General features: G+C 49.1%; 3 protein-coding genes and 1 long non-coding RNA gene across 8 annotated transcripts in view; 3 read left to right on the top strand and 1 right to left on the bottom strand.

Annotated features, from left to right (window-relative positions):
• The window catches only part of LOC307192117 (leukocyte elastase inhibitor-like), a 9,623-nt gene extending 6,372 nt beyond the window's left edge, over nt 1-3,251 (top strand). For 2 of the 3 annotated variants that reach the window (XM_079932690.1, XM_079932689.1), the window contains exon 7: nt 1,482-3,251. In XM_079932690.1, coding sequence (XP_079788816.1) covers nt 1,482-1,883 — 402 coding nt within the window. In that variant the 3' untranslated portion in view covers nt 1,884-3,251. The remainder of the gene's footprint in view (nt 1-1,481) is intronic. The other variant, XR_013829977.1, reaches the window with a different exon arrangement.
• A 6,712-nt stretch (nt 3,252-9,963) lies between these two features.
• Nucleotides 9,964-19,584, top strand: SERPINB1 (serpin family B member 1). Of its 3 annotated transcripts, none has more exons than XM_079932687.1 (7): nt 9,964-10,032; nt 11,274-11,448; nt 13,120-13,257; nt 13,932-14,049; nt 15,413-15,555; nt 15,641-15,808; nt 17,997-19,584. In XM_079932687.1, the coding sequence occupies exons 2-7, from the start codon at nt 11,281-11,283 to the stop codon at nt 18,396-18,398; spliced, it is 1,137 nt and encodes a 378-aa protein (XP_079788813.1). In that variant the 5' UTR covers nt 9,964-10,032; nt 11,274-11,280; the 3' UTR covers nt 18,399-19,584. The 3 variants fall into 3 exon arrangements, with proteins under 3 accessions (XP_079788813.1, XP_079788812.1, XP_079788814.1); XM_079932686.1 differs by lacking the exon at nt 9,964-10,032 and adding an exon at nt 10,053-10,855; XM_079932688.1 differs by lacking the exons at nt 9,964-10,032; nt 11,274-11,448 and adding an exon at nt 11,820-11,927.
• A 16,618-nt stretch (nt 19,585-36,202) lies between these two features.
• Nucleotides 36,203-50,998, bottom strand: WRNIP1 (WRN helicase interacting protein 1). The gene is made up of 7 exons (XM_079935483.1): nt 49,928-50,998; nt 47,906-48,097; nt 47,224-47,465; nt 41,432-41,661; nt 38,792-38,947; nt 37,629-37,708; nt 36,203-37,080 (listed from the first exon to the last, which is right to left on the bottom strand). The coding sequence occupies exons 1-7, from the start codon at nt 50,663-50,665 to the stop codon at nt 36,805-36,807; spliced, it is 1,914 nt and encodes a 637-aa protein (XP_079791609.1). The 5' UTR covers nt 50,666-50,998; the 3' UTR covers nt 36,203-36,804.
• A 143-nt stretch (nt 50,999-51,141) lies between these two features.
• On the top strand, nt 51,142-69,478 carry LOC307193138. The gene is made up of 4 exons (XR_013830231.1): nt 51,142-52,210; nt 54,019-54,192; nt 68,248-68,686; nt 68,738-69,478. It is a non-coding gene; the product is annotated as an uncharacterized lncRNA (long non-coding RNA).
• Nucleotides 69,479-70,085: the final 607 nt, after the last annotated feature.

Here is a 70,085-nt window from a genome sequence, read left to right as displayed (position 1 = left end):
GCTATCTAGTTTACGTTCGGTAGCGTATATGCCACGCTACCAATGCCAGTCTCTCACTTCATCCCAGCTTACCCTTCCCCCTCCCCGAGTCCTCATGTCCCTTCTCTAGTAGGTCTGCGTCTTTATTCCTGGCCTGCCCCTAGGTTCAGCAGTACCGCTTTTTTAGATTCCATACATATGCCTTAGCATACGGTATCTGTGTTTCTCTCTCTGACTTACTTCACTCTGTATGACAGACTCTAGGTCCATGCACCTCATTACAGATAACTCAGTTTCGTTCCTTTTTATGGAAGGCCCACATTTAAATGTTCAGCTACTATCGGTGCACAACGTGGCGGGAACATCTAAGGTACAGACCGAGTGGAACGCTGGCCAGGGGCAGCTCGTGGAGACTCCCTTAGATGAGCTTTGGAGGCCCGTGCCATTAATGGGGACTGTTTCATTAAAACAGTTTTTTAAAATTAAAAACCCTCGACCATTATAGTTTCGCCATGTGCTGTAAAATCTGGTCGTTCTCACCCCAGTTCACGTAGGTTGTGCATTAAATGTCCAACTGCTACATGACAGGAAAAGATCCACGTGGCCCGTTAGCCTGAGAGAGAAGCCGGCTGCCTAACCTGAACTTTGTCTGCGGTTTCTCTTATTGTAATTCAAAGGCAATCGTATCTCTTGCCAGGGCCAGGAAGAGGCAAAACTGTGAAGAGTGAGGTTTTGCTTCAGTGTCTCTGGCCTGTTGTGGGCTTTTCCCCTCCCCCATCCCTGAGCAAACTTGCTGTTGGATGGCGTTTAATATTAGCCATTTGCAGCTCTAGAGCATAAGTTAAAACCACTGTGTTCCTTCTTTCAATTGTATTTGCATACTTGTCCGTTCCTGATTATCAAAAAGAAAGTCTGGAATGACCAGCACCAGTAGAAAAGTGGAATGTGCGTCTGTTCCAGTGCAGTAGCAGTGATAATAGTAATGACAGTAGCTGACCTTACACAGCACTTGTGTAGGGTGACTCATTCAGCACTTACAGCGCTCCAAGTATGTGCTACTGTTATCCCATTTTAGATGAGGAACTAGGGCCATTTCTGTGTTTACCAATGGGCTACATCTATCAGAGATAACTTCCGCTGTGTGAGGTTCCCAGATAAACACAGTGATCACTGGGGTTCAGAATAAACAGAATGAAATAATGGAAGAAAGCTTTAAAGCACCCTCTTGCATCACGCGACCAATTAGGGCAATTTTAGCCAGGACGGCCCGTGACCCATGTGGCAGGGGCCTGGTGAGTCCTGGGTGGATGGGCCCTTGGTGGCTGGGAACGCAGCTCTGTTCATTATCACCAATAGCCAGAAAGAAATGAAATGCTCCAAATGGAATCTGTGTTGGTACAAAACGTGAAGGAAGCTAGGGAGCCCGTTCATTCCAACAATGCTTCATTAACTTCCTTCTATAAAATGATTTCAGCTCTTGTTTTTGCCCATTCCGAATCCAGATTGAGCAACAGCTGACTTTGGAAAAGCTGCGTGAGTGGACCAGACCCGAGAATCTGCATCTCCTTGAGGTCAATGTCCAGCTGCCCAGGTTTAAGCTGGAGGAGAGCTACGAGCTCAGCACTCTGCTGGCCTCCCTGGGTATGCAGGATCTCTTCAGTGGCAAGGCTGACCTGTCCGGCATATCAGGAGCCGGAGGCCTCTCTGTATCGAAGGTGGTCCACAAGTCCTTCGTGGAGGTGAACGAGGAGGGCACTGAGGCGGCGGCTGCCACCGCGGTAGGCGTCTGCTACGCCATGCCGTTGACAGAGGAGTATTTCACCGCCGACCACCCGTTCATTTTCTTCATTCGGCACAATCCGTCCACTAGCATCCTGTTCCTCGGCAGACTTTCCTCCCCATAGAGACTAGAAATACAAGGTCAAGCTTGGAGCATTTTACCTGCCCTTTCAATGGTGACCATTTTCATAGATCTTTACCAGTATAACTACTATCCTAAAATGAATCTTTAATCTCCTTTGTAAGCTCAGTCCTGTTGGCTGGTTACACCCATTAACTTGGCATGGGTATCTGTTCTTCTTTGTTTTTTTTTTCTGCGGTACGCGGGCCTCTCGCTGTTGTGGCCTTTCCTGTTGCGGAGCACAGACTCCGGACACGCAGGCACAGCGGCCATGGCTCACGGGTCCAGCCGCTCCGCGGCACGTGGGATCCTCCCGGAATGGGGCACGAACCCGTGTCCCCTGCATCGGCAGGCGGAGTCTCAACCACTGCGCCACCAGGGAAGCCCAATCCCTCCTTTTTTTAACGCTTAATTTAACGAACACTTTGAATGTTGAGTTTGGCCCAGATGCTTGGGATGTAAAAATGAAAATAAATAAATAAATAAAAGAAATTTGCCCCAGTATGATCTCACATTACGAGTGGGAATGACTCTTGCTTCTAACACTCCTTCCGTAGGGGCTGTAACCCTCCTTACTCTGTGTCCTGTGGAGATCAAGGTAGGACCCTCCTCCCACGGGTCCTGTAGAGAAGATTAACTAGCTCTATGCATCTCTGGCCCCGAGGGCAATGCCTGGGACAGGATAGGTCCCGGTGAGTCTCAGCCCAGACACCCTGCCTTCCACGAGGGTCCTCACTGCCACCCCAGTCCCACACGAGTGCCTTTTCCTCCCAATCCCGCTGTATTCCTCTACACCTGCCGTGGCACAGTTCTCATCATTCTGTCCCGAAAAGCTTTCTTCCTAAAGCCACGTGCAGGGACTCTCTCACCGTCCCCAACCTGCCCGTTTATTTTATAGACATTTCTCTATTTCATGAACTATTTAATGTGGTTCTTCTGTTCATCCCTAACTTCTTTTTCAAAGGATTACAATTTGCCTCTTGCAGAGACAACGGCCCAAACTCCAACTTGTCAATACTTTCAAGCACGCTGTGAAAACGCAGGGATCAGGGCTTCATGGCAGCGGCCCACGTATGTTAACTTGGCTTCCAGGCATAGCGACCGTAACACAGTTTGAGAAGGTGGCCCTCAGCTCATGGTGTGTTCCTCTGTGTATTATCCCAGCTTGTGTGGTTTAATATTACTTAGACCTATTCTCTTTCTTTTTTTAAAAAAAGACAAAATGTAGAGGTATTGCCTGCCAAGTCAGTTGATTTATTGACAAAACGGGTCCTCAGTAATGCTATATACTTCAAAGGAAAGCAATTCAAGCAGTTTGATAAAAAGTATATTGGGGAACAGCTTTTTAAGTTAGCAAGACAAGGCTATGCCTACCTGTGCAGGAACTGTCTTGAGACATTGCGATCCTGTTACGGGCTGAATGGTGTCCCTTCCAATCCTGTGGGGATCAAGGTAGGTGCGCTGGTTTCCGATTGCGGTGGCTTCCCTTGTTGCGGAGCACGTGCTGTAGGCGCGTGGGCTCAGTAGTTATGGCCCATGGGGTTAGTTGCTCCGCGGCATGTGGGATCTCCCCAGACCAGGGCTCGAACCTGTGTCTCCTGCATTGCCAGGCGGATTATTAACCACTGCACCACCAGGGAAGCACCCACATTTCTCTTTTAACTATAGTAAATACAGCACCTGGTATACAAAAATTACTGTTTAAGTTTAAAATGTTTCCATGCTCATGGACTATCATAAATTTTGTTTATGTTTAGAGACTGAATCTCTAAAATAAAAGAGCTTGTTATCTAGAGTGCACTCCAACATGGAGATAATGTGCTCATAATAATCCCATTGAGCATATTTACAAAACACCACTGTGAGACCTCAACCCCACCAAGCTTCAAGTTGATCAAAAGTATAATAATTCACTTATTTAATTTCTTAAACTGAATCGGAAAACAAGCGAATTCAAAATTACTTTTGAAGAGAGGGAAAAAAATCAAGATTTTTGTGGATGTTCTGGGTGTCCAATAATCAGCAATTTGAAGGTGGGGACAAGTCTGAGAGGAGCTCACGTCCACTTTCAGGCTGTGTGAGCAGGACGAATAATTTGGTCATGAGGAAACCCCTTAGAGGACCGACACTCCGCTTATGCTTGTAGGGCGAGCCGGCCAGGAGGACTTGGAGGGAAGCAGTGTTGGTGGCATCCATATATTCCCCTGAGGGGAGGGGGTGAAGAGGTGGTGCCTCTAGGACTTCAGGTTTGAAGAACGGGGTGCCCGCTGTGTGTTCACGGGGTGACGCTCTCCTGTGGCCCAAGACTGGTCCGCTAACGAGGGACGGGGTGGGTGTGCTCACTCTCACGTGTGTCCTATTTAGAATCAGATTCACCTTGAACGACTCTGTCCTTATATCTCCTTCTTTCGTTAATTCACCTTGTTTTGAGCATCTGATTTTTGCTTTTTCCAGTTCCTTTTCTAGAAGTCTATTTTGCTCTGGGGAGCACAGCCGGGGGTGCTCAGCTTTTCACATGGTGACCTGATGTTTCAGACGACCCGGACTCAAGGCTGGCAGTTCTTCAAGACGAGTCTAGGTCTTCATACTCTTATAAGAATGCTAAATTCATTAGTCTGTACCATCACTGAATGCAACAAGTGCGTGGCAAGCTTGTCTCCCCTGTAACCTGTTTTATCCGACTAGAAACTTCTGAACAAAATCAAGAGGACTGTAAAATTCCAGCTGCTACTGCACAGCACTCCCAACCCTGGGGGACACTCAGGGGACAGGGTCTGTCCTCACGTCTTCAGGCCACCCTGCCAGGGCTGGCCCAGCCCCTTAAGGACCAGCCTTCGCCCCGATTCCTGCACGCTGTTGTCATGGCTGCATCTGCCACACGGCATTCCGGCCGGGGACCAGCCTCCTGTGTGTCACAGGAGGTCGTGGAGAGGACGTGGCCACTGGGTGACCATCGAGCTGGACCCGGGCAATGGGGGGCTCCTCGCTCCCTCCCGTCCTTGGGATGTACGTCTGCCCACAGTTCCTGCACTAGGAGCCTCTTCAAGGACTTCTCAACTTGACTTTGCAACTATAATTGCAACAACTTACCAGGCATTTTGAGTATGTTAATCTGGCAGATGCCTTGACATCACTTCTTTTGCTTTATTGTGAAATACAGTGCACAGGTCATAAGGTGAATTGAACAGTTAATTATAAAGCATGCACCGTGGGACCCAGGTCACGACAGCAAGTCTGCCGTGCACAGGAAGCTGCCTCTGCTCCATGTGACTCCCCCTGGTCACAGCCCCTTCCTCTTGTCTCCCCACAGGTTACAACTCTTCTAACTTTGCGAAAATTTCCTTGCTTTCCTCTGTGGTTTTACCCTTCTGCTCTATTCCTAAGCAGTACAGTTTGCTTCAGCCTGATTTTGAGATTTCCATAAATGAACTAATGTTGAAACGTCGTCTTCTGAATCCGGCTTCTCTTGCTCAACTTACGTTTTGTAGCTTCATCCATGCTGTGAGTGCAGCAACAAGGTGTCCATGTTCGTTACTATATAGTATTCCATTGGGTGGATATATCACGATTTATGTCCCCATTCTGCTGTCGCTGATTTTTGGGGCTCACCGAGAAAGGTACCTCCAGCATTCCTATAGATGTCAGGATGTAAAATGGGAATACGCTTCTCTAGGAGAAGGTTGCTGGGTCGACATTCTTAAACAACTGAACTTGAATAATGATCACCAACCTATTTTGCAAAGTAGTTTTCCCAGTTTGTAATCCCCCCAGGAGTGAGAGAAGCCCAGTGGGTCTACGTTCTTGGCAACACTTTGAATTGCAGAATTTTCAAAGTTTTTGGCAATGTGAGTGGGAGAGATCTCATTATGTTTTAAGCTTGTAAGTTTGTATTTAACACCTTTTTATGCATGTATAAGCCATTTCGATTTCCTCTTTTAAAGTGTTTATTCAAATTGTTTGCTTGGGTTTTTTTAATGTGCTTTTAATGTGCTTTGTAAAAGTTATACACAAACACGATAACCGTCTGTCCATTGTATGCCTTTCAATTCTCTTTCGGTTGTGTGGCTTGTCTTTTTAACTGTCTTAATGTTGTCTTGGGAATAAAGAGAAATGATTATTTTTAAAGTAGTAGATTTATTAGTCACTCCCTTTATAGTAAATGCTTTCTTTTTCTTCTTTAAAAACTTCTTCCCTACCCCAAACTCATGGAAAATTCTCCTACATTTTCTTCTAAAATTTATTTCATTTTATTTTTCATATTGCTTTCATAGATCTTAAATACCCTTGGCATTGATTTTTTGGTACAGTGTGAGGTAAGGAATAGTTTCCTTCCTTTCTTTCTTTCCCTCTTTCTTCCTTCCTTCCTTCCTTTCTTTTTCTTTCTTTCTTTTTTTCTGTCTTTCTTTCTTTCTTCCTTTCTTTCTTTCTTTCTTTCTTTCTCTCTTTCTTTCTTTCCTCCCTCCATCCCTCCTTCCCTCCCTCCCTCCCTGCTTCCTTCTCTCTCTCTCCTCATCTTTCTTTCTTTAATTTTTTTCATATATTCAATTGCTGCTACCTTTTCAAAATATTCTGTCATCTCCCCACTGATGCCTTGTCACCTGTCATACGTCAAATGTCAGTACCTGCAAAGATCTGTTTCAGCCTGCCTAGCTTCACACACACGCAAGTGCATACACACACAGAAACGCACACCCTTTCTATGGAACATTTATTGGGATTGGGATTGATTTAAAAAATCAGTCAGCGAAAAACGACTATCATTACAATATTGAGTCCACTCAATGAACGTGATACATTCATTCCGTTAGTTTTTTAAACATTTCTGTTAATAATGTTAAATTTTTTTTTGTATAGAGGTTTTGCATATATTTTATTAGCTATATTTCCAGGTACTTGATTTTTTTGATGCTATTTTAAGTGGTACTTTTCTTTTAATTTCATTTTCTGTTTGTTGCTAGAAATACTGGTATTTAGTCATTATCTTGCTAAACATGAGTAGTGAATCTAAGTACAGAGTTGGATAAAGTGATTGGTGCACTCATGCCAATGGTCATATAGAGAACACTGCCCGTAATGGATTTAGGATGTATCTGAACACAAGGGGTATTTACACAAATTGACCATATACTGGGTCATTAAGCAAGTGTCAAAACACTTCTCACCATTGAAGTAATATAGAGATCATGTTCCCTAACCACAATACAATTACCCTTGAGGTCAGTAACAGAAGGACGATTAGTTCTCAAACATCTGTTGGTGCCGGTCTGGCGTTTTCTCCTTGCCATGGATTCTACGAACCTACCTGTGGATCTTTGAAAAATTTATTCGGCACCACCTTTGCCATTGGGCGCCTTGAACCAAGGACTGACGTGTCCCCACATGAGAGAGTAGACAGGACGCTTCTTACTTGGACTTGGGGGTTTGAGTGTGGCTGGGTGTAGGAGAACAGGAAGGGCAGGGGCTCACTAGGTCCTCTGAATCCCTCGGGCACACCCAGCACAGTTAGGGGAGTGGAGATGCTGGGTGGCAGAGGGCCCCGACCAGCTTCAAGCTGACTAATCCTGGTTGGAGGGTAGGGGTGGGAGGGGAAAGACAGGAAATGATTACCGATGTTCAGTGTGTTTTCTTGCTACTTTGTACTGATTTCTGTTAAAGTATAACATACCTGCAGCAAAGCACACAAGTTATGTGTACAAGTCAGTGCATTATCCCCAAATCCATACTCCTGCGTGACCACTCGTCAAGACATGGCAGGTAGGCAGCCTCCCAGAAGCCCTCCTCTGCCCAAGCCACTCCCACTCACAGCCCTTGTGTTAAGAATGAACTGGGGATTTGCTCTAATCCGGCCTCCCAAGGCAGCTGACGTGGACGTGAGTGTCATGAAGGAGGTTTATAGGCACAGATCTCCAGCGACAGGAGGCACACGATGACACGCCACATTGCGTGGGACCTGGGAAGCACCCAGGTGGGCCAGCAAGCAGAGGAGGAGAGGGCAGAGGTGGTGGGGCCTTTACCGGGGCCTGTATTTGGGCTCTTGCAGGAAGGAACAGGCAGGACACGGCAGGTGCACTAGGTAAGCTTGGGGGTGGACTGCATAGTTTGGGCTCGGGCTGCGCGGGTGGGCTCTAGCTGCCTGGTGCTGGGGTGGGTTAGGGCCGGTGGGACTTTGATGAAGGGGAGAATTGAGAGTGAGGGCACTGAGCTGCTTGGTTTGTGTGTCAAGGTGCGCTTGCAGCGGAGTCGTTCCCCATCTCTGGGAACCCGCCGGCCCTGGGCCCGCAGTCTCTCCAGGATCAAGGCCCCAGATGCCAAGCATCAAGGACAATGTAGTCAGCGCAATCCGCCTTCCTCTCAAGGGTCCCCTTCTCTCCTGACCTCTAACCCCACGGGCTGGTTCTGCGCTTCTGAACTCTGTGTAACTCACACCGCCGCGTGCGCGATTTCCTTTCACGGTGCGCTTGGAGATGCAGCCAAGTTGCTGTGCGTTGCCGCGGTTTGTTCATTTCTGCTGTTGTACGCTGTTCTGCTGTATGATTTCTCCATTCTTCTGCTTGGACCTGACTCAAATCCCGCTGTGATGAACATGCTCGCGCATGTCTCTGGGCGCCCGCCCTCACGTGTATTCATTCGGTTGGGTTTGTCCCAGGCGACGAAATCGCTGATCTAGCCAGGGTACCACACCTTCGAGCTGAGCAGATATGCCCAACATTGCCCACACGGGCCGTGCCATCCTGCATGTCCGAGAATCTCTGTGTGACCTCGGTCAGGGGCCGTTTACACTCTGAAGCCGCAAGAGTGCACAGAGTGGTTACTCTGCCTCGACCTTGCACAGCACGCGGATTGATGGGCGATTGGTGGATAAAGTCCCTTCTGTCCGAACCTTATACAGTACATGTATTGACTTAGGAAGTGGTTTCATTTCATATTTGACTCAGGTTACTAACTCCAGGTGAGTACAAATACAAAATGTCAGGAGCAAAAAAGAAAATTCAGAACCCGTGTTTCCTTGGTTTACATGTCTGGGATTTTAATTTAACAGCTTTACAGCGCAGCCTCTTTCTCTCGGCTTCCTCACGGAGACCTCTTGCTAGAAGCTGATGAGGGGTCTCTAGCTCTCTGAGACATGGTGGAGACGTTAGCGGTTTTATCAAACCACTCAACTTAACTATGACTGGCTTTCAATAAATGTTGGTTTCTTTATTCCAATCAGCTCTGAAGCACTCTACAATCTTAGTTATTAAGATATAGTTTAAAAAAACTATAGAGAGTATTTTTATCTCTCATTACTGGGTCTTCTCTGGCCCTTATAAACAAATTCTCAGAGTCAAAAAGATCTACAAATCCATTTACATTGTATTAGCCATACTAATTTAAAAATAGGATTTTTCCCTTGTCCGCTTTTCATGCTGAGATTTGCAAAAAAGCACGGGAGAAGTTTCAAGAATGCAGAATTATTACATACCCTCAAGTACTATCAATTTTGATGACATTCCATATGCAGGCATTTAAAGGGGGGAAGAAAAGACCTCACAGAAACAGCTACTGCTTTTCTTCTTCATCGATAGTCATTCTACTTTAACATTACGTATAGGGGAAAAAGTGGTCAGTTTACATTTTAATATAATGGGTGAGAGATACTTTATTCGCACGGATGGGCGATCTCATGGTGTGCCTCGGTATGTGCGTTGACCCAGCCTGCTGGGCTCATCACTTGCCAGGGGAGTCTTGGGGCTGGACTCATGGCTTCCTGAGGGACAGAGACATCAAGGATGCTGTTTGGAACTGATTCTATCTCACCCTAGAGGCCCCTCCTCACACACACACCCTCAGCCCCCAGTAAGCCGGAGTTTGGAGTGTTTGGATAAGATTCCAAAGAGGCTGGTTTGCCCTCTAAGAGCCGGCACCTTGTCATCTCAGTCATTCACACCTTAGTAGGAAATAGCCCATCAGGTCCTTTCCGGAGAGCTGAGTTTGCCTGGAACTCAGAGAGGTGCTGGGCCCCCAGGAGCGCGCTGCCTGGAGCCGCGCTGGCCCGCCCTGTGCCCCGCCCACCCGCGCCGCCCCGCCTTCCGGGGACACTCCCTTCTGCCTATAAGGGCCGCGCTCTGCGCTCTGCCCAGACCACGCACCTCGCCCAGACAGCCCAGCAGCGGGTAAGGCCGGGTAGCGATCTGGGCCGGGCGGGAGAGGCTCCGATCCGCGAGCACCCCTCGGGGTCCCGCGTCCGGTGGTCACCCCGCGCCGCCGTGCGCTCCGCGGGGTGCCCGCGTCCGGTGGTCACCGCGCCCCGTCGTGCGCCCCGCGGGGTCCCCGCGTCCGGTGGGCACCCCGCCCCGCCGTGCGCCTCGCGGGGTCCCTGAGTCCGGTGGTTACCGCCACCTGCCCTGCGCCCCACCCGGAGTCCCCGGCGCTGCGTCCCGGGAGACCAAACCGGGCGGCCTGCGGCAGACGGAGGTCGCTCCCTGGGGCCTGAAGGCGGAAGCGGAAGCCGAAGCCGGAGTCCAGAATGTTTCTCTCTCTGTGAGGGTTTCCAGGCAGCCCCGGCGGAGCGGCTTCTCCTTTCTGCGGCTGGAGGCAGGGAAGGGAGGCCAGTGCGATCCTAGAGATTATTTATCAGCAGCAACAGTAATAATTCAACTTAGCACTTACACGCTGGGCAGCCAGCACGACTGTTCCTCTTGCTCGATTGTATGTGGGCTGAGAGTCGAGGTCAGGTGGGGAGAGTGCTTGGCTGAGCTGAGCGCAAGGCCAGGTGCTTCACCTGCAGCCCCTCCGTGCCCGCGGGAGTGACAGAGGATACTTGTCGCCTTCTCTTTGTCGGGCTGCCCTACCTGACCCCGGGGCCTGTGTTGGCTTCCCACTCTCAGATCCTTCACCAGCTGTGAGACTGGGGACCTCTCTAAACACCAGCAAGTGAATCTCGAAAACGAGGATACTTCTGTCTCTTTTGCGGGAATTTGCTTTAATGAGTAGCAGGTAGCTATGACTTTCTAATAGAAACATTCTTTTTCAGGTAAAAGTGGGCAGTGGATTCATGGCTCAAATGAATCAGAGACTTGAACGGAGGGTGGGAAGTGTGCGCTCCCACGTGTGGTAGGGAAGGGCCCAGATGCACCTGTCTGCACGGCCAGGGCCCTTTAGGACACGGAGTCCTGATCCCGTGTCACTGCTGAATCCTTGGCCAGTCGCCCCAAGCTCCCACAGTAGTGCACATGGAGTGTTCTTGCCCTCCGCGAGAGAGAGACAGAGAGAGACAGAGAGGGAGAGAGAAAGTACAAGTTCGTTGCAGGGTATTTCAAGGTGGCTGGCGTGAGTTGAGGAGGAGATGGGGAAGTGGCGTTGTCGATTGGCTGGTGTGGCAGGGGGCAGCTCAGGGCTCTGCTCTGTGTTGCAGCCTCACCATGGAGCAGTTGAGCGCGGCAAACACCCGCTTCGCCTTGGACCTGTTCGGCGCCCTGAACAAGAGCGATCCTGCCGGCAACATCTTCATCTCCCCCTTCAGCATTTCATCAGCGCTGGCCATGGTCTTTCTGGGGACCAGAGGCAATACCGCGGCGCAGATGTCCAAGGTGAGCAGAAACTAGCTCTCCCAGCTGGTGCCTACCGCACAGACCGTACCAGAAAGTTGTGCCTTTGAGCTCTTGCAGCGCGTTTGTACAAAACTGTATTTCGGTGTTCAGCATTGTGTGTTATATTATACATTATACTTCATGAAGTCAGACTTTCAGAAAAAGCCCCAGGAAAAATCCACTGGGATGCAGGCTGTCATTCATGACCCAGTCTTTACTGAGCACCTGCGATGTGCCAGGCTCTGCTTTTTTGGACTGAGGACGGAGCAGGAAGAAAGCCTACAACCCCCTGCCTTGCGCTGCTTCCGTTCCCGCAAGGAGTCTGCAGGGCTTTCCTGTAAGCCACGCCCTCCCCCGCCCAGGACTGTCCAGTTTCCGCTTTGCCTGTGATGCTCAGCGACTCCCATAATGTCAGCTGTGTCTTGATGCTTTTGAGCATAATGACACCTAGTCGAGAAGTCAAGGGGACACGAGAGCTTGTGAGTCCGTGTTCCTACCCCAGGGCCTGGCAGGGGGCCAGGCTGTGACCCCCGTTCCCCTGTGAGCAGTAGGGCCCTGCAGGGAGAGGAGGCGGGGATGCTGAGGGTCCTGCCTGTCCTTGGTGGGTGTGGAGGGCACCTGTGTGCGGGGCGTGCTTTATGCTGAGTGGGGAACTCTGGCTTTCCTTGAAAAGAGGGGTGAAAGTGAAGGTCTTTCTAACACACGGGTCACAGATTGCGCTGCACTTAGAGCCAGGGAAGGTCCAGCCCGGATTCACGTTTATGGGCCTGTTCCAGCTGCAAAGCTTCTATTTCTGTACTTTAGGAAAAACCAACCTTTTTCATCACTGCAGATACAAAAGCGTTTGAAAGTTTTTAAAAATCCACTTTAAAAAGAACCCCGGTACTAGTCATTGTTAGTCGTCCCCTGCAAGGTAAGCTGAGCTTGTGTTTTGAGGCTTTCCAGGAACTTTATAAGCTCAGTAAAGAACAGTCTTAAGTTTTTACCCCCGTTTCCAGTAAAGAGATCCGTCACAGCACCCCCACGCACAGTTCACATCTCAGTGAGTAAGTGGCCTTTGTACACGGTGGCGGTTCTTCCTCGTGACTTAAAAGCAAGGAACCAGCCCAGGCCTCATAAAACCATAAGGGGACTCTAGATGTAACTGATATATGGGAATTAAACTTTGCCCCATGTTAAGTTTAAGGAAATTATTTTTAAGTAAGTGAGTTACTGATGCCAGTACTGCAAGGAAAAGAAATAAAAACCTCTCAGTCTGTACCATCTCTGTGTTCTTACATAGCTGATGCTTCTTACCTTTACTGTTTATTTCTGAGAACTTTCAGTAAAATATATTTGTATAGAATATACATATGAACTTACCACTTCTGATTTTGGGGAAAAAAGCAGACTTGTGTAAATATTTAGCTTGTTAACCACTCCTATTTGTGGAACTCTAATTATACCAAAAAAGGGATGGGAAAACAGTTTCCAATGTCCTTATTATGTTTCACCAAGCGATACATTTTGGATTTTCTATTACTTGTTCTCCAATGAAAAATGGAATATGAAGATGGCTGGGGATCATCAATAATTAGTAATATTAATTTGATTTGATGGAAGCAAATGCCAAGGAACCAGCTTATAATTTCAAAAGAAATGGTTATAGAAATAATGTGTTCTTTCTTTTAGGCTCTCTATTTCAAAGAGGTTGAGGAGATTCATTCGGGATTTCAGAGTTTGAATGCTGATATCAACAAACATGGAGCTCCCTACATTCTGAAACTTGCTAACAGGTTATATGGAGAGAAAAGCTATGATTTCCTCCCTGTAAGTACTTTGCTCTTCGTGTTCCAAAACTCACTAGACAATGCAGACTCTTTTCCAACAAAATCAAGTCACAGAAGTCAGCTTTAAGTTTTATAAACATTCAGCAAAATCATCCAGAATGAAAACACGACAGACAGTTTTCCCGGAAATGGATGTGATTTCATTTTCTAGTCTCCACAGTGAAAAGATTGACCCTGGCTGTTTTGCTAAAGCAAGAGTGAATTCCATGATTCACTTTCAAGTACAATCAGTATTTGCTTGTTTATGAAAATGTTAGTCAAGGGGTAGAAAAGAATTGGTAAATTTTGTTTCATTTTATTTGGGCTGTGCCGCGTGGCATGTGGGATCTTAGTTCCCTGACCAGGGATTGAACCCCTGCCCCCTGCAGTGGAAGCACAGAGTCTTAACCACGGGAGCGCCAGGGAAGTCCCCAGGAGTTGGTAAATTTTATACAACACTGAAACCACTCAACTGTACACTTAAAAGTGCTTAAGGTCGTCAGTTGAATGCTGTGTGTTTTTCACTATAGTAAAAAATGTAGAAGGGTTAGAATTTTTTTTGTTACAATGAAATATGCCTTTTGGGACAATTTCTGTTGCTTTTCAGGATTTTACAAAACCATTTCTGTATGGAGTAGGAGTTACTCACATTTCCTTTTTTTTTTCCTTAAACAGGAGTTCTTAGCTTCAACTCAGAAAATGTACGGTGCTGAACTGGCCAGTGTGGATTTTCTGCAGGCCGCCGAAGACGCAAGGAAGACCATAAACGAGTGGGTCAAAGGGCAGACGGAAGGTGAGCGAGGGCAGCCCTGATCGTACACACTGATGCTTCCTTTCGTCCACCCGCCTGCCCCTTGCAGGTGACTCCCTCTCCCCTTCCCTAGCCCCTCAGCCTGACCCTGGGGTCCACCTTGCACTGCCCAACTGCCCAGGGCCAGACAGGGCCAGGCCTTCCTTTCTTCTTTCTTCCTTCTTTCCTTCCTTCCTTCCTTTCTTTTTTCTTTCTTTCCTTGCTTCCTTCCGTTTTAAATAAATTTGTTTATTTTATATATTTATTTTTGGCTGCGTTGGGTCTTCGTTGCTGCGCGCAGGCTTTCTCTACTTGAGGTGAGTGGGGGCTACTCTTCGTTGCGGTGCGTGGGCTTCTCATTGCGGTGGCTTCTCTTGTTGCAGAGCACGGGCTCTAGGCGGGCGAGCTCAGTAGTTGTGGCGCACGGGCTTAGTTGCTCCGTGCCATGTGGGATCTTTCCGGACCAGGGCTCGAACCCTTAGTCCCCTGCATTGGCAGGCGGATTCTTAACCACTGCACCACGGGGGGATGTCCCCAGAGAGCTTTCAAATGTAGGAATTCCTCAAAGTGGAAATGTAAACATGATTTAACTGAAGATGCTAAATGTTTTCTACCCATAAGTTCCCCAAACTACATTTTAAAATGGAAACTAACATTGAACGAAGACTGAAAGAGATGAAAATCTTGTGAATCAATATTTACAAGCTACTGTGGTCATAAATACTTTTCGCCAACATCTTGTCTAAGACACCAGGGTCGGGAGGTGGGGCTGCGTCTCCTCAGGCTCTCTTTCTGGTTTGTGTTACTGTCGTAGTCACGGAACGGTTGAGGCACCCACAGGACACCTGTGTTCCTTCCATCAGGGACTGTCACGGCCATGCCACGTCATGAGTGGGGCCTGTGTTTCAGGGGAGGAACTGTCCTACCTTTTGAATATTTGTTAAAAGCTTTCCTGTGAGAGTTAGGCATCTAACTTGGAAGATTTGAAGAAGGGAGCTATTTATTAGTGACAAAACATTTTGGTTAAGAAATTGTTCTTTTCCTGAAAAAGAATGGCCAGTCACAAAATGAGGCCACTACTTATCCCACGTTCCAGAAAAGAAGAGTTTTCCTGGTTTTAGCCTTTAAACAATTGACTTGTTTTGAAGCATCGGCCCTTTGGGGGCAGATTGTGTCCCCCTGATCTGCCCCTCGAGCTGGTTTATTTAAAGTAGAAGCACCCCGGGGGCTTGGCTGACTTAGTACCATGTTAAAGGAAATTAAATAGAAGGAAGAATTTGAGTGGCATTTCACTGCTAAGCAAAGGTCAGTTCAAATGTGGAATTCTGATAGGTGGATTTTTAAAAAGCTAACTTTGTCTTTTTAGGGAAAATTCCAGAGCTGTTGGCCTCAGGTGGGGTTGATAGCACGACTAAGCTGGTGCTGGTGAATGCCATCTATTTCAAAGGAAACTGGCAGGAGAAATTCATGATGGAGGCCACAGAAGATGCAGCTTTCAGACTGAATAAGGTGAGGGCAGGTGACCTTCTAGAAGACTGTGTGCTCTAAAGCCACGCTGACAACAGTGTTAGTGACCTGTGTCTTCATTGTCTAGAAAGACACAAAACTAGTGAAAATGATGTATCAGAAGAAGAGGTTTCCGCTTGGCTACATCAAGGACCTTAAGTGCCGGGTGCTGGAACTGCCCTACGAGGGAGAGGACCTCAGCATGGTCATCCTGCTGCCGGATGACATCCTGGACGAGTCCACGGGGCTGAGGAAGGTGCGCCTCCCCACCCCGGGTGATGCGCGGACCGTGTGTGTGTGTGTGTGTGTGTGTGTGTGTGTGTGTGTGTGTGTGATGCGCGGACCGTGTGTGTGTGTGTGTGTGATGCGCGGACCGTGTGTGTGTGTGTGTGTGTGTGTGTGTGTGTGTGTGTGTGTGTCGGGTATAGGGGCTTGTTCTTTGTGTAGTGAGGTGACCCGGTGTTCCTTCCCAGTTTCCCGTAACTCCTTTGTAAAGTAGCCCATCCACGTGTGCCAGTGCGAAGCTCCACATTTATTTATTTATGTTTATAGAGACTTTTATTATCGAGGTATAATGACATGTAACATTATGTTAGTTTCAGGAGTACAACATAATGATTCTATAACTGCATATGATGTGAAAGGGTTACCATAATAAGTCTAGTTAACATCCATCACCACACAGTTACAATTTTTTTTCTTGTGATGAGAACTTTTTTTTTCCTGTGCATATAATTTTATTTTATTTTTTTTATTGTACGTTTTTTAATATCTTTATTGCAGTATAATTGCTTCACATTGTTGTGTTAGTTGCTGCTGTATAACAAAGTGAATCAGCTATACGTATACATATATCCCCATATCTCCTCCCTCTTGTGTCTCCCTTCCACCCTCCCTATCCCACCCCTCTACGTGGTCACAAAGCACCGAGCTGATCTCCCTGTGCTATGCGGCTGCTTCCCACTTGCTATCTAGTTTACGTTCGGTAGCGTATATGCCACGCTACCAATGCCACTCTCTCACTTCATCCCAGCTTACCCTTCCCCCTCCCCGAGTCCTCAAGTCCCTTCTCTAGTAGGTCTGCGTCTTTATTCCTGGCCTGCCCCTAGGTTCAGCAGTACCGCTTTTTTAGATTCCATACATATGCCTTAGCATACGGTATCTGTGTTTCTCTCTCTGACTTACTTCACTCTGTATGACAGACTCTAGGTCCATCCACCTCATTACAGATAACTCAGTTTCGTTCCTTTTTATGGAAGGCCCACATTTAAATGTTCAGCTACTATCGGTGCACAACATGGCGGGAACATCTAAGGTACAGACCGAGTGGAACGCTGGCCAGGGGCAGCTCGTGGAGACTCCCTTAGATGAGCTTTGGAGGACCGTACCATAAATGGGGACTGTTTCATTAAAACAATTTTTTAAAATTAAAAACCCTCGACCATTATAGTTTCGCCATGTGCTGTAAAATCTGGTCGTTCTCACCCCAGTTCACGTAGGTTGTGCATTAAATGTCCAACTGCTACATGACAGGAAAAGATCCACGTGGCCCGTTAGCCTGAGAGAGAAGCCGGCTGCCTAACCTGAACTTTGTCTGCGGTTTCTCTTATTGTAATTCAAAGGCAATCGTATCTCTTGCCAGGGCCAGGAAGAGGCAAAACTGTGAAGAGTGAAGTTTTGCTTCAGTGTCTCTGGCCTGTTGTGGGCTTTTCCCCTCCCCCATCCCTGACCAAACTTGCTGTTGGATGGCGTTTAATATTAGCCATTTGCAGCTCTAGAGCATAAGTTAAAACCACTGTGTTCCTTCTTTCAATTGTATTTGCATACTTGTCCGTTCCTGATTATCAAAAAGAAAGTCTGGAATGACCAGCACCAGTAGAAAAGTGGAATGTGCGTCTGTTCCAGTTCAGTAGCAGTGATAATAGTAATGACAGTAGCTGACCTTACACAGCACTTGTGTAGGGTGACTCATTCAGCACTTACAGCGCTCCAAGTATGTGCTACTGTTATCCCATTTTAGATGAGGAACTAGGGCCATTTCTGTGTTTACCAATGGGCTACATCTATCAGAGATAACTTCAGCTGTGTGAGGTTTCCAGATAAACAGTGATCACTGGGGTTCAGAATGAACAGAATGAAATAATGGAAGAAAGCTTTAAAATACCCTCTTGCATCACGCGACCAATTAGGGCAATTTTAGCCAGGACGGCCCGTGACCCATGTGGCAGGGGCCTGGTGAGTCCTGGGTGGATGGGCCCTTGGTGGCTGGGAACGCAGCTCTGTTCATTATCACCAATAGCCAGAAAGAAATGAAATCCTCCAAATGGAATCTGTGTTGGTACAAAACATGAAGGAAGCTAGGGAGCCCGTTCATTCAAACAATGCTTCATAACTTCCTTCTATAAAATGATTTCAGCTCTTGTTTTTGCCCATTCCGAATCCAGATTGAGCAACAGCTGACTTTGGAAAAGCTGCGTGAGTGGACCAGACCCGAGAATCTGGATCTCCTTGAGGTCAATGTCCAGCTGCCCAGGTTTAAGCTGGAGGAGAGCTACGAGCTCAGCACTCTGCTGGCCTTCCTGGGTATGCAGGATCTCTTCAGTAGCAAGGCTGACCTGTCCGGCATATCAGGAGCCGGAGGCCTCTCTGTATCGAAGGTGGTCCACAAGTCCTTCGTGGAGGTGAACGAGGAGGGCACAGAGGCGGCGGCTGCCACCTCGGTCGCCGTCAACTACTGCATGCTGTTGACAGAGGAGTATTTCACCGCCGACCACCCGTTCATTTTCTTCATTCGGCACAATCCGTCCACTAACATCCTGTTCCTCGGCAGACTTTCCTCCCCATAGAGACTAGAAATACAAGGTCAGGCTTGGAGCATTTTACCTGCCCTTTCAATGGTGACCATTTTCATAGATCTTTACCAGTATAACTACTATCCAAAAATGAATCTTTAATCTCCTTTGTAAGCTCAGTCCTGTTGGCTGGTTACACCCATTAACTTGGCATGGGTATCTGTTCTTCTTTGTTTTTTTTTTTCTGCGGTACGCGGGCCTCTCGCTGTTGCGGCCTCTCCTGTTGCAGAGCATAGGCTCCGGACGCGCAGGCTCAGCGGCCATGGCTCACGGGCCCAGCCGCTCCGCGGCATGTGGGATCTTCCCGGACCGGGGCACGAACCCACGTCCCCTGCATTGGCAGGCGGACCCCCAACCACTGCGCCACCAGGGAAGCCCTCTTCTTTTTTTATGCTAAAAATATCCAGTGATTTCTTTTGAATGCATCAAGTTAAAAAAGCAAAGAAAAAATCAGATGTGTAGATTCTTGACAACGTAGAAATCTATGAAGTTGCTATACTTTCCTGAGAGCCGGGGGGAACACGGTCACTCTGTCATCTGTTTTATAGATAGACCTTTGGAAGCCGTAATATAGAGATACCCTGATTGTTGAAAGGCGGCTTAAAAACAGATATTCAATTGAAATACCGCAGAGCGCAGCAGTTAAGGGTCTGCGTTATGAAGACAGACTTGCCTTGGCAATGTCTCTGAGCCTGTGTTCTGCAGAATTTGTATCCCATTACAGCCCTCCAGGTGTCAAACTATCAAAGAGCCACCTGGTGATAACCTAACCCCTCCTTTTTTTCTGTTCTCCCTTTTCCTTCCTGATATGAGTTGGTGTGGGATCACAAGGAATCAAGCAGTAGGTGTTTCACCATGAAAGATGCCAAGAAATGACAAAAAGAAAAATGTCGTAGGAGATACTATTAAGCGAAGAGGTGGCGCAGAGATCTCATTGTTAACCGGCTTCTGCCGTGTTTTCTGATAAAGGCTCTTGACGTCCATAGTATGGTACAGGTTTTTATGGTAATGGTACGGCTTTATGCAACGCTGTGGTGGGAGATGGGGTGAGGCTGCACTCTGATTAATATAACCCTTCGTTAATGCACTCCTTGGAAGGGGGCGTGAAATGCTGCACCTCTGTGCTCCCATAAAGCTGGTGGGCTGGTTAATAAAGTTTCCTAAGATGCTGCAAACCAGACTGACCTCAGTCGTCTTCTTGTTTCTCCCTGATCTCAGACAAGCCAAGACTGCAAAACGGGGTTCTTGGCCTGACCAGCGATCACGTCTGTCCTGATAGGGAGTGACTCCACAGCACAAAACAAAATTTCAGCAAATCTCATGTTGGCAAAGCATTTCTTCCTTCTTTTTTCCTTAAGATACTTACTAGCACCTGCCATGTCCCAGGTCGTTTTAGCTACAGGGACAACAAGAAAAGCCACAGTCACTGCCTTCTGCTACGCTTTTTTTGTTGTTGTTTGTTTTGTTTGCGGTACACGGGCCTCTCACCGTTGTGGCCTCTCCCATTGCGGAGCACAGGCTCCGGACATGCAGGCTCAGCGGCCATGGCTCACGGGCCCAGCCGCTCCGCGGCACGTGGGATCTTCCCGGACCGGGGCACGAACCTGTGTCCCCTGCATCGGCAGGCGGACTCTCAACCACTGCGCCACCAGGGAAGCCCTCCTCATCCTAAAATCTACTCAGTGATTTAGATTAAATCGTGTTAATCGAGCTACATGGGCTCCAAGCCCATCTGCTCAATCCTCCTTGTATTTGAGGGAAGAGGCCCATGGACTACCAGTCAGTTGTTGAAATCAGAAAAACTAGTAAATTCAAGAGCAGAGACTAGATGCAATTCTTTCTTTCTTTCTTTTTTTTGGCCTCCCTGCATGCGGCAAATGGAATCTTGGCTCTCCACGCAGGGATTGAACCTGGGCCCTCAGCCGTGAGCGTGCGGAGGCCAAACCACTGGGCCACCAGGGAAGTCCCCCAGTTCATACTTTACGTGGAAAACGTCTGCTTCTCATAATGGTGAAGTAGGTAACTCAAACCTCTTAAGACCAACTGAAAAAGCAACCAAACAAAATTAGCATCAGCCCATAGGAGGAAGGTTGACATGATCATCACAAATTACTGGGCCAAGATCCAGGAGAAACGGGTGCAGTTGGAAATCACTTTTGCCCCATGTGCATTTCCCAATCCAAAAGAGATAAATGAGGTGTGAAGCAGGGATTCTGGCAATGTTCTCGGCTAGGCAGGCTGAGTTTGGATCTGTCAGGAGCAGGGGCCCCGTTACACTTCCTGTGCTTTCGTTTGACACCCTACAGGTATGAGTGAACCGTCTCGGAATGCAGCCCTGCTATAAGTTGTCGGACAGCCTGGAAAATTCCAGCCCCTAGAATTGGATTACATTCATCCTGGTTTGCTAAAACCCAGAGGCATATGGCAGAAGCAAACAAAAATCATCTCTGGGGAAAGATTACCCATAAACCTCAAATTATTTTTTATAATCAGCTTTTCTTATACAACACCCAGCATACAATCAAAGATAACTGAATGGGTGAAGAGCCATGACAATGTATATTAAAACCAGCAAAAAAAGATAAAAAGCAAAAAAACAGTCCCCCCCCCAAAAAAAACCCCCCAGATAACAGAAACAGAAGTACTGGGGGCTCCAAATATTAGAATCATCACACACAAATTATAAAACAACACGGTTTTCTATGATCAAGATGACAAAAGACAAGGTTAAACATTTCAGCAGAAAACTGGAAACCTAAAAGAGACACTGCCATCTTTGAATAAAAATGAAATAGAAATTCCAGGGCTCAAATAGACAGTAATGGATGAAGAACTAAATAGATAAGATTTATTAGCAAATTAGATATAGCGAAAGAGAGAAACTGAATTGTCATGGTCAGGAGAAATCATAATTTCTTCCGGAAAGAAAAAATAAATAAAATCCAGAAAGACGAAAGGATGGAAAAATACAAAAGGGAAGATAAAAAACTCCAATGAGTCAGTAAGAAGACACTCCACAGGAAAAGAGAAAAAAAGAGACAGCGTGGGGCAGAATAATGGTCAAAGAGCTAACAATCAACATGAGGGTTCCAAACTGATACGACATCAATTCACAGATTCTCCAAGTCCAGCTCGAGCCCCAAGCAGGATACTACAGAGAAACACATCTCTAGATGCATCCAGTGAAAACAGCAGAAATCCAAAGACTAAGAGATGATCAGAAAACATAAAACAACCAAAGGAAAAGGACAAAGTACCATCACAGGAGCAGTGGTTAGAAAGATAACGCATGTATCAACAGAAATGATGAAAGCCAGAAGATCACAGAATGATTCTTTTAATATGTTGGGGAAAATAACACCAGAAAACCCTGCCAACCTAGAATTATTCCACACCCAGTAAAAATATCCCTCAAGATTTTTTCAGACAAACAAAAACTGAGAGTTCACCACCAGCAGACTCAAAAACAATTCTAGAGTATATTCTTTATGGAGAAGGAATGTCAGAGTTATAGGAAAGAATAAAGAGGAAGGAAAAAACTGTAAATATGGTAAATTTAAACAAATATTGACAATATTAAACAACAGTAATAATGTCTATAGACCTTCAAATATATACAGAATTAAAATATAGCATAGCAGTTGGGGAAGAAAATGGATGTAAAAGTCCAAATGTCCTTGCATAGTCTGGGAAGAGAATAAAAGTATAAGTACAATTACATTAGATTTTGTTAAGTCAAGGATGCATGTTGTGCTGTCTAAGGTCACCACTAGAAGAACAGCAAACGGGGTTATAATTTCCCAAATAAACCAAAGAGGAAAAAAGGAATAACAACAAATACACAACCAATCCAGAAGGAGGAAAGAAAACAGAGAAAGAGATACACAGAACAGGCATGACAAAGAGCAAGATGGTATATTAAACTCCAAATAATTAAAAATGGAAGTTGACTAAATGTTCTAGTTAAAAGACACAGATGGTTAGGCAGGGTTGAAAACATACTAGATGGTGTCTGCAGGACATATATCTATAACATAAAAATAGGATTTGAAAGGAAAAGAATGGAACAGAATATCATGCAAATGCTAACCATAAAAGTAGAGGCAGCTAAAAATACTAGGCAAAGTAGTTTCTCTTATTCCAGAGATAAAGACAGACGTTTCATAATGGTAAAAAGATTCAGCTCACTAGGGGAACATAACAACTCTAAATTTGCATGCACCCAATACCACGCCCTCAAAGTGAAACTAGCAAAAATAGAAAGAAATAAATGAGAAATCGGTCTGCAATTTGAGAAGAATGTATGTTGCCACCATTTATACAATAATTTAATGAAGATTCTCGCTGATACAGTAACTCGAGAAAAATAAATAAAATATATAATGATTTGAAAGGAAGAAAATAGTATTTTAGATCTTTTTTTAAACTTATTTATTTACTTATTTATTTTTTGGCCCGTGCCTCGTGGTTTATGGGATTCTAGTTCCCCAAACAGGGATCGAACCTGCGCCCTTGGCAGTGAAAGTGCAGGGTCCTAACCACTGGATGGCTAGGGAATTCCCTATTTTAGATTATTATTTTCATAAAAAGTCTAAATTATTAGAATTTAAAAGTGAGTTAAGTACGATGTCGCTGGTTACAAGTGCAATTTAAAGTTGATTTGTATTTCTATGTAACATCAACAGTTAAAAAAAAATTTTTTTAACAGCATTTACAAAAACGTCAAAAAATATTCAAGTGACTGGTAATAAAACCAACAAAAGATGTTCAGGACCTCTATAGTACAGAAAGCTATCAACAGTATTGAGAGAAAATAAAGATTTAAATAAATGGAGAGCTATACCATGGTCATGATTCATTATTTCAAAAGTGTTGACGGATCTACAAAATCAATGCAAGCCCAATGAAAAACCCCAGCTTTTGTTTTGTGTCGCTTTTGGTGAAACATGACAGTTCCTTCTAATATTTATACAGCAATGTAAAGGGCCAAGAATAACAAAGGCAATCTTGAAGAAGAACCAGAAAGGCAGACATACTTAATCGAATCAAGACTTACCTAAAGCTGCATAAATAACATAGGGCGGGTTTTGGTGCAAAGATGGTCAGAAATAGAACAGATCAAAGAGCCCAGAAACAGCTTCACTCAGCATGAGCCCTGCTTTATGATGTGTGCCTCTCGTCCGAGCTCAAAACAGCGTGTGTCCGACTCTATTGGAACTATTAGCAATGCCCTTTTTACTCTCAAAACCGTGGCACAAATCCAGCACCCTGTCCCCCTCCAGGGTCACTGCCAAGAGCCGAGATCTCGGCACAAAACTGTACATCGGTTGGGGATAAGAAATATACTGGAGGATGAATCTGTCATTTAAAAAACCACTTGGGACTAAGGAAGGATCTGTTGTACGTCGACCTTGGAGAGGTCGATGGCTCGTAGACATGTACAGGTTACAAAGTGTGAAAGCATTTCTTGCAGGGTTCTAATCACATGTACAGAATTGCGACACCAGATCCTTTCTACCTGAATAAATAGTCAGTAGCTGGTGTGACGGGAGCCCAGCCTACAGGGTGTGGACAGAGCGTGTGGAGTGAATGAATCTGTCAAGTTACTCTGCCAAAAAGGATAATTTGTAGTGTGAAACCCCACAAGTGTCATGGAACACAGGTGATTTCTAGCACACAGGAGACAGCATTTAAAACACCGGCCTGCATAGCAAGAGGAAGTTACTGAAAGAGTTTTTTCCGGAACTTCTGACGACAACCCTTCCTTTATTTTGTAAATCTGTTGTAATAATTTCTGGTAGTAGGAACTTTTGCTTCAGCAGATACCTAAGAGTCCCCGTCAATTAGAAATGTAAATGTTTTATGATCGCACAATATTTTAAAAAGTCAGTTTTCAAAGAATAAATGCATCGCAAATTTTAGCCTTCTGTGAAAATCTGATACATTAGCTGAACTATTTAGGAAACTGGATAAAAATTTTCCCATTTTTAAGTAAACCCAGATGTTTTCTATAAAGGCAAAACAGTAGATACTTAAAATTTTCGATTGCTTTCATATGACCTAAATATATTAAAAGGTAAGGACTTACGTGCCTTTTAAACTTATTAATTTCTTACTATATTTTATGTCCTACACTACTTGCTGTTGTTGCCTGCTGAACTAATTTTCAAAAATTGATGATTTTTTCATCATTGTGGGTTTTTTAAATTAACATACGTTAACTCCAGAAATACTGTTAATCTGGAACAAGATTCACAGTCTTCCCCTGAACAACAGCATGAGGCACCTCTTCCGATTGTTCAAATGAATTCTCTTTGCTCTGATTTCAAAGGCATTCACTGGTTTAATTTGCGTTCTCTTAGCGTACACTGCGCGCTAAGCTCCGAACCAGGCCCTAAGGATGCCACAATGAACCAGCCAAACAAGATCCCCGCTCTAGGGTGGCTTATGCCAGTTCATAACTCTGGTAAACTGACCCCAGTGGTAGCTGCAGTACCGATCTTCTAATGTCACTATAGATTACTTTTGTTTGTTCTAGAATTTTATATAAATGGAATCATAAAATATGTGCTTTCTTGTGTCTGACTCTTTTCACTTAGCATGTTTTTGGGGTTCATCCACGAGGTCCTATGATTCCACAGGACCCACAGGGAAAGCGCACCCAACCATTCGTAAGGTGGAACATGAGAGCCCAGCGTGTGCCTCTCCTTGCCCTGGTTGCTGAAGATAGAGGATAAACAAGGCGGCGTGATTCTCTTGGAGGTGGCCATCCACTTAGGAAGACAATTACCACAAGGAAATCGGCGCCACAAAGCCTGAGAGCTGAGGACAGAGGCAGAGGCACAGTGTCGTCAGAGGGGGAGGTGATCAGTGACGCCCCAGGGGTGGGGGGTCAGGTGATCCTGGAACGGGGTGACTGTCCACGCAGTACCATCCATTCTCTTCATTGCTTTTGGATAATGTTTGTTTTGTTTAATCATTGCAACCACCTATTTTCCTAACTAGGGATCACCTTTATTTGACTTTAGAAAGCTTATTAAGCTTTTGAAAAATGTCTGTATTTTGATAAATGCCATTTGCTAGGAATCAACCAGCGTAAGTAGGACAGCTCAAAAATGTTTCACGAGATGAGCTCACCCACGTATTCAGCACCCAGAACAAGAAGGAGAATTCTCCCAGCCCTCTGGGTGTCACAGCCCTGGCAAGGTACCCTCTCCTCTACTTCCTAAAGACCTAGAGGAGTTCTGTCTGTATACTCTCGGAGTTTCCTTAATGTTACATGTTGTGGATATATGGACATTGTGTGTGGAGCCTGTGATGAATCTGTTTTGAATGACAACTTGCCTTGTGGAGAAAGCCCCACCCTGGAGGAATGAGGCTCTGCAGGCTCTGTGGGCACATGTGATGATAACATATGCCCCCGATAAACAAGGTCCTAGCACAGGGAGCTGCTCCATATCCTGCGATAAACCACACTGGAGAGGAATATGGCGAGGAATGTGTGCATGTGTAACGGGGCCACTTCGCTGTACAGCAGACATTAGCACATTGTAAACCAACCTGACTTCAATAAAAATTTAAAAATCTATTCATCAAATGAAGTATTTGGCTTTTCTATCCCTAGCTGGCTCTTCTCTGTTAGGTGTTAAGAAAAAGCCTCTAATCTTGAGCAAGGCTGTGACCAGTTACACAGGAAACCGCTGTCTTTCTGAGCGGTTCCACCACAGTTTTGTTATGACAACGAACAAAACTCTTGGTAAGGCCTCTTTGCATGCTGCTTTTTAGAAGAAATAAAAGTAAATCAAAATCAGCAGCGTGGACATGGAAGATCCCAGGGAGGGAAAGCCGAACGATGGCTGAATTTATATTGCTAAGAACCACCAACCAGCGATCAAGGTTTCACGTGGGAAAACCTCAAAGAAGAGGGGCGGGGCCTGTCCTCCTCCACCACGTCCCCACGCACCCACCCTGCCCACTGGCACAGTCCTGCCGAGTTCCAGCCTGTGACCTGGGGAGATTCTGCTTTGACGTGATTCCCGCAAGGGCCAAACTGTAAGAGGAAGGTAGTGTCTCACTTTACAGAGTCACGGTGCTCATGGGACGGGAACTTCTCCAAACTTGCTATGAGCTTGCTTAATCCCCTAGACGATCTGATGAGTTGGGTATAACCGGTATCCTCATTTTACAGACGACAAGACCGAGAGACAGAGACATCAGGCAAGTCAAGGGTCGCAGAGAGCCGGGGTTCAGGCTGGAGTCTGGCCTGCAGAGCCCTTAGCCCCTGTACTGCACTCGGGATAACGCAGGGCTGGGATGTGCTGACCACGACTTACTGCTTGTCTTGAAGGTCACTGGTCAGGCAGAGGTATTAGTGCTCCTGTGTAGCGACGTTTGAATGTACTGGGCCGGCGGCCGGGGACCAGGAAGGAGCACGGCAGAGTCCTTGCTGTCAAGGAGTCCTTTTACGGAGGAAAATAGGAGCACGAGGTCAGCTGCAGAGGACTCAGCACAGAGACCGGGTCTACTTCGAAGGGCTGACCCAGAGAGCAAGAGGAGGTGGGCAATGGTACATCCATCATAGGAGTCACATCCCTCACCTGGAAAAGTGACGAAGGAGGCCCCTGTTCCATAAATTTCCCCCAAACCCTAACATCCTGCCATCTTCATGCCTGGTCACCATCCTGCTCAGGAATGGGCCCCACTGGCCACATGCTGGTGATCAAGTCAGCAAGACTGTGCCAGGCTTGCATGGCAAGATACTGGGGACAACTGGGTGCTTCCTGTGACTGCAGTTCACTGTGCTGAGTAAAAATATAATGTGCAGACAGGGCTACGACCATAAGAAAAACAAAAGCCACAAAACGTTCCAGGTAGCAGGGACACTACCCTCCTCAGATGTGCACACCCCTGGGGCCTGTGTTTACAGCATGGTCCATATTCACGGAATGGAACGAGGGAGCCGTATGCCTTCGTTCTCTGGAGGAGTATCTGCTGTCACCCACTCCTGACATCGATGCTTTCTAGCTCAGAGCTTTACGGGCTGTTATCCAAGATTGCTTGTGGGTTATTATTGAAGATGGCTCTGTCGCTCTGACAACCAAGCATGTTGCCTGGCAACCGTTTTCTTGTTGATTTCATATCTCCTCTTATCATGGCTTCTATATCTTCAGCAAATCTATCCCTATTCTGCTCTCTCCTACTCAGAATAAAGTCTCTTTACATTCCTGAATTACCAGGCACAGAAACAGAGTGACAGACTCACCAGGCTTCATCCTAAGAGGCTGAGTGAGTTTCACTGCTATGACTGCGTCTCAACTTTGAGTTTGAAGCATTGCGGGAGTAACTTAGAATGTCATTTCTCCATATGCAGTGGGTGCAGAAATCCCGAGAGACCTTGTTACAACCCAGATTCCTGGGCCCAGCCCTTAGAGATGCTGCTTCACTGGGCTGGATTCTCTGCTTCCTGCACTTCTCACGGGCCCCGGGGAGGCTGTGCCGGCCGGGAGGCTCACCCGAGTGGCCCCGACGTAGAAGGCAGAGCTGGGTCTGCAGAATCCCAGATGACGCGCCATCCGCCCCGGGGTGAGACGCCACCTCCGGGCAGGCCTGGCTTGGGAGAAGGGCTGCAGGGAGCTCCGAGCCTCTGTGCCGGGACGGTCTCTCCCCGGTTCTGCCTTCGTACGGCTGTGACGGTTACCTGGCAGAGGGGCTGGAGGAGGTTCCGGGTAGCAACCGGCCTCTGGCCTTCCGCGGTTTCAACACGCTCGCAGCGTCCTATCCCAGGAGCGGTGGGGTGTGGGCAGACGGGCGAGGAGAGACCGGCTGTGGCTGCTAAGAGGGCAGATGAAACAACAGCAGAACTCCGTCCAGCCTGTGCCCTCAGAGCTGTCCTCCCTCGAGAAAGAAGCAGCCGGCTCTGCAGGGAGAAGAGGCTAAGAACCGGAGGACGGTTCTGTCCATTCCTGCGTGAATGTCCAGCGAGCAAACGAAAAACATCTGTCTTCCAATCGTCAGGCCTCTGAAACCTTGCCGATCATCCCTGACCCTTTCCTATATAAATGGCAAGAAGGGTCCCTCACTTTTAGACAGCACCTGTGTCACCTCACCTGATTTTCATAAGAAACTTCCAAAGTAAAAGAGAGCCCAGCGGCCTCTCTTATCCTCACTTTATTTATTTTCGGTACGCGGGCCTCTCACTGTTGTGGCCTCTCCCGTTGCGGAGCACAGCCTCCGGACGCGCAGGCTCAGCGGCCATGGCTCACGGGCCCAGCCGCTCCGCGGCATGTGGGATCCTTCCGGACCGGGGCACGAACCCGCGTCCCCTGCATCGGCAGGCGGACTCTCAACCGCTGCGCCACCAGGGAAGCCCCTGTCCTCACTTTAAAGCTGGGAAAATTGAGGCCCAAGGGAGTGAAGTGACCTGCCACCGGCTGGACAATGGCTTTGTCTCAAATCTAGTTTTCCCATCATGGACGGAGGCTGGAATTGAACGGCTCACCAGCAAAATGCGGAGTTTCCTTTAGGTGGCTTTGTGACATGAACACAAACCATGCATCCTCAAACTGCGCGTGTTTTTAGAGGTTGTTGTAACCCATCCCCCTTCGAGGAATGAGGAGCCTGAGGCTGGGAGAGACTAAATGATACCCTGAGATTCCAGAAGCCGTCCAGCTCTGTCTCACGATTACGACCTTGAGCATGTTCATTATATCCTTTTTATTTCACGTCATTAGAACATGGACAGGTAAGGAAGCACTGGCTTTGCAATCAGTTTATTGCTTCAATAAAGATACTGCAAAAGGGACCTGGGTGGTCCTGCTTTTAGTGCAGAAGTAGAAAATTCGTACCATATCCTACACGGTCACTCCCAGCCGTTCCCCAGCTCAGCGAGGCAGCCGGGAGAACGCCCCCGACACAGTGATCCACTCCCCGAACCAGGGAGAGTTCGCACCTGCCCGGCTGAGACAGAACCACGCCTCCTAAATGTGTCCAGTACACAAGCGCTTGCTGAGAACCTCCGAGGAGCCAGGCGTTGTGAGGTTACCACCGTCATTCCTACGGCTGCCCTCAGGAGGCTTAGCATCCGAAGCCGAAAGGCCAGAACCTCTGCAGCGCCAGCTGCCAGGCGGGATGTCAGCACAGGGGGAGCAGAGTCTGTTCTAACTGGATGGTTCAGTGAAGCCTTCACATTTTTGCTGGCTTGAGGCAAGACTTCAAAAAATAGATAATGGAAGAAAGGGAGGATTCCAACTCAAATACTTTCTGCTCCAGGAAACGGCTGAACAGTTAGAAGGTGGCCGGTTATGTAACTTCCCTCAGTAACGAATTACCAGCCGGGACTCCGCCGTTGCTGAAGCAGAGGCTGCCCGGACCCGGGCGCCCCAGGCGTAACCCCTGGGGAGCAACCAGGCATCTTCCTCCACGCACTTGGACTCAGGCTTTCGATGCCCATGGGCAAGTGTGCGGTTTTCCAAGCCCTCGGCCCGAGAAGAGACTTCTTGTTTTCACAATACTGGTCTCCACGGTGTGACACGGAGGAAGTGTGGCAGCGAGGAAGTGGCAGGGCGGGCGGGGGCCTGAGGGCCGCAGGCTCCTATTCCTCCGTGAGAAGCCAAGTGAACAAAACCCGCGCTCTACAGTGGGAGTGAAAAGTTAATCAAAGTCGGCAAGCAGCACAGAAATCGAGTTGCTTGAAAATCTCTGTCTTCCCGAGGGCCCAGCTGGCCACCGTGGCGCCTCCGTGAGCAGCAGAGAGGTGCCGTTTCCTCTGGCGTCAGCCGACCCTCCCCTGCCTGGGGGGGCCTCGCCAGCACAACACACGCGAGTCCATTTCAAGGTGGATGATTTAAACCAGCCCCGCTGGGGAAAGCCAGCAGCCGCGGTTTGACGGGTCCGACAGAAGGGAGGTGGGCAGGCCCAGGTGACACGGGGACTTGTCCTCCCGAGTCACCGACGTGGTTGGAACCAGAAAGGAAAGATAAATGAGTGTCCAGGTAGGAGGCAGGCGGGGGCAAAGGCAACAGTGCAGTTGTACCCACATCTAGGGGAGCCGCTGGCTGCTGGAAACGTCCTCCTGGGCACTGACGGCGGTGGCGCGGGGGCTCTCCAGGTGTGGTCTGCACGCACCGGCAGCACCGGCCTCACGGGGAACCTACTAGAAACGCATTCTCAGCCCCACCGCAGACAGACTGAACCAGCATTCTGGGCTCTGATGCGCACAGGAGGCCGAGAACCAGGGGCAAGGCGGCTGAGCACCCAGGCTGCCTGGGTTTCAACCCGCTCTGTGGCCCCGGGACGGTCACTCAGCCTCTCTGAGTCCCAAGTCCTCTTCTAGAGACAACACAGACGAGGCTCAGGTGGTCATTTGGGAAACTGAGATGATAAACGTAAAACCCTTCCAACAGTGCCTGACGCACCGCAGGCAGCACACACGTCAAGTGTCCCTGGAAGACTGCAGCCCTCCCTATCCCCGGGCTGGCCTCCTGGGCTCAGCCCGGCCCCTCAGGGAAGGAGATGAAAGGAGCTGCAGGCCGGGCGCTGGCCTCGCACCCTGCGCGGTCCAGAGGGAGAGCAGTCAACATCCAGCAGGGGGAGCAGCGCTCCCTGAGCTCTGAGCAGGAGGGCACGGGCTGTGCGAGCACATCCGGGTGGGTGTGCAACTGGGGTGGGGCCTGACGTGGCCTGAGGGGCCACAGGCCTCCCGAAGGAAGTGACGTTTGAGGTGAGATCAGGAGAACGAGAAACGCTCATAACTCACCCTTCTTGAGCAGATGGTTCTCAGCAGGTCATTCCCGCTGCGATTAGGTAGTATTTTGATCCCCATCCTACAGATGAGGAGAGTGAAAACAAAGATGACGACCCTGACCGAGGTCACCCAGGGGAGAAGTGGCACAGACAGGACTCGCACCCAAGCAGACAGATCTGAGCCCTGGCTCTTCACCACCTGGGGGCAAGGGCTGAGGGCAGGGAGGGAGGGAGCGAGGTGGGAATGCTGCTGCACGGGTGGCGGGACCCGATGGGTGAGACCAGGTGGGCGGATGCGGTCTTGGGGACTAAAGCATGGACTCCGTCTTTATACTGAGAGTGTGGGGAGTTTAGGTGGGTGGGGGGTGGGGCGGGGAGGGGTTGCTGGTATGTGATCAGACCCCTCCCTGGGTGGGCTTGAGGGCAGGGGGAGGGTCCAGGTAAGGGACGAGGGCGGTGCAGTCCAGGCGCTGGAGAAAGCAGCCCGAGGTCCAGACCACATCTTCCTGGTTCTTAGGAGCCCGACGTCACAGCCCGTGCTCTGCGTCACACAGAACAAGTGGCCCCTCGGGGTTCTGTGTGCAGCCACTGAGAGTCACCCGCTGAGGCCAATTCCAGGACGTGACAAGCCACACGGCGAGGCGAGAAAAGGCAAGCAGGCTAGGAGACGGGTGATGCTGCTTCCAATTCTCTCACACACGTGGGAAAAGATACCCCAGAGACGCATACTAAAAAGCCAGCAGTGGTTACTGTGGAGAAAAAAATTCCAGTTGACTTTTATTCTGTTTTTTCCGTGTGCTTTCTTCTGGTTTTGGCTGCATCTCCTCTCGTACCTTTTTGGCCACGGTCACATTGCCAAGTGTGATGGTACAGATAAACAGTAAGCTTTTTAAAAACCTGGTGATTGGCCCGTGAGGTCAGCTACAAACGCTGAACCAGTCAGCTGAGTGTGGTCACGGGCACCAGGCGGCCGCTGTGCTGAGACCGGCCATCGCGGTGGAGCCCGCCTCCTGGTGGACACACACGTCGAGCGAGGGCAGCCTCGCCCCCGCCCCCCCCCCCCCCCCCCCCCGTCAGACACCGACATAAATGTCTCAGTGACAGTTTATTCACTCATTTTGTCAGTCAACAAATACACACTGACCACCTTTTAAATACACACTGACCACCTCGCCCGTGTTTACATTCCTAAGCATGGTGGGAATATAAAACCGCATTTAAATGCTGTTTACACTAATGATGTTTCTAATAAAATCATATTTAGGAATACAGCTACGCCTGCTTCTGTTCGAGGCTTTTGTCTCCACCTTGGTCCTATTCCTCGGAAACTAGTATGTTTACCTCCATGCTGTTACTGAGAAGGGCAGATTTTTCTTGGTACATTTCCTGATTACAATTATAGTCCAGAAGCTACTGATTTTCATAAATGGTTTACATCTGACAATTTTCCCGGTCCTATTATTAGTTTTCTCAAGGTACACAATCAGGCGGAACTTTGGTTCGTCTAAGATGTAGTCGCTACGCGTCTGGGCTCAGAGATCTGTCCCTTCTAGGTGTGCCCGCCCCGCCGTCCCTCCAGACCCACGCTCCACCCTTTCCGTCCTGTTTTACCAGGGAGCATCTGGCAGGTTCTGCAACGGGGGCACCAGCGAGTCAGGCGGTAGGGCGCGGGGTCAGGCACTCACCTCCTTCTTCCACCCTCCCCCCACTCCTGCCAGGAAGTGCAGCGGAGGCTGAGTCCCCCCTGACCCCACCCCGTCTACGTATGGCCTGCCCACTCTGGTCAGAGGCCAGGCCTTGAGTCCCGACGGTTGTGCGCTGCAAACCTTAATTATCCTGAATGTTAGTCAAGGCGATGGACTCACCCCACGTCTCACTTCAAGTCCTCCCAAGGCCCTGCCCACCGTGCAGTAAAGGGGTCGTACGCTGGAGACACAGCAGCACAGTGCCGAGCCCGCGGACAGGACGGGCACCTGGCAACGCACTGGGCAGGTCCCAGCGGGGACAAGAACCCACCTCGCTTACGCGGCAGGCGTCTGCAGGGCTCCAACGGCACTGGTCATCCTCTCCCACTCCAGGAGGATCTCTGAACTGGACCCCAGTAGAGCTGGGGGCCTGGGTCCCACGTCACACGCAGAGACCAAGGGGACACACACACACACACACACTGCTCGCTGGGAGACGTCTGCCCACGTGGCACCTAGAACGCAGGGAGCAGACTTTTCCCCACTTGGAGAGAGAACAGAAGAGGTTCTCTGGGGCTCTAACCAGCCCCAGAGGAATGGCCCTGAAGACCCTGGCTTCCAGGGTTTCCAACAAATGGCTCCTTGAGGATCAAAGCCGCACCCCGTGCCCCGTCCCCGCCCCACGCTCCGAGCTTTCAATCTGCTCTCGAGCTGAACGCGAGCACACCTGATCCGGGGCTGCTGGACATCTGAGGAAAAAGTGCTGCGAAAGAGGCCAAAACGAACAGCAACAACCGTGGGAGCAAAGAGAACGTGCAGGGAGAAAATTAGAAACAAACTTGATATCCTCACAGAGATAAGTAATCACCAAACACACACAGGCTACAACAAAAAAAAGGCATTACCAAAAAAGTGAGCTCGCGGAAATTTATAGCACGATGATGGCAAAGAGGAAAAATAAAGTTGAGGAACTCAGGGAGAAGAGCAAAAAGACAAACGATGGGAAATGAGGAAAGAAACATACACAACGTCCAAAGAGCAAAGCTCCAGCGGCTATTCCAGAAAAGACGGACCAGAGAGGGTGGAGGTGAGAAGAATCCACAGGTGAGAGCGGGCCTCTGCGTCCGAGGCCCCCCCATGAGCTGGGGGACCCAGGGCAAGTTAGCCTCCTTACCCCGAAAATGTGAGTAAGGGTAGTTTACCGGGTTATTACGAGGATTCAAAGGAGCAGTCCCTGCAAAGCGCTAAGAACCAAGCTGGTGCCTATCATGACCTCAGTAAACGAAAGCCACCGCCAGCTCCTCTGTCACACATACACGACCTGTCACCAGATTTTATTGGCTCGTCCTTCAAGCGCCCTCATCACCAGACCAGCCGCACCATCTCCGCCACCACCGCGTGCGCACCAGCGCCGCCCAGGCTTCACAGACGCCGCCTGGCCCTCGGCCGCCCCTCCTCCCTTCCGTCCTCTCTCCGGGCCACAGCACAGGTGACCCTCACGACACCTAAGTCCCACCACATCACTCCTTTGCTAGAAACCCTGAGTAGAAGCCAAGTCTCCCACGACCAAGAAGCCTCGTGTCACACCGTCATCTCCCGGCGACGCCACTATCTCTGCTCACGTGCTGGACCGGCCTCACCGGACACCGAGCCGGCCAGGCACCTTCCCGCTCAGGGCCTGTGGACTCGCCCCTCGTCAGCCTGGCAGGCCCTCCTCCGGGCCACACTCCCCCTCTCGTCCTCGCGGAGGTCTGCTTGGCCACCCGAACATCTGGACCACACCGGCTCCTGTCTTCGTCCATCCCGGGGCAGCACTTCTTCCCTAGCACGCATCCCGCTGCCGTACTGAGATGCTCTTGTCCACGCTGCTGCACGAGCACAGGACTGTCGTCTGTTGCTGTTGTTTGTTCACTTATGTTCCCAACGAGAGCCCAGTGTGACGCAGGCACTCAGTGTTCACCGAGTGAAAAGAAAAGAAACTTTCCCAGGACCCAAAGACCTGAGCTTCCAGACTGAAAGGCTCCACCTAACGCCCAGGAAAATCATCGCAAACTTTCCGACCCCGGGAACAGAGAGAGACTCGCTCGGCCTGCAGAGGTCAAACTTCTCGACAGCAACGTGGGCAGGAGGGAGGCAACTGGCAAACGCTGCCCACCGAGAACTTGTTCCCAAACCACCAGGCGAGTCTGAAGGTAGAGTAAGAGCACTTCCAGACTCTCAAGGTCTAAAATCATGTTGCCTTCCAGGCATCCACGCTCCTTAAAGCGACTGCAGGATCTGCACCACCGGAGCAGAAGGGAGAGCACAGGATCCTGAGGTCAGATGTGACACACGGATGGAGCAAAGGTGCCCAGGAGGGGTCACAGCGCGGGGGAGACCACCGACAGACGAGTAGATGGTAGTGTCCTTGGGAAAATGGGTGTCAAAGGAGTTGGAGAAGAATCAGTGAAACGGAGCAGGGCCCTACGGTCCTTCCCCCCACGTCCTCAGCCTGCCTTTTGTCTGTGGAAAAACTTTAGGCAAGGAATAAGCTTAATCAGAGAAGCGAGAAAACACAGAAACAAAGAAAAGCAGCCAAACAGGACAAGACAATAGTTGAGTCGTTAAGCGCAGTCAAGGCCCTGTAGTTCCTCCTCAGGGGCCACAGGTGATATTCTGAGCCACATCCTGTGAGCCATCTTGCAGATACTGAAACCCCACCAGGTGGAAGAAGTGAACTGCATGATGACCAGACTGTAGCCGCGACACAAGCTGCCACAATTCTGAGAACTGGCCTCAAGGAAATGGGAACCAACCGACCTTGGAACTGAAGACTAACTGCACTTCATCAAGATGACGCCGGTCAGAGCACCGCGTGGCCAATATCAAGACGCCTGTCAGAGCTGCCTGTGCTGTTTCTGCGTGTAGCCCCCTCCCTCCACCTATAGAAGCCCTTGCCCCCTGACTGTCAGGGGGGAGTCGGCCTTTGGACACGAGTTCACCCTCCCCCAACCCTGGCTGCCAGCATCGAAAATAAAGCAAACTTTCCTTTCCACCAACCTGGCCTCTTTATTGGCTTCTGCACAGTGAGCTGCTGGACCCCCCTTTTGGTTACATCAGCAGTAGATACAAAGGAAACGAAGCTCTGTATGTGTGTGTGTGTGTGGGATGTGTGTTTGTGTGTTGTGTGTGTGTGTGTGATGTGTTTGTGTGTTGTGTGTGTGTGTGTGTGTGTGTGATGTGTGTGTGTGTGTGTGTGCGCGCGCGTGCGGGGGCATATTCAGCTTTAGCAAACACTGAGGCAAAACCGGATATATCATTTAGAAACACGGGGCTTCAAGAGTCTGGAGAAGTGGGGAGGCCCGGGCCGGGAGGCTGCTGATCCTTTCAGAAGCCATTTACAATCCTTCAAAATGGTTAGAAGTCAATTTTCGAAAGATACACGGACTTCCAAACTTTCCAACGTCACCTATGAAAATGTTTCTTTCATGGCGTTTACCTACCAAACTGTGATGGTGACAGATGCTGGCACCTTGGATCCCAGGTGGAAAAACAGGCAAAAACTGAAGTACTTTGAAATAGTTTTATTGGCTCATAAGACCTTTGCATATAAAAAAAATACCCAAAACACTATGCAGTATTAAATCACAATTACATTTCTTTGCCAATTGAAACTACCCAGAATATACATTTTTTAAAAGAAAAAAACCCTACAGAACTGAATTCTGAAATGACATTATGACTTAAATACTATGACAAAATAGATAATCCCTCCTAACGTTAATTAATTGCACAAAGCTGCCAGACCGTTTCATGAGCATAATGTCGCACAGGGTGCAAACGAACACAATTTCGACGCCACACGTTCGGCTGAAGGAAGCTTCCCCCCCTCCAGGAACGCTTACACCTCCGGCACGAAAGGTCGGCCTGTTGTAACGCCCGCCAGGCCACCCACCGGCGATCCAGGGCCTCCCCTCCCTGGCCCAGCCTCCGAGTCAGCACCGCCGCTGCTTGAAGAAGTCCACGCCCCTCAGTTCTTCGGGCAGGTAGTCCTGGTCTGCGGGCTCGCTGTACACGGGGGTGTACTTGTAGCCCTGGCCGTAGCCTAGATCCTTCATGAGCCTGGTGGGCGCGTTGCGCAGGTGCAGGGGGACGGGGGGCAGGGGCCCCTGGTGGCTCCGCAGGCAGGCCTTGACGTTGTTGTAGGCGCTGTACACCTCGATCGACTTCGGGGCTCGGGCCAAATAGACGACGCACTGGGCCAGGAGCACCTGGGCGAGAGGGCACCACTGTCACAGAGGCGCCGCCCCTGGTTAGTTCTGAGAAGACCCCCGCCCCATCCCCGCCCCCAGGCTTTTACTCCCCCGCTTTGCCCACAGTCTGGATCACCTAGGACAGAAAGAAGACATTCCTGCTTGAGGCGAGAGGCTGAACCAGACCACTGGTTTTCTTTTCTTTTTTTTTTAAACTGAAGGAACATTTTATCACATGAAATTTTTCTTGAAATCCGAATATATAGAGCTAAGCAGAAGCGGCCCTGTTTGTGAGTGAACCTGCGGAGATTTCCTGTTTGGCCCCTCTGACACTTCTGTCCCCAGGAAACCCCGGGCACCTCCTCGGCACTCAGGACTCCCCCAGTTTGAACACATGACCCTGCTGACACCCGAGGTCCCCTCTCTAGAGTCTTAAGCTTCTAAGATACGAGTGAGAAAGCCAAGCAGCTTCTTCAGTGTCCCAGGCACCCACGGTGAGGGACCACGAAGGGACACAGCGTGAGAGCAAGGGACCGATCTGCAAAGAACGGAGCGGGTTCCCTTACCTCGCACTCGGGCATGCCTATAAAGTGACAGCCTTGGTAGGCGGCGACTGCTTGTGTTAATGCAGACGGGTCGGCCAGACCTGCCACACACACAGAGACAAAGGCACGTGTAAGTCGTAACGCACACCCCCATCCTGACCCATCACTGCCTGCAGACTTTGACCAAAAGAATCCACTCAGCAAAATCTGATCTCACTAGCGTACTGGAGACATTTACTGAGTGGGTACTGTGCAGCGTCAAGAATTGTCTCCTCATGGATAAAAACTCTACTGCTAGTAGGAAAAACAGGAGACTACGTACAACCCACATAAGGAGCCGAGGCCGTGAAGACAGCCACAAGGACGGACACATTAAAAGCAGAACATTTACTAAACCAAAGCAAGGTAGAGCTTTCTGGTCGTTTTCTTTAAATAGTGTCCAGAATCTTCCATCTCTTTCTCAGGAGCTGTCTGATGGAACCAGAACACCTGACTGCAAAGCAAATTTAAAATGTTTCTTTTATTTCAACACAGGCACCTCAGAGAGACTGTGGGTTTGGTTCCAGACCACTGCAATAAAGTGAATACCGCAATAAAGCAAGTCGCATGAAATTTTTGGTTTCCCAGTGCACATAAAGGTTACGTTTACATGCTACTGTCACCAACGGCATTATGTCTAAAAATACTTTATTGCTAAAAAAATGCTAACCATCATCTGAAGCTTCAGTGAGCCAATCTTTCTGCAGTAGCGGCATCAAAGATGACGTGTCACACATCTCCATAACAAAAATATAACGGAGGTGAAGAAGTGTGAAATACCACGAGAATTACCGAAGTGTGACGGAGACGCCACGGGAGCAGCTGCTGTGGGAAAAGGCTGCTGCCAGACCCACCTGACGCAGGGATGCCACAAACCTTCACTTCGTAAAAAACGCACTATCTGTGACACGCAGCAAAGTGCAGATGAAACGAGGGGGCCTGTCCTCCTGCGTGGTCCATACCGCAGAGGAAGCAGAAAACGGTGACTCTGGGAGACAAACACCCCGAGCACACCCCCCGCCCCCCGGGAATAAGCGGCTGTGCTCACACTGACTCTCCCCCTCCCCACCTGCCCCACACGGAGCCAAGGGATTCCCAGGCCGAAAGGCAGCAGCACCGCTGGGCCCGGGCCCCCCGTCACTCACCCACGTCCTCGCTGGCAAACCTCACGAGCCGCCGGGCCACGTACAGCGGGTCCTCGCCCCCCTCCAGCATGCGCCCCAGCCAGTAGAGGGAGGCGCTCGGGTCCGAGCCCCGCATGGACTTGTGCAGCGCGGAAATGCAGTTGTAATGCTCCTCTCCTGGACACCAGAGAGCACCGCTCAGCCGTGGCGGGACGTGGGGTCCGCGCCCACACGCCATCCGAGCCACGCGCTGCTCTCACTCGGCTGACTTCAAGGAAGCCTGAACTAGCGCGGGGCCCAGGGAGGCCTGAGGAGAGCGAGGTGGGACAGCCGCGCTCAAGCTGCCCGGTGACCGGTGTGGGACGCTGAGCCTGGATGTGGGCGCGAGGCCCGGCAGTGCGGGCCCGGCCCACCGCAGACACGGAGCACGCAGGACAGCTCTCCTCCGCCCGCCTCGCCGACTGTGAGCGAGGAGGCGGCCCCGATTCTCCCCCGCTGCAGAGGTCCTCGGGTCTCACACTTCTACTAGGTCCACGATGAAGGTAACACGGTCGAGGCCACGGGCTCTGGAGCCAGGCGGCCTGGGTTGAAATGCCAAGCGCACCGGCCACGTGACCGTGGGCAAGTCTGACCCCGTCTGTGTCTTGGTCCCTCACCTGCAGAATGGGTGCAACACCAGCTAGCTCACGGGGCTGTATTCATAACGGCCGCCAGGCACAGGGCAAGCGCTGTAGGCACGTGTGTGAGTTGGACGTTCTACGCTAGCTTCTATTTCTGCTTTTACCATACACCACTTTATAGCCTAGAATTCCACACTATCTGTGTAGAACCTCAACCTCAGCGCAGGGCAGAGAACCTGTTCTCATTTGGAAATCTCTTCACTCTGACACAGAAATATCGGAGCTAGCTACCAAATCCCATATATGCTAGATGACATGAAAAGAAATAATTAAAATCCTGGGGGTGGCGGTCTTTGTCTCAGCAGAGTTACAAAAAAGGCCAAGAGTACCAGCGAGCAGGTTCCAGGGCGAGGCCGCTATCATCCGTATTTATGGAACAAAGCCTGTGAGAGGATGATTCTCTAGGTTCTGAAGTGTATCTGTGTCTGCCGACCCACTGTGGGTGGGGATGTGACAGCGGGGGCGGCACGAAGGGGAAGGCTTCTAGAATTGCAGGTTCTCAAGGCCTGGCCCAGGCGGGCAGCAGAGAGCTGTGGAGAACGGGGGTCCCCGTTGTGCGTGGCTCCCCCGATGGAACATGACCCCGAGAAACAGGAGCCCCCGGCTGGGGTGTGTCTGACCGCGCGCGTGCGCGTGCGCGTGTGCGTGTGCGTGCGTAGGTATGTGCTGCAGGGGTGCGGCTGGTGGCCGCGGGGCGGGCTGGCGTGCGGGCAGCGCCGACACGGGGGAAGGTCCTGTCCTCAGGATCTGCCAGACTTGGCTTTGAGGATGAGTTTTAGCACTTGCTTTGTGAACTCAGGCTTTGCCATCTGTAAACTGGGGTAACATTAATAGTTACCTAACTGCCTAAGGTTTTGAAAACTAAAAGACAAACTTCCACGTTAGCTACCGTTACATTAGATGGCAGCTCTCTGGTTTTCAGCTGACAGTCTGATGACACATGAGAGCAGTTCCACGGGGTCCCGTCAGAATGAAGTATCACCTTAGTACAACCACAAAGGAGGAAGACCAGAGCCTCCAGAAACAACAGGAGCCCAGCACGTGGGTGCATCTCATTCGCATCGCCAGTCCTCGCACCTGGCCAAAGCGGAGCAATGCTCTACACCCAGAAGGGCTTACTGCCCAGACTTTCTGAGCGTTCACACCACGTCGGGGCACAAAGTGCTGGGGGCTGAGATGCCTGGGCTGCATCGGGACGGAGACGGGAGCGGCCATGACAGGCCCCCAGCATGTCCCGAGCGCCCCCGGTCGGCCGAGGCGCTTCCCAGAGGCCACATGGCCCACTTGGTGGCCTCATCAGGAGGCCGTGCCCGGAACCAGTCATTGCCAAGCTCCCCCCATGCCCCGCCCCGGACAGCTGAAGGAGCTTCCATCACCAAGAAGCATCTGGAAGCACTGCAGACACGGCACGCAGTGACAGCTCGAGCCATCAGCTTCCTCTCAAAGGTGTAGAAGGCTAGTCCGGTTCCTGCCGCGGCTGCCGAGAATCACACAGACCCAGGTCTACCCTACAGCCTTGCCTGCAGGAGACTCTCTTCAGCACCCGCGTCTTTTATAAAAAGACACAAACGGGCTGTGCTTACGACATTTAATATTGCCAGGTCAGGAGTTTAAAAAGAGCCGGGATCGTATTTGGTACCTGTAAATACGGTTCTATGAAAACAGATAAATACACACGTCAACTTTAATTTTTTAAAAAGCTATTATGAAATGAAAGCACCAAGTTCTATGTAAACTTAATTTTGCGTGACGACTCTAAGAATTAAAGATTCTAACTCATTTAGCTAACTCTAACTGAACTGAGCTTCTGAAATTAGAGGCGCACCCAACTTCCCGCAGTTTCATCCCCGCTCTCAGGGCCGCCCTGCTGTGCACCCGAGGAACCGGGAAGCAGGTTTGCGACACGGGGCTCTGGGCGGGAGGTGCCTCTATGACCAACACGGAGCTGCCCGGGGGCCGCACAGGTCGGGCGGTCACTCACCTGCTCGGTCGTACAGGATGTGAGAGCGCTGGAGGCCTTCCTTCACGTCGCTCTCGGTGACCAGCACGCGGCTGGGAGGGTAGCTCTGCCCGCTCTTCTTCCCGAACGCCTTCCTGGCGCTCAGCCTGGCCAGCACCGCCAGCTGCAGCCCGTTCAGTCCGGCCCGCGCGTCCCCGTCGCTCAGGCGGGCCAGTGTGTCCACTGCCTTGTCCTCTATGAACACGGAGGGCCTGCAACACCACCGAGAGCGCGTCACACGTGGGGGACACGCTCACCCCACAGCACTCTGTGACCTTTTGTCCCTGCAAGGCCACTAACGAGGCACCCGAGGTTCAAGCCTCTGCCCTGGATCCCAAACCACTGTGTTAAAGCGGGTCCACGGTGTCACACGGGTTGGCATCAAGACTGAGAACTGCCTCGCCCTGGAGTCGCGAGGTGATTTCACTGGACGCTCTGCCCTCTGCATCCGTGGGTTCCGCATCCACGGATTCAACAGCCTTGGATGGAAAACGTCAGGGGGAGATTCCAGATGGTTCCAAAAGGCACAGCTTGAATCTGCTGCATCCCAACAACTATTTACAACAGTCTACGTGTCACTTACATTGCGTCAGGTATCACAAGTCCTCTAGAGATGATCTGAAGTATATGGATGTGCTCAGGCCCTATGCAAACACTACGCCATCTTGCGGAAGGGACCTGAGCATCCGCCACCCTCGGATTTTGGTATCTGCTGGGGCAGGGGCCCTGGAACCGTTCCCCCGCAGATACTTAGTGACAACTACATAGGCCTACACGTGTTCCTTATTTTACAAACGACCCACCAGGTCCCCAGCCCCTCTGGGCACAGCAGGACCCAGAAGCAGGGCTCTGGGATTTAGGCCTGGGGCATATGCTGCCACGGGGGTACTAAGCACACGCGGACCTTCGTAAAGGAGGTCTAACCACGACTCCTTTTCGACTCTAACTGAACTACTTTTCCTATTCCCAGTCTAGTCACACAAGATGTGTGACACATCTCGTTACCTAGAGGGGTCTTACTCTTCCCGGCTAGGCGTCAGCTGCGCGTGCGCAAAGCAAAAAGTAACCGTTCAAAGTGACGGCTCACCCGTGTCGTCCGCAACCTTCATCAGCTGCTTGAAAAACAGCTCCTAGGCAGCCGCTGGGCTGGGCCAAGGCGGGGAGTGGGAGGTGGCCACAAGAGGGGCCCAGCTTGTCTACGAGGTCCATGCAGAGGTCCTGACCACACACCCATCCCCCCTCGCTCTGGTGAACAGCCTGAACGACCCCGGTCTGCACCTCACTCCCCGACGACCCCGAGCCCCTGCCCCCTCACCAAAGCCAAGCCTTCCGGGGAACGCCTCCCACCCCAGGGGTTAGCTGCGCTGTGAGTGACTCTCCCAGGACCCCTCACAGCTGCCTGGGCCCCAGAGCCGCGCGAACCGCCTGCAGGGCCCCCTCTTCCCTTCCTCATCTGACACTCACCACACACACCAAGGCCACCTCACTGGCTCTTTGTAAAGCTGACGGCCCGCTCCTGAAGCAGATTTTTTTTTTTTTTTTTTTGCGGTACGCGGGCCTCTCACTGTTGTGGCCTCTCCCGTTGCGGAGCACAGGCTCCAGACGCGCAGGCTCAGCGGCCACGGCTCACGGGCCCAGCCGCTCCGCGGCATGTGGGATCTTCCCGGACCAGGGCACGAACCCACATCCCCTGCATCGGCAGGCGGACTCTCAACCACTGCACCACCAGGGAAGCCCTGAAGCAGATTTTTGATGATTTGGAAAAAACTAGACAACCCACACTAAAGAGAATGTGTTGCACAGGCCCACACCAGAGGGGGTGTGGCAGCCCAGGTATGCCTGAGAGGGAGGGCAGGCGGGGCTCGGTGACGGCACATCATCTGTGTGTGTATACATGTGTGCATGTGTGTATACATGTGTGCCTGTATGTGTGTACCTGTATACACGTATGTGTACGTGTGTGTATATGCATCTGGGTGTGTTTGGGGGGGCAGGGAGACCCAAACGGCCTGAACATCTCATTTCAGAACTAATAAAAGCAACGCATTCCATCTCCTTGGAAGGCTTCCTAGCAACAAAGAGCCCGCAGGGCCATCTGCAGGAGGAAAGGGATCGAGCCGCAGCCCTGAGCGAGCGTCACCTGGAGCCGGGCCGTTTGGTGGTGCCATGCCGTCTCTCCACCCCCGCCACCGCCGGGCCGCGAGGACGGAAATCATGTTTCATTCTTTATGAATGTGCACTCCACATCTGCACAACGAACGGACTAACTTCAACCTTCCCACAATCTCAGAGTGAAACATGTATTTTTAAGCATGGTGACACATGGAAAGGACAAAAACACCAAAGCCATAAAAACCCCTTATCCGTACCACCTAGAGAATGACAGCTACCAGGTCATTTGCTGGATCTGCTCTATGGGCCGTCCACCCACGTCTCTGTCAACCTCGCTGGACCTGGGTGGTGTGACCTGCAGCTCCGGACACACCGGGTGGCAGAGAGAGCCTTCTGAACACCTTGTGAATTTCTATCCTATAAATATCCAGTCTCGTTTTTAAAACAAAATTGGGGCCATACCATATAGCGCTTACAATCTTACTAAAAAAATTATTATTTTGAAATACAAGCAAGCTACTCAGAACTCTGAATATTACTTGTTTACCAAATGGGATTATAAAAAATGTAAACACCAGCAACAAAGCGGTAAAGTCCCCTGTTGCTCTGCCACCTTCAGGTCAGGGCTCTGGTGCACGCACCTCCCGCCTGTGTGACTGTCCACCGGATGCACCGAGAGGCATGAAGTGCTTTGGGGCAGAGAACAGGCAGACGGGTGGCCTCACACCCCAGCCCTCCCGCTGCTCCCGCGTTTCCACACCTCCGCACGGGCCTCGCTAACTATGAGAGAAGCTGACTAGCAGACTGTGAGCTAGCCTTTAAAAACGGGGACGAGTTTTACGTGGGTGGAAAAGGAAATCCTTCCTTCGCTGTTTAGACTCTTAACCAAAGTCCACACTGTTCCACTGTCACCCTGTCCATCAGGTCTGGAGTCAGGGGACGGGAGGGCACCCCCCCGGCCGCCAGTGCGCCACAGCCCCTCTTCCATGTGAGCCACACCCCAATTTCAGCCCCGCCCAAAATGAGTCTTTGTAAACACAAATGAATCTGTCAGCACCTGGGCTCCACTAACCAAGGTGCCACTTGGGACAGTCACGCGCCGAGTCTCTGATGGGAACCGGCTGCCAAGAAAGCCGCACGGGACGGCCAGAGGTCCCTACCGCCGCCAGTCCATCCCAACCCCCGCCGACTCCAGACGGCCAGAGGTCCCTGCCGCCACCAGTCCGTCCCAACCCCGGCCGACTCCAGCCAGCTTCTGAAGAGGAATAAATGCGCCAGAACACCTTGAGATCTCAGGAGAGGGAACGGAGGAGGGTCACGCGAGAACAGAGGCAGGGACGCGTGCACCGCCTTTGGCAAAACCCCTCAACAAACAGCCACTACTGCACAGATCACGGGGACCGTGCTCCGGCTCGAGAGTTTAAGGCTATTGTAAAACGGAAGCGTACACTTCTACAATGTTTTTCATTTGGAAGTAACTTTCCAAAGTCATAAAAGAATTAAAGGAGGCACAATCTACCTTGGGTAGATTGCCTGAAATTGCACAGCATCCCACAGAGAAATAAGCAGTAGACCATAAACTATATCGTTATAATGTGATTCAAAAAACGGTGCCATAATAAGGGAAAAAATGGTTTAAGTGCACTGGGAAAGATCACATTCCAAAGTAATGAGACCCAGAGAGGAAGGAAGTGACAGCCTCGTCCTCTAGCTGGAGAGCAGCATGGGGTCTGAGCCGGAACCTGGGCGCGAGCGGCAAGGCCAGCGCCATCCTTCCCCCTTTCCTTCCAAGGCCTGCATCTTTGTGCACCTTGTTTTCCTGCGACCTGGAGGATTCTACAGCTGGATGTCTAAGCTGCAGGAGGAGTGAAGTAAGTGAAAAGACGCCTGTTATTTCATGCAGAAGCACATACGTGGCTCAGTTACCCGCTCCCTGAATGACAAAACAATGCTCTGTGACTCTCTAAGGAAAAGGAACACTCCACGGTCAGGGTGACAAGAGCGACGTGTGTCACGTTACAGAGAACTTTCCTAAAATCCAGGTGTGTGGATCTCAGCACAGATTTACTGACTCCACAGCCTCCAGGGCCTGACCCCGGGCACATGCCTTTTCAAACTATATCCCTGGTAAGCGTGATGTGCAGATCTGGTCAAAAGACACAACTGCTAAATTACACATGGAAGCCTTTGGTTTCTAATCCTTTACAAATTAATACAGTCTGCCTGGACACGAAGAAGCACAGAGAAAGGTTAGAATGTTAATACTCACCAGTAGCACTTTCACTCAGTACCAAGGAGGTACTAAGTAACTCCTTGAACTTCAGGTTCCTTCTTCCAACTGGGTTAGAAGCACGCTTTCAAAATCCAGCTCCATCATTCAAGCTGTGTAATCTGGGGCACATGACTCGGCCTTTTTGCGTCTCAGCCTCCTGAGCCAATGACCTATGATGTCTCCCAACTTAACTTCTTGTCAGAACTGCTAACGAGTAGACCCCTGATCGTCTGCACCCTGCCTGCTGCTCTGGTCCTCGTTTCACTTAAACTACGGCATGGCCGTGATGGGGAGGGGATAACCTGACAGTCATCCCGTGAATAAAATAAATAAATGACCCTAGATACACACAAACATGGCACAGAAAGTTGCAGACACATAACGACAGCCAGTACATGCACAAAAAACACACACACAAAAGTCAGGATTGTTTCCCTCTCAATTTCCCTTTATCACTCGGTTCCGCGAGTCTGCAGTGGACGTGCTGCTTGGAGGAAAGCTGGACTGGACGCACAGAGCGGGCAGCAGCCCTGCAGACCCCGGCGCACGCCCCGCACGCAGAGGCCCCTCCTGGAGCTCCCACCGTGGGTGGCGGTCCCGCCTCGGCTCTACCCTAAAGCCACGCAACCTGGGTGCTGATGGGGTCCTCGGCCACGTCCAGGGCTCTCACGAGGCACCACATAGCTCCTCCGGCATCCAAGACAGGAGCGAGCGGCGGAGGCCGTAACCCAGCCAGTCATCCACGATACACACCCCGTGCGTCGCACAGCTCTCACAGTACAGAAGGAGATCACCAGGAGAAAAGGGGCAGCCTTTAAGGCATCATTTTCAGCTAAAATTTCTTTACTTTCACGGAACTGAGTTTGACTTCTAGAGTGCTCAAACGTCATCCTAAAAAGGCTTAAGGAGTTTTATGGTAATATTCATACTAATTCTTAGTGTCTTAAAAAGAAAAAAAACTGCAAGAACAGGAAATTGGGATCTGAGCATAAACTTCAAAAGATTCATAAGGTAAGTCTATCCTGTGAAGAAAATAATCAATAAGGCTTCTCATGGTCGGTCTTCCAAGCCTTAAAAAAGAAGTGTGCTAGGAAAAGACCCAAATCCGTCAGCACAAAAGCAAACACCCAAGAACTAAAGCAAGGGGCTAAGCAGTTAAAGCTGGAAGAACTACAGATGAGCCCGCAATGGGCTCTAATGCGCATGTGAAAAGCCAGGAGCCCTTTGCAGAGACAGAGCCACACCTGTCTGCCTGTCTGTAACCCAGCACTTCCCTCCTCCATTCCCGTCTCTCCTAGGAGGACATTTCTCCACCCCGCCCCTCCAGCCCCAGCCGGGGATTCTCCGGGAGGTGTCACCCCAGGGCCCTGCCGGAGCCGGAGTCACTTACTCAGAGCCGCTGTTGCTGCCGTGGCCCAGAGGGTCGGCAGGGCGGCTGGAGTCCAGGACGTGGATCCCCAGGGAGTTGATCGCCCGCATCAAGACAGTCACCACAGCCTCCACCGGAAGCTTCTCGAGAACGATAACCCGGCAGCGGCTCAGAAGAGCAGCGTTGACCTGGAAGGAGGGGTTCTCCGTGGTCGCCCCAATCAGCGTGATGGTTCCACACTCCACGTGAGGAAGGAACGTGTCCTGATCGTGGAGGAAAACAAAAGAAATTGACCCCCGTCGACACCCTGCAGGATCCTGGGTAAGTCGGCTGTTCCTTCCTTTTCCTAATTCTGCGCTCAGGATTAGGTTAGGAACTTAGACTCACCGTGAGTCCTGACGTTTAAACACTTACGAAAATTGGAAGCTTGACCCAAAGTGGTGTTTCTGATATGTATAGCTCAGAAGTATACCAACAATTTCATTTATCAGATAGAGGAAGCATTTTCTGGTCACCAAAAAAAAAAAACGCTAAGAAAAAGTGAAGGGACACAGGCAAAGGAGAAGGGCTGAGGGTCTAGGCTTCTGCGGACAGAGAATTATCATCACCCCCAGCCCCGAGCATTTATGCAGTGACCTCACGGGCTTTACACTCAAGTCAGCATTCACAAGGACCACAAGAAAGTAAAAAGAAGTGAACATACCTGCTGGGACTTATTGAACCGATGAATCTCGTCAATAAAAAGGATGGTTTTCCTCTTGAAAAAGCGCTTCTCGTTCTGAGCTTGTTTGATGACGTCGCGCACGTCGGTTGTCTTGGCGCTGGTCGCCGACAACGTCACGAACCTCACGCTGTGTTTCTTGCTGTTGTTAGCTATGATGTGGGCCAGCGTGGTCTGCGACAGAGGGCAGAGCGTGGAAGCTGGTGAGATGGAGGGACGCGCACCTAGGCTGCCGCGGCAGCGTTCACCCGCGGCCTGAACGCTGAGGCGCGCTCGGCAGCAGATACGCTCGGAAACAGCGCAGCGTGCTTCCAAGTGGAAAAGAATGTTACAAAGAAAACAGGAAAGCAGCTGAAAGTTCGCCGATCCTGATCTCCTCTCCTTGGTGTCTAACCCCATCTGATGCCTTCCTGGGGACGCTAAGATCTCTGGAACCCCCGGAAGGAGCGGCCACCTTGAGGCGGCAGAGCCTGGCGACAGCCGTGACCTCTCCCAGCCAAGGACACAGCACCACGGACGGCTGAGGCGCAGACCCACGGGGCTGGCGGGGCCACATCCGAAAGCTCCGCAGGGCAGCTCAGAAGAGGAGAGCCAGCCCTTGAACTGAGAGCCCAGTGATGACCCCCGGCGCTCAGGGCGACCCCCGCCCCGTGGGACTGTCCACTGAGGACAGAGACGGAACAGCAGCACCGCGACCCTGTCAGCGCTTCCCGGGAAGCGACGCCCGGCGCCTGGCATTTAGTGGGTGCTTGATAAACACACACACGCTGTTATTAACTTTATTATTACTGTCAGCAGTGAAGTATAGCAGTTAAGGACGGAGGTAAAGAAAAACGGAAGACCGTGTCACGAGGGGCAAATGTGCTCCTGAACGAGTGGGAAGGGGGCGTTCTGTTTTCTGAAGTCGCACAGCACCATCATGCACTGCGGCTGCTCCTCTGCAAGCCCGGCCACAGGCCACATCTGCCTCGCTGTGACCGGCGACCAACCACTACTCTGAACGGTTCGGCCCACTGGCTCTCCTGCCAGGCATGCGCTCTGAGCGCCCCTCCGCAGGGGCGTTTTTCTTGCCATCTGCCTCTACGCCCGCCACCTGATTAGCTGTTCTGACCGCCTTAAGAGCTCTAGGGAAGCACTAAGAATGCTACCGCGCGCCGCCATGCTTCCTGGGTCAACTCCGATTGCTCCTGGCTTCAGAAGCTCCAGTGCAAACAAGAAGGCACACCACGAGCAGGACGCACTCCAGGAACTGGAATAAACGGAGATGCGGTTAAGCTGTGGGAGACGAAGCTGGAAAGAACAACTGGAGGAAATCCGTAAAAGCCCTTGTGCGCTGAGGGCTCTGGGCCCGCTCACAGCTCTGAGCCCCTTCGTGCCTCGTCCTGGGCTTTGCTTTTCGCTCCCTCGTGCTCCTCTCCTCCCTTTCCCTGAAGACAGGAAAATATGTATTTCAGCACCTCCTCGCTTTCTCTTTTTTCCGTCTAGCTCCTGTCTCCTTAGGGCTCCTTCCCAGTCTCCCCAGCGCTTTTCCAGTGACGTGTTCTCTAGACCCCAACATCCTAAGTGCCCTCCTCTGGGCTTGTGCCCGCCCCTAAGAAAACACTGGCCACCAAGATGCACCGATGTTGCTTCTTTAAAGGATAAGCCATCCTAAGGACAGTTATGGAAACGGCGGATGAAGGCGGCTCGCAGGAGCAAGGAGTTCTCCTGTCAGTCCTGTTAAGCGAGCACAGTCTCAAGTTTTAACGAACACCCGTCTGCTGAAAAAACCAACGGCTACAAGGAGCCGGAAGCAGCACAACAGAAATTCTACAATTCCCGGCTGCTGGCTGCACACCTGACTCCACCCGCCCCCGGAACAGGACGGACCACGGCTCTGGGCGGCCCGCCACGGGAGTCCCCCGATTCCCGCGCACCCCCCGCATTCAGACACCTTCACTCTGTTAACGCCCGGAGAACGCGCCTGCGACCCGGGGGCGCTGCGGGGCGGGCGGACGCGCTCACCTTGCCGCAGCCCGGCGGCCCCCACAGGATGAGCGAGGGCACCTCGTTGGCCTCGAGCAGCGAGCGCAGCAGCGTCTCGGGCCCCACGGCGCGGCCCTGCCCCACGAAGTCCTGCAGCGCGTCGGGCCGCATCGTGTCGGCCAGCGGCTTCCCCTGCAGCAGCTGCCGCACTTCCTCGGCCGCGGGGACCCGGGCGTGCGGGCGGCCCCCCGGGGCCTCGAAGGTGGCGGCGGCGTCCGCGTCCCAGCGGCCCGCGTCGTCCTCGCCATCTGCGTCGCCCGCCGCCTCCTCCTCCTCCGGCGCCTCCGCCTCGTCCCAGCTCCGCGGGGACGCGCTGCCCGCCGCCGCCGCCGGCCGCTGCCCCGCGCCCTTCCCGCCGGGGCTGCCGGGCCGCGCCACCGGGAAGTCGGGGATGAGCCGCGCGCCGCTGGGCGTGGGCGGCGCGTCGTAGCTCTCTCGGCTCTCGGTCTCGCCGCCGTCGTCCGGCTCCTCGGCCTCGCCCTCGCTGCTCTCGGCCGCCGTCGGCGTGGCCGGCTGCTTGAGCGCGGAGCTCTCGGACGGCCGGCGCCGCTTGGCGCGGGGTGGCGCGGGCTCCGCGTGGCCCGCCGGGTGCAGCAGCAGGCAGCGGTCCAGGTGCGAGTTGATGTGCGCGGCGGGCATGGTCTGCTGGCACACGGGGCACTGCACCCGGTGCAGCTGCGCCAGGAACGGGTCGTCCTCGGGCCCGCTCACCTCCATGGCGGCCGCCGCGCTAGGCCCCGCGCCGCGCGACCCTCGCTCGGGGAGGCGGCAGGACGCGAGCGGGCCGGCGGAGGGCGCCGCTCATGCCTCACGTCCGGGCTGCCCGCGTCGGCCCGCCCTCGGCCGGCAGCCCCGGCGCCTCGCGCGGCGCGCCGGGAAGCAGAGTCCGCGGCCCCTCGCCCGGCAGCCGCTGGTCACGGCCCGCGCGGCCTGACGGGAAACGTAGTCCGCGGCCGCTCGCAACGGTTCGCGCGGCCTGTCGGGAAATGTAGTCCACGGAGGTTCGCTTGGCCGCCGGGGGCAACGGCTCGCGCGGCCTTTCGGGAAGTGTAGTCCGTGGACGTTCTCCCGGCTGCAGTGCGTTCCCTTCCGGCCGGCCTCGCGAGAGGCCAGCGGGTTGCGCGTGCGCAGGCCTATCCTCCGTGGACGGGGCGCCGGCGGAGCCGTGGAAACGCGCCGCGGCTGCGCGAGGGGAGTGGCTTTCCGCACGTGGCGGAGGTCAGGGGGCGAAGGGCAGGGGGCGGAGAAATGGGAGAGACGCGGGACGCGCCGGCGGGGAGCAGGGGTGTACGGAGCAAAGGGAACACGAAGGTCCTCCGGGTGGGCGTGTTCGCCTGGGCGGCGGCGGCTGCGGCCGCCAGAGACAAGGAAAGGGAACCATCCGCCCCAGATTGTTGGCCTTTTACCCGGAACGCGCGCTCGCACACTTGGTGTCTCACGGCCGTTTTGTAGTTAAATGTTAGAAATGGCCGGGCATCTCGAGGCGGCGTCAGGCTCCGCCGCGCGCGCCGCCCCCGGGCCGAGCGACGTCGGGTTGAGTCCCGCGAGGGGTCTGGCCTGGGGCGACGGGATGACCGTCTCTGACACGCGTTCCTGCTTTTCTCTAAACTTCTCCTTCAGAAATGTGACACAAACCTGCATTTTTGGTATTTAAAAGAAGAAAACAGAAGGGGAATGAAAACAGAAGTGAGACAGTTTTAGAAAAGAAGGGACTTACCTAAAAGTTGACAAAACTGGGATGTTTATTTAATCTGCACAAGAACATCTCCTTGGAACTTACCCAAACGCAGACCCCTAAGGGTTAAATGAGCCTCTTCACATGAGATGATTTTACAAAAAGGAATGCCTCACAAAGAACTAGAATTAGGTAAAAGATAGTATGAAAGGAAAGGGCAAAGGAAGTGTTTTTTTTTCAGTTGATACTGGTTGTGAAGCATGTGTCCCAACCTGCTGGCAAGTGTTGAGAGGACTGAAATCTGACTTTCTGATAGTTTTTCCAACTACGTATGTTAGGCTCAAAAGTAGTATTAGTAGGGGCTTCCCTGGTGGCGCAGTGGTTGAGAGTCCGCCTGCCGATGCAGGGCACGCGGGTTCGTGCCCCGGTCCGGGAGGATCCCACATGCCGCGGAGCGGCTGGGCCCGTGAGCCATGGCCGCTGAGCCTGCGCGTCCGGAGCCTGTGCTCCGCAACGGGAGAGGCCACAGCAGTGAGAGGCCCGAGTACTGCAAAAAAAAAAAAAAAAAAGTAGCATTAGTAGAAAAGGTAAGTAAGAATGAGTTGTGGAGTCTTTTATTGTTTGGCCATCATACAATTTGAAATGTAGGATCATGAGCTTTTATATAGCCTTTTACTTATCGCCCAGAGCATCCTGCCCCCGAACTTCACAAAAGCAAGTACTTTGCGAAGAGGTTTGCGGGCGGGGAAAGAAATCTTCTCTCCTTGTCTTAGGGTTATTAGCTCGGGCCCTGTGAATGTAACCGACAAAAGACAGATTAAAAAGAAAAACAGACTGTTAACATTTGCAGCGCCCCTACACACGGAGTAACTGGTGATGGGCGGGCTTAGGTAGCAATTTATCAAAAGAACAAAACATTTGTAGAGAAGCCACAAGACAAAGGAAAAGGACCTTGAGTTTCTAGGGCGGCCAATTGTGGGAAGGCAAATATATGGGAAACTGATGGGAGACAAGAACTAGTTAGTAAAGTTGGTTATGCAGATTCCTCCAGTGCCACCTCTGGGCTGATGAGGGTCTAGAGTTTTCTCCCGTGATTGACTTCTGCCCTTTCTGATAGATTGGGGGCGGGGGGGACACCTTTGCAAACTTATGTCCTGCTCTTAGGAAGTAGGGAGAGAGCAGCGAGCTTTTCTTGTATCAGCTTAATTGCCTTTAGCTCAATATAATCCTTATGCCAAACTGGCACGGTTTGGTGCAGCGTATTCTGCTGCCCATCAGGTTCTAGGGCTGTCCTCAAAATGAGTTGTGAAGGAAAGTGTTACTAAGTATGGAAATATACACTACGTATAGAAATAGATGGACATGTGGTCTCCTCTAACACAAGCAAAATATTTTAAAATAATGACAACAAACTGGGCAACAACTCTGAAGCTTCCTGAGTCTTTTAATAAATGTAAAGCTTAAAACTTACTTTTTTTTAGAAATGATATATGCTTATTATGGAAAATCTGCTCAGAGATTCTCATTGTTAATATTTCAGCACCCTATTCCAGTCTTTTAAATGTATTTCAAAAAGAAAAATATATCTCAAGACTACACTGGGTATTTACATATAAATGTAAACCTAATATACATTTTCAAAAGTTTTTACTGTAATGGGAAAATATTCATTGCATAATATGGAGTAAAAGTTAGAAGATACAAAGCTATATAGTATAATCACATTTTTATACAAGTGTTCTGCTCGTATATATAATATATAAAAGAAAAAATAAGAAAAAGGAAACATACGAAGAAAAGACACAACTCTCCATACACGTATATGTACTTTACTCCCATGGTGTCATACATGAATAAAATCGCACCATTTGGATAGACTGTGAGGTGAAAGTGCACTGGACTTGCCCTAGAATCTGGGCTTGAGTTGGACATGGTGTGACCTTGGGCGAGCTCCTTCCCCTCCCAGACTCAGCTTCCAAATCTAAGAGGGGAACAGTAACGCCTCCCTCTCAATCTGTTGTGAGAATTAAGTGATCCTATGAATGTGAAGGTGTTTAGTACTGTGCCCAGCGCAGAGTGAGCCCTCTATTACTCTGTTTTCCTGAACCCCAGCTCATCCTGCCTGAAGTTCAAAGTTTTCTCCACTAGATGGTGATGGTAGAAAAATAAAATGAGTAAACCATACCAGCCTCTAACCAGATTTAAACTTTCTTTTTAAATCAGCATAAATACAAATAAGTGTAAACTCTGTTATAAGGTTGCAGGAAATGAGTTCAATGTAAAGCAGTAAGCCCTCGGCTTAAGTGTCCTCCGTTAATCCCTCACTGCTTTCTTGTCTTCAGCCGGACTTGGCGCTCTCTTTGAGCAGTGTAACCATGTCTGTTCTCTGCCCCAGAATCGCAATGGGGATGACAGATGCCGCGTGTGGCTCAACTCTCAGATCAGCCATCTATTCAGTGGCCACCGGGAAAGCCTCAGGCTGGTGCAGGTCCCGCGTGCTGCCGTGTAATACGCCTCCTAGTGTTATCGAACCTCAGGCGTCATCTTGGCCCTCGTAATCATACCCAAGGTATGTTGGACATTTTGAGTTCAGTTAATCCCACCATGATGCACATCCCTGCCATCTTTAGTCACCATCCTAAAAGTCAGCCCCACGGCCGTCTGTTCCCCTTCCTGCTTTGGGAGTCCTCTTACCTAGCCTAACCTCATATGCCTTTCTTTTCCTGACTTTCCCTTGTGTCCCCTGGAATCTATGCCACGTTTCTATTAACTTTAGTAAATTGAATACATTTTCTTGCTACTGTAATAAGACTGCCTGATTGTTCTATTTTATTACTGGTCTTACTGGTATAAAAGAAGTGCTTTGACTTTTATAATTTATTTCATATTTGGCTTTTTGGGGGGAAACTCTTATTAGTTTTAAGTGATTTTCAATTGATACTCTTTGTACAAAAAGAATACATCTGAACTTTGTCATCAGTTCTTGGCACTGAGCTTCAAAAATCCTTGGAATTTCCTGAGTGACTGGAGAGCCAATGAGGCGACTCCTGGTGGGTCCCCGGAGAGCTTCAGGATGGGAACTGCTCACCAGAAACACCAAGCACACAATTAGAGGTTGGAACTTCAGGCCAGCCATCACTGGGGAGGGGAGGGATGTTGGAGATGGCCTTCAGGCACATGGCCGGTGATTTAATCAGTCGTGCCTGCATAGTAGAACCCCAGTAAAACCTCTGGACACCAACGCTGGTGGAGCTTCCTGGTTGGTGAATATGGCAGTGGGGGTGGGAGGAGCCCTGTCGCCATGCAGAGGGCATGGAAGCTGCGTCCGGGATCCTCCAGACCTCGTGTTATGTGCGTCCTTTGTTAAAAAACTGAAATGTTTTTCAGTGAGTTCTGTGATTTCTTCCAGGGAATTATCAGACCTGAGGCGGGGGGGTTGTGGGACCCCCATCTTTGTAGCCGGTTGGTAGGAGTGCTGGTCCCTGAGCCTTGAGGCTGGAGTCTGAAATGGGTCATTACTGTGAGGACTCTGCCCTGATCCGTGGGTTCTGATGCTAACTCTGGTAGGTGGGCGTCAGAGCAGAATCAAATTGCAGGACACCCACCTGGCGTTGGAGAGTTGGTATCAGAACAGTGCTTTTCCTCTTTCCAACACATTTATCTATTATTTTGTTTTCTTTCTGAATTTCATTGGCCAGTACTAGTTATTATTACACTGTTGGAGAAAGCAGGTCTCTTTACCTTATAAAGTGAACAGTGAAGTGACAGAGCCAAAGTTCTACTTCAATCCCTGACTTTAAAAAACTTCTAGTAAAATAGAGAAAGGTACCTCCTTAACATGATGGTTTTTGTTTTGTTTTTCCTCAAACTGGCAGCCACCATCATATTTAATGATGAAAACACTAAAGATATTCGTCGTTTCTTCCCACACTTCTCACCCTGGAGAGCTTTCCAGTCCTTTGCTGCGTCTGGGTTACTACTTACTCTTCAGTTTAGAGAAGTCCTGTTAATTGTCCCTGACCCTCCAGGCTGGTTTGGTCCCTTTGCTCATTTGACACCTTGTCTGTCCCTTATGACAGATGCCTCATAGTATTATAACTGCCCATTGCATGTCTGTTTCCACTCCTGCCCAGCTTCCATTATAGGACAGTGCAGGCCCCATGCCTGACACGTAGGGAGCGCTGGGCTGGGCTTGAACGGGACCCGTGACTGGCAGGTGTCAAGTGCAGGCTTCACCCTTTCCCCTGAGGTTCACAGCAGGAGCATTCTGTTTCTTCCAGAAAGACCACCTGAATGGGGCTTTTAGTTACGGAAAGATGAGATGAAGACTTTCTGCCGACATGGAGATATTTAGAGAACCCTTCCATAAAGAGAAAGGGCACTTTTTGGGAGGCGAGACTAAGATGGTCTCCTAGGAACAGTGGAGAATTGCCACTGGGAGGAAAGACTGGGTTGCTCTGGGGAGAGATGGATTTTTCATAGAAGGAAGAAGAGAAAGTGGAGGGTGAGCCGTGACATCCGTTTCCTTCTTGTCCATCAAACTGAATTTGAAACCCTACGGGGAGAGGGCTGAAGACCAGAAGATGAGCTGATGTTCTGGGCAGGAATCTAGATCTGGAGGACCCAGCAGCGCTGCGTTGGAGGGGAGGCGACATCCCCTAGTTCTGCCCTCCCCCGCTGAGACCCTGGTGCTCGCACCGAGGCCTCATCATCAGTGCCGGCGCCCAGGCTTCTTCCAGGAGGGTCTTGACCATGGTCTTCGCCTGGCAGGGCAGGGGGACCCTGCAGACACACGTGAGGACTGCAGCCCATTCCAGCAACTCTTCGAGGAATTTCCAGAAATGAGTCGGGGATACGCTGGGAGCTGCTAAGCGACTGGGTAGTAGAATGAGGCAAGGGTAAAGAGGATCTCAGAGATGCTGTTGAAGAAGCGTATTAAAAGTTAACGTGGAGTCCAACAGGTGATCCCGTCCGAACTGAATAAGTGAAAGAGAAAAAGCAAACCTTGGTTTCTACCTTACACCACAGGCAAAAACTAATTCAAGATGGCTCATAGGCCTTGATGTAAAAGCTAAAAGTATGAAGCTTCTACAGGGAAACGTGGAAGAATATCTTCATGGCTTTGGGGTACGTGAAGGTTTCTTAGTGAGGGCGTAAACAGCACTGATCATTAAAAATATACATATGAATATATATATATAAATTGAACTTAATTAAAATTTTAAAAACATCTGCTCTTCAGGAGACATCTGTGAGGATGGAATATTACTCAGCCATAAAAAGAAATGAAACTGAGTTATTTGTAGTGAGGTGGATGGACCTAGAGTCTGTCATACAGAGTGAAGTAAGTCAGAAAGAGAAAGACAAATACCGTATGCTAACACATATATACGGAATCTAAAAAAAAAAATGTCATGAAGAACCTAGGGATAAGACAGGAATAAAGACACAGACCTACTAGAGAATGGACTTGAGGATATGGGGAGGGGGAACGGTAAGCTGTGACAGGGCGAGAGAGAGGCATGGACATATATACACTACCAAACGTAAGGTAGACAGCTAGTGGGAAGCAGCCGCATAGCACAGGGAGATCAGCTCGGTGCTTTGTGACCACCTAGAGGGGTGGGATAGGGAGGGGTGGGAGGGAGGGAGACGCAAGAGGGAAGAGATAATGGGAACATATGTATATGTGTAACTGATTCACTTTGTTATAAAGCAGAAACTAACACACCATTGTAAAGCAATTATACTCCAATAAAGATGTTTAAAAAAAAAAGACATCTGTGGGAAAATGAAAACACAAGCCATAGTCTGAGAGAAAATATTTGTAATACATATATCCGCACAGGACTCATTTCCGGAGTATATAAAGAATTATTGCAACTCAATAAGAAGAAAAAATACCTCCATTTTTAATCTTTTTTTTAACATCTTTATTGGAGTATAATTGCTTTACAATGGTGTGTTTGTTTCTGCTTTATAACAAAGTGAATCAGCTATACGTATACATATATCCGCATATCCCCTCCCTCTTGTGTCTCCCACCCTCCCTATCCCACCCCTCTAGGTGGTCACAAAGCACCGAGCTGATCTCTCTGTGCTATGCGGCTGCTTCCCACTAGCTATCTATTTTAAATTTGGTAGTGTATATTAGTCCATGCCACTCTCTCACTTCGTCCCAGCTTGCCCTTCCCCCTCCCAACACCTCCATTTTTAAATGGGCAAAAGGTATAAAAGAATACTTCACAAAAGAAGATATATGGACAGAAAAACACATGAAACAGGCACAGTGAAATGCACATTAAAACCACGGTGAGATGCCACGACACTCCCTCGGGAATGACTGAAAATAAGAAGACTGACAACGTTACATGTTGGCAAAGACAAGGCACAGTTGGAACTCAAAGCATTGCTTGTGAGAACATAACATGGGAAAATCATTTTGGAAAATCATTTGGCAGTTTTCTTAAAAAGGGAAACACACCCTTGCCATGTCATCCAGTAATTCTGTTCCCAGAGAATTTACCCGGGAGAGATGAAAACATGTTCAAAGTGTGTCCACAAAACGGGTTGTATGCAAATGGTTAGCGCAGGCTTATTCATAATAATCCCAGACTGCAAACACTGCAAACGCCCAGCAACAGCGAATGGAAAAACAAAGTTTGGTTTACTCATACACTGGAATTCTACTTGGTAAAAAAATTAAACTGCCGACACACAGAGCAATGATAAATCTTAGAAACATCGTGCTGAATAAAGGAAGTCAGACACAAAACAGTATATGTGTTGTATGATTCCAGTTATGCGAAATTCTAGACCAGGCGAAGCTAATCTGTAGTGTAGAAATTATATCAGTGGGTGAAGGGATGGGGATTATTGGTGGCCAGGGCATGAGGGAGTTTTTAGCTAGTGATAGAAATGTGGTATAAATTGAGGAGATGGTTACACCATTATATGCATTTATCAAAACTCATCAAACTGTACCTTTAAAATGGGTGCAGTTTATTTATGTAAATTATATCTCAGTAAGATTGATTTTAAAAACCACAGCAAGATCCTATTTCCTGCCCATAAGAATGACCAAAATTCACGTGACTGTCAATACCAAATGTTAACGAGGGTGCAGAGCAGCTGGAACGCTCGCGCATCGCCGGTGCGCTGCTGGTGCAAGCCTAAAATGGGCCCTTTGGAAAACTTGTTGATTTCTTATAAAATTAAATATTCACCTGCCCCATGACCCATCAATTGTACTCTTAGGTATTTACCCCAAAGATATGAGGCCATATGTATAAAAAGTCTTGTAGAAGAATGTTTATAGAAGCTTTATTTGTAATAGCAAAACAAACAAACAAAAAAACCTGGAAACAATGTAAACCTGCAGGTGATAGATAAACAGATTGTGGTCTGCGAAATGCTGCATTAAATTAGCAGCGGATGAACTGGAGACACATGCAAAACCACACATGACTCTCATAAATGTTATGTTGAGTGAATGAGACCAGGCACAAAGAGCACAGATGGTGAGTCCATTGGAAGGAAGTTCAAGAACAGGCACGTCTAAGGAAACTGGAGTGTTAGAAATCGGTGTTGCTGAGACAAGGGCATTGACTGAAAGGGGGCGTGACGGAGATGTTCTGCATCCCGGCTGCGATGTTGGTTAACTAGGAGCACACATTTCTCAACACCATCGAACTGTAGATCCGAGCTCTGAGCATTTCACTGTTAGCAAATTTCACCTCAATTAAAAAAAAATTAATTCAAGGGGTTTCCATTTCCAATAATGGCAGCTAGGAACTTCAGATCAACACAAGTAACTGATGAAAACACGTAAAAATGCTGAAGCAAATGGTTTAGAAATCTTAAAAGTATCAGAGACCTGATAAAATAGGAACTACCTGGCAAAAATCCGAAGGAATCCAAATCCAAACAGGCCAGAGGGACCTGAGCGCAAGAGTTCCTTTTGCCCCGAGGGCTTTTGCTAATTCTGCGCACCGTGGGCCTGGCCTTGGGTGGCCTCTGCAGGCGAGGTGACAGTCATGAGCCCAGGGTCTACCTGAGCCAGGGGTCTAACCTCAAGTGGAGGGGCCTAATAGACGTCCCTTCGTGAAGCTGTTCCCCGGGGGGCGGCGCCTCCTGGCAAGGCTACCCAGAAGTAAACCTACCCCAACAACTACTTCCCTGAGCTACCACACTCATTTTTTTTCTGACATTGTTAAATATTCTTCTGCACACGACTTAATGGAAGCATAACGTTCTTTCTTATGGGAGAACCACAGCTATTCAATCAACTTGGACTTAGGCTTTATTTCAACGTTTTAAATGTAGTAAATAATGTCATCGTGTATTACTTCAAAGATAATATTTTACAATTCTATTTCTTAGGGGCAAAAGTCTTAGAAATGCAAATGGGGTCAAAGAGAATGGCCAAATTGCCCTCCCTAAAGATGAGGGCATTTACATTCCAACCAGAAGTGTAGGAGCGTGCCACCCTGTGCCCTCCCAGGCTTCATTTATGCTGGAAGTGTTTCCCATATACGAGCTGGGACTTACAATGCCCTTTTACCATTTTACCAGCTGCCATGGTCCTTTTGTAGCACGAAACATCAATACTTTTGAATATGTAGCATAAAACCTAAACACCTATTATGAACCATTACATAATAGCCAAATTTATCTTCTACCTAAAGATACAACTTTTACCTTTAATAAGAAATAACCCAAACCTGAGAGTATGCGGAGTTTTCACCCACCTCCCCTTCAGCCACTATTACCCTCTCTGCTGTAGCATTTCCCCATGGAAAATTTCTCTACTGAACCTTACCCTCTTGGGAAAAGCAGGCCAACATTTGGTCAGAAGAGCATGTCTTGGGCTTTGCACTTCTGTAATTTCATGCCTTGTTCCTGTCATAAGCTTCTCCTAGCTCCTAAAATTCACTTCCAATTTAGAAGGTAGAAAAGGATTCTCAAGAATGGAAACATAAATATACCCTTCCTCAAATTCCAACTGGAAAAAAAAATGATGATTCATGCTGTAGAATGGAATGTTTTAAATTTGGGCATGAATGCTCTCACTTTTCCCAATTGTTTAGAACAATCTCAACAGAAGCATGAAGTTTACCTTACAGCAGGCATTTTATTTTGTTCTTACATTTTCAGACTTAATGAATTAATGGGAGGGAGGCACATTTGTGTAATGGGGGAAGGATCAGAGAGAATCCTATGGTGCTGGGTTGGAATTAGGAAACTATAAGAATGAACTCAGGATTTAAAAAAATTGTATTTCCAGCTCTGTCCACTGCAAGGACTAGAAGCAATGACACCCCAGCAGCAAAGAGCACTCCCATTGCCCTGGTCTTGGTTTCTAAATACCATTCTTCCCTAAGAGGAGCCAGGGCTTCTCTGAGAAATGGCAGATTCTAGAAACAGGGCAGGAAAATTACATGGTGAGCTTTGAACATCTCATTATGCCAGAAAGCAAGGAAGTGCGCCCCCAAACAATAGTGATATGTCAGAAGTACAGAGGCTCCCATTGACCAAATCTGGGACAGTTTGAGCATCCACATGACTGACACGGGGAATGTGTGTCACGTTTAGAAATGATACTAAACAGGGACGGGGATCCGGATGGGCTGGAGCACTCTTCTTAATAGAATATAATACCAGTTACTAAATGTAGAAAATCATACAATTAGAGAATTACCACTGAACAATCACTGTGGTAATAACTGATTCATGCAAGAATGGATACTGAAGTCATGGAGTGATAGACTGTTGTGGAACAGGACACCCATAAAAATCTCATAGGTTCCTTATTAATTACAAAAGAAATAAAGGTAACTTTACTGTGGGGAAATCTGGCAGACACCATCTGAATCAGGATACCAAATTATATGAATCGTGACACAAGCTACATCACGTACCACCTACTGAGACATTCCCAGAAAGACGCACCATCACTGATGTGGTTTTCATGATTAGAGGTTTACCTGGTTGCAAATATGAAGAAACAATCAGGCAATTCAAATTGAGGGATATTTTATGAAGAAATTGGTCTGAAGTCTTCAAAAATATCAGTGTCATGAAAGGTTAAAAAAAAAAAAGACTGGGTTATTGCTCCTTGAATAGATAAAAAGAGACTAAAAAGACATCTCAACGAAATGTGCTTGTGTGATTTTTGGTTGGCTCCTGTCTTTGTTCTCAAGGAGACATATGCCAATGTATTTAGGGATAAAGTTTCACAAGGTCTGTAACTTACTCTCAGAAAAGAGAGAGACAGCAAATATTGAAAACATAAACATTTGGTGAGTCCACGTGCAGGGTGTATCGATATTCATTGTACTGTTCATGCAAATTCTCTGCAGGTTTTAAGTTCTAAAAAAATAATTCAGAGAAAAGGAAACATATCTAACAAAAATTATATAGAAGTCGTATGAGCTTTGGAAACGTATTTATGAATTTATGAATAGGATTGCACCGTGTACTTTGTTCCTATTGAATATCACACATGGTTTCTAAGCAGTATATTAACTCAGTGACATGTATTTACATTTTACAAGAAAGTAAAAAAGGCTATAATTAGATGAACAAATTGTGCAACCATTATAGAAGTAATGAACAGAAAACACTGTTTAGTACTTCTGAGGAGACTCATTTTTAAATGGCCCCAGCTATATTTTTATCTAATTGTTTTCAATCCTCCTATTTTATTTTCATTTTTTATTACACAAAATTTAGCTACTTACTCACTGTCACTTGGACATTCTACGGGTCTAATATCAGCTAGGTTGTAAGCAAGTCTGAATGTTCCGTAACGTCACTGTCCTGCCTTGGAGTTTCCTATCTCCAAATAGAAAGTAAGAGGTAGAAATTAGTTTTAAATTTCTGTTCATTTTCTACTAATTACAAAATCATACACTATGTGGTATTCCTACCCAGAGAAGAGAAGAGTGAGAGTCTTAACTCTTTCCCACTCACCGTTTCCTCTTCCTTTTCTCTGGCCCCAGGTGACCCGGCAAGCGTCGAGTATGATTTATGACTGCTTGGATCCAGCCTGGGTCACCTGGAACAGCCGGCCATAAACTGTTCACTGGTGCTTTTCTTTCTTCTTTTAACAAGTTTACCTTTCATTATTCATATTATCGGGTTTTCTGCTTTCTTAATTACTTTATTGAAATGTAATTTACGTATCATAAAATTCACCCATCGTAAGTGTACAATTCAACTACGTGTTTGGAAACTTAATGAGTTGTTCAAAATGTTTTTGAACCTTTCCATCACCCCAATACGATTCTGTTTACAGTTAATGCCTGTTCCTGCTCTCAGCCTCAGGCAACCTAAATCTACTTCCTGTGTCTATAGATGTGCCTTTTCTGGACATTCCATGCAAATGGAACTTTACAGTATACGGTCTTTGTTTCTGGCTTTTTTCTCTTAGCACAATGCTTTTGTTTATCCAGCTTGTAGCAGGGATTAGTGCTTCATTCCTTTTTATCGTTGAGTAGTATTGCATTTGAGTGGATGTATCAATTACCTTTCTCCATTCACTGAATCCATTGCTGGACATTTGGGTGGTTTCCAGTTTGGGGCTGTTGTGAATAATGCAGCTGTGAACATTTGCATGGGAGGCTTTGTGTGTTCAAATGTTTTCACTTCTCTTGGGAAGATACCTGGGAGAAGAATTGTTAGGTCATATGGGGAATAACTTTTTAAGGAACTATTTCCCAAGGCAGCTGCACCATTTTACACTCCCTCCGACCTTTGTGCTGAGGGTTCCCGTGACTCCACACCCTTACCAGCATTTCCCTTCTGCTGCCTTTTTATTATAGCTCTTCTGGCGGGTGTGAAATGTTATTTAATTGTGATTTTAACTTTCATCTCTCTAATGACAGATTTCGGAGCATTTTTTATGTGCATATTAACTTCTTTTATTTATCTTCCTTGGTAAGCTAGTCTTCAAATCTCTTGTCCATTTGTAAAATTGGGTTGTCATCATATTGTTGATTTGTAAGAGTTTGCTTCAGGATATGAGTCGTTTATCAAATATCAAAATCGTTTATCAAAATGATTTCACAGTATTTTCTCCAAGTCTGTAGCTTGTCTTTCCATTTTCCTATGGTGTCTTTTGAAGAGCAGATTTTGAATTTTGGTGAAGTGCAGTGTATCAGTTTTTGCTCTCACCAATCATACTCAGTGGTGCTTTTTGAAAGGAAGAAAATTCAGTAGCTATGTGGATAACAGGGATGCCTTTCACCTGCATTTTGGTATTTGTGAAGATTGCTCCACTTGTGTGTGTAGACGTTTAAGAACCCTTGTTCTGAGACATTCCGAATGCTGTGCACACGCAGAAACCATTAGCGTTGTCCAGGCTGCTTTGGACGCCGACCGGCACGCAGAGGCACTGGCAATGCCTGCCTCGCCCGCTCCTATGACAGCACGGTCTCTTGCTGGTCAATGTCCCTTGAAAAGCATCACAATTTCTATGGCTCTGTGGAATGCTGTTTTCCTGAGGTTAGTGTTTTTTTTTTTTTTTTTTTTTGCGGTACGCGGGCCTTTCACTGATGCGGCCTCTCCGGTTGCTCCGGTTGCTCCGGTTGCTCCGGTTGGAGCACAGGCTCCAGCGGCCATGGCTCACGGGCCCAGCCGCTCCGCGGCATGTGGGATCTTCCCGGACCAGGGCACGAACCCGTATCCCCTGCATCGGCAGGCGGACTCTCAACCACTGTGCCACTGGGGAAGCCCCTGAGGTGAGTATTTTTAAAAAAGGTTTGCAATTCCAGAATATGAGGGCAATCCAGTACCGCTGGGGCTGCTTCTAGCCTCACTGTGAATTTTTCCACGCCTTAGAGCGGGGGTCCCCGTTAGGAACGGGGCCGCACAGCAGGAGGTGAGTGGCGGGCGAGCGAGCGAAGCTTCATCTGCCGCTCCCCATGGCTCCCCATCGCTCGCGTTTCTGCCTGAACCCTCCCCCACTCCCCGGGTCCCTGGAAAAATTGTCTTCCACGAAACCCATCCCTGGTGCCAAAAAAGGTTGGGGACCGCTGCCTTAGAGCATCTTGAAAGATGTTCCAGTGATTTTATGGGTATGGACAGAGGGTGCTGAGGCTAGGTGGGTAGACCACAGTGGGTATGCATGCACTACCTGTTCTTCTTGGTGGTCAATATTGTACCAGGCTGCTTGTCCTCTGTGCCGCCGGAAGCCAGAAATAGTGTGACACAGCAGAACTGCACTTCTGTCGTTTAATATTAGAAGACAAGTAGCATGGGTTCTTTTAATTGACTTTTCCTTTAGGACAAATAGACATGATTAAAAACCTTCTCTCTAGTAATCAATTGACAGATGCTTATTGAATACATATTGTGCTTGAAACTTATCTGCGTGTGATGACTTCCAACCTGGACCTCTCCCCTGAAGCCTAGATTTCTATATCACAACCTGTTCAACTCGGACGTCTAATAGACCTGTCAAACACTGAGGGCCTGACTTTTCCCCCCAGAGTTACTCCTCCCATGACCTTCTCCATCCCAGTCAATGTCAACTCTCCTTCACGTGCTCAGGAAAAGAGATGGAAAGTCATCCTTGCCTACCATCTTTCCTTCACTCCCTGTATCTAATCCATCATAACTCCTAGAGTTTCTAAATGGAATATGAAATCCTGGATGAGATTCCAACCGAGAAAAGGGACATTAGGGAAGAACTCATTAAGTCTGAATAAAGTATGGAGTTGAGTTCATAATAATGTATCAGCATTGATTTGTTCATTGTGACAAGTGTACTATACCCATGTAAGAGGTGAGAAATCCGGGAAACTGGGTGCAGAGCATAGGGGGACTCTCTGCTGTCCTTTCACTTTTTACCTTTTCTGTAGATCTTAAACTACTCTCATATAAAAAAAATTATTAAGGAAATATGCAAAGGAGCAGTTTCTGCTGACTTCTAGCTGATTAGAGCCTGCGGCTGGTTTGCTGGAGCCGAGGGGACAGAAAGTCTGCTTCCACTGATTGGATGGTCTGGGTAGAGGGTACTGTCAAATTAGCCAAAGGCCATACACATGGTTTTCTTTGGGTGTGGGGATTGGTCACCTTATCAGTACTTTTTCACAGTTTAATTACTCCAAGGAAAATTGATAACCTCAAATAAGTTCAGTCTTTTCATAACAATTGTGTCACATAATTTATCTTTCACAAATACATAATATTGTTTAGGTATTCTTCCTGAAGAGCAAAGTTCTCTAATCCTAGAAAAATACCTAACGTTTGGCTTTTTAAAGATCTTGCTATAATTCTTTATATGCTACTCAAAATGAAAACGTATTTTTATTTTATATGGAATACATTGATCTGAATTAAAAATAAGGACTTTTTTTTGGAAAAGCAAGAGGGCACTAGAGACTGGTGTTGGGTTAGGGAGTGGAGGGGTTGGCAAAGGCTCTGAAGAGGTGAAAGCTGAAGAATTGCAGGATCGCTTGTATTATTAGTTTGATTTTCTGGGGAATCAAGGCTTTATGCAACTTCAGGAAATCCAGGCATCCGCTGCTGTTGGGATCAGGCAGGTGGTTTGCCGGCACTGGATTCTCTTTCCTTGGCCTGTGATGGAAGGCAGGGGAAGGCAGAGTGTTGCTTGTAGGGAGAGTTTATTAGTGTTCTTGTGACTCCCCTTCATGCCTGTGCCTTTGAACTTTCCCTGCAGCTGTAAACAGCTGGAGATGTTGCAAATAATTTTAAGGACTTGCAGAGTGCTTTGGCCATCAGAAGCTCTCTCCCACTGTAGTTGGATGTGTTCAAAGTGTAAGGTGGGCAAAAATGGTGGCTGTGCGGTTCCCTCACCTAAACCCTCTGGCTGGAAGCGTGCCCTAAATGCCGAGTCTGAAACGGGCAGGAGAGCGGGGCGTCTGATGGCAAAGACAAATGCAGCGTTGTAGTCCTGAGTGTGTTGCCACCCTGACGGGACAAGAAGGTGAAGGTGATATTTCATCCACTGTTACGGTCTGTCCTCTCCTTACCTGACCTCTGAAATGGAGCCGTCAGCTTTGAAAAGCCTGGTGTCTAAAATTAATATTCTTCCCCATCTGACTAAGAAGGCAACAGCTGAGCAACATGAGATCAAGGACCATCTGAGTTTAAACAGGGGCTCAAAGTGGCATTTGAGAGAGAGGATACTTCCTCTCAGAGTGGACACTTGTCTTTTCAGAAGACTTACTCTGACAGGGAGTCAAGACTTTTACCAGGGAATTGCACAGTTGTTTTGAACTCTGCAAACTCCCTTTTATCTGCTGGAACTTATACTCTGCACTTGGAATGGTCTGGACCCCAGCATGTCCTCCTATAAATGGTAATTACTCTTATTTTCTGTCTTTCTACGTCACCTTAAACAACAAGTTGTACCAAACTCCAGGTAGAGCTTAACGTTTAATATTTTCTCTGCAAAATGTTTATATCTTGGACCCAAGCTTTTGTTTTAATATGTTAATTTTATGTGGCTTCCTGAGCCAACTTGAATACCATCTACAATTACATATTAGATTTTAGTTGTAGTTTGTCTTAGACGTAGTCATGAAATCCTTATTTTAATAATAACTGTTTTCAGGGCAACTTGTAAGAACACTGATGACGGTCTATGGTGTATTTTACAGAGCTCTGGCTGACCCTGCTTACATTTGAGTGTGTTTAAATGTAAGGTCTTTGTGTGGTTCAGTAGAAGTTTGTAGAGCATTGGATTTTAAATAATTTGTAACTCAAGGTATTATTTTTACTAGCTGAGTTGAGAAAATGAAAGACGACGTTTTGTGGAGCTAATTACAGATGATTTCAAATTGAGAAAAAGCTGGAAGAAGCAATTTCCAGAAAATCTCCAGCAGGGGGCCTCAGGAGGGAACTGGCCACAAGTTCTCATCGGTCTCCCCTGATGATCAGGAGATGCACAGGCACATACATCGCGTGGGTCTTCAGTGTCAGAGCAGTAGAACATGTATCACCTACATTCGTAAGGGAAGTAGTTCAAGGAAAGCACAAGGGTGTGAAATCTTTGGTACTTAGCTGCTAATGAGGATGCAAAGAAAGGTATCTGGGAATCTTAATCTACGTGAGAGCATTATTAGGAAACACAGTTCTTTTTAAAATAAGCACCAAACATTTTAAGATGTAGGCAGAGAGGGGCTCTGGAAATGGCTCATTTGGTGGAGAGCACTCCTCCGAGGGCACAGAATTCCCGGGGGGAGCGCCAGAGAGCCCCTTCCTTACACAGCAAGCCCTTCCCACCAGGGCCAGGAGGAGCAAAACCAGCAAATCCAGTTAAACCCAGAGAAACTTTGTATCCCATACTTGTACCAGCCACTTAACATAAACTTAACATAAACACTTATTTTAGGTAATGAGGGAACATTGTAGTTGCCCAGTGAAACTTAAGGTGGCGTCTTACTGTTTGCTTTTGTAGAAAAAAGTGGGGAAAGAAACCTTTTTCCTTTCAGAGTTCCAGCATTTGAAACTCAGTATTGATATTTGCATTTCTCTTCCTAATTTTGGGTCCCTTCTGTTTAAATAGAAGCGACTTCTAAATTCCCAGTGGTCATTTTCCCACAGAGTCAAATGTGTGAGTCGGTGATGAGAACTCTGTTTCTCCTCCTTGCAGTCAAGGGGAAGGCAGACTCAGAAGTCACGACTGCGTCCTGATTTACAAATCGGAGGCGGAGGGGCACGAACACCACACACCAGACAGGAACTTAGTCGGACTCACCACCAAGATGCTGAAAGTGAAGCGGCTGGAAGAAATCAGCACGTGTTACCACAGTGACCAGCTGGAGAAAATGGCCTTTTTTCAGTGCATGGAAGAGGTGGAGAAAGTGAAGTGTATTCTGGAAGAAAGTTCTAGTGAACAGGATTCGAGATCTGGGAAGAGTGAGGTAACTGTGCTAATTTAGTCTCCTGAAAAGTGTCAGTTCTACTTTATCTTTTCTCACATAAAGCAATACCTGTCGCCGTTTATACGACCGTTTTCTGACTCTGTTTGGTCACTTGAGTAGAGTTAAGGAAACTTCATGAACAGGCAAACTTCCATTTGTTTCATGGAGGTTTGCGTATCGGCGGGTGTGGGAAGTCAAACTTCCATTTGTTTCATGGAGGTTTGCGTATCGGCGGGTGTCGGAAGTCATTCGGAGGCCTTTGAACGTGCACCTCTCCCTTGCAGGCAGCTCCTCAGCCCGGTGGCTGGTCTACAGGTTACGATGGTGAACGTATGCAAGCACACATTTCTTAGGAAGGATGGTTTAAAAGGGTAGGTTTGGGCATGAAATCCAGAGAAGCACTGCGAGGGCCACAATTGCCCTGCAGAAGTTTCTAATTTCTTCAGGACCCTGAGGTCCTCGCTGTTGACAGTGGCGGTCAGAGTCAGGGACAAGCCCTTGCCGACGGCACGCCTCATGCAGAGCCCCATTCTGGCCACTTGCTCTTTGGGGCAGTTACTAAAGCAGCCCAGGGGCTGCCTGTCTGAATAGCGGGGCCGTAGCTGTTGGAACATCGCATGTATGCAAAGCACTCAGCACAGGCTCTGTCACCAGGGTAGGCGTTCAGTAGGTGTCGGCCAGCAGCACCCCGTCCCCTGTCTGAGCTCGCTGGGTCTCCCTCACCATCCACGGAGCACCCTTCCTGCCCGCCTGGCGTGGGCCTCGCTCTAGCACCTGCAGTTGTTTGGAACTTGTTTGTCACCCTTCTCTGGATGCCCTCCTCAACGTCAGGACTTCACCTCACTCCACCTTGCATTCTTGGCTGCTTTCCTGGTCACGGCACCAAATAGGCCCCAAGAATGTTTGCGGAACAAACAGGTCTATTTACCTGAGTCCTGCATTCTGGTTGAGGGCTGGGGGTCATTATGTTCAATAATCAGAGCAAGTGATTCTTAGGTCGGTTTGGGGTACGTCCCTCTTTGTCTGGCTACTGTTCTGAAAACCCCTGTCCAGGTAGGAAGGGCATTTCTAACGATGCAGTAGACAATGAACTAAAGCTGTTAGATGTAAGGGGCGGAGGACTCTTTTCATCGTGAATGTGTAAAATGTGCTGGATAGAAGAAACGAGTCAGGTGGAAACGTGGGTGTTTTGAGACTCCACTTTCCTGATGAGCTAACATCTTGTTCAGCAAACACCAAGAAGAAACTTCCACGGGCAAAATTTAAGTCAGATATGAGGGCTTCCTCATTAGAGCTGCTTACAATACAAATGAATACAAATGAATGAAATCTTCTGTTCACTGATTTCTGTAGAACAGAGGAGACACAATATTCTTACAGGATAACTGTGAAATAACCAACTACTGGCAATAGTTTCTACGAATTTGATTATGTTTCCAGGACTGTTTTTCTTCAGGTTCTGTGATATAATTTTTGTAAGTAGAGGCCGTATCTTTAAAGAGCGAAATGGTGCTTAGCAGAAACATGAACATTTTTAGGAAGAATTGTTTTTGTGATGAACCGCTCC

Source organism: Stenella coeruleoalba (assembly GCF_951394435.1).
Source record: "Stenella coeruleoalba genome assembly, chromosome: 10".
Taxonomy (NCBI): domain Eukaryota; kingdom Metazoa; phylum Chordata; class Mammalia; order Artiodactyla; family Delphinidae; genus Stenella; species Stenella coeruleoalba.
This window is presented reverse-complemented; position numbering and strand designations above follow the sequence as displayed.

Excerpts from the sequence above, each read along its gene's own strand:
- SERPINB1 (XM_079932686.1), top strand. Across the intron at positions 11,449-13,119 it reads CCGCGGCGCAGATGTCCAAG|GCTCTCTATTTCAAAGAGGT; the intron begins GTGAGCAGAAAC and ends TCTTTCTTTTAG. Across the intron at positions 15,809-17,996 it reads AGTCCACGGGGCTGAGGAAG|ATTGAGCAACAGCTGACTTT; the intron begins GTGCGCCTCCCC and ends TTCCGAATCCAG.
- WRNIP1 (XM_079935483.1), bottom strand. The coding sequence starts at position 50,665 with ATGGAGGTGAGCGGGCCCGAGGACGACCCGTTCCTGGCGCAGCTGCAC. Across the intron at positions 48,098-49,927 it reads GGCCGCCGGGCTGCGGCAAG|ACCACGCTGGCCCACATCAT; the intron begins GTGAGCGCGTCC and ends CCTCTGTCGCAG. Across the intron at positions 41,662-47,223 it reads GGCAGCAACAGCGGCTCTGA|GCCCTCCGTGTTCATAGAGG; the intron begins GTAAGTGACTCC and ends GTGGTGTTGCAG.